Source organism: Peromyscus eremicus, chromosome 7 (genome assembly GCF_949786415.1).
Source record: "Peromyscus eremicus chromosome 7, PerEre_H2_v1, whole genome shotgun sequence".
Classification (NCBI taxonomy): domain Eukaryota; kingdom Metazoa; phylum Chordata; class Mammalia; order Rodentia; family Cricetidae; genus Peromyscus; species Peromyscus eremicus.
Window position 1 is genome coordinate 77,171,668 of NC_081422.1, and position 66,997 is coordinate 77,238,664.

The following is a 66,997-nucleotide window of genomic DNA, read 5'->3' on the forward strand; positions in this document are numbered from 1 at the left end:
TCTACCATTGACCTACATTCCAAGCCTTGTTGAGAAATCATCATCATCATCATCATCATCATCAAAATCATCAACATCATCGGCATAGGAAATTTTCTCACTTGGCAAACAATCCTACTGGTGTTTCCATCTCGTCCCTGGACTCCCGTGAGGCATCTGACCGTCCTGGTAAAGAGCCCAGGCTCAGGAGCAGATGGCAGGCTGTGACCTTGACTGTTTACTTCAGGCCTTAGTTTCCTCAGCTATCAAATGTTGGGGGACACTTGCAGGCCAAAACTGTACTCTCTAAGTCATGTAGCTTTCCCAGCTTAGTTGCATTTTCCCACTCTCCAGTAGTGGCTGGGAAACACAAATACGCCTTTCCCAAAGGCAGCTGGAATTGGTTAGATTTTGATTCTGTCATTTTGATGGATTTGTTTGAAATCTGGAAAGCAGATAGGAAGAAGCCATCGTCTTGCTTCACTGGGCTGTTTTTCTGCTGGCAAACCAGAGGCTACGACGGGGTGAGGTTTATACTGCAGTTGGCTTCCGGCATCCTTTGCTAGCTTCCGGAGTGCCGAAGGCAGTGGCGGCAGCAGCATCTGCAGCCGATGCTTGAACCTGGATTCCTGCCTTGTGCTGTGCTTTCTGTTGGTGGTTATTATTATTATTATTATTATTATTTAATAGCTTGGATGACTATGAAATGAAATTCCCAGAAAAAAAAAAAGTTTCATCTGTGATGAGAGTCTGCAAACTGATGAACTGATTAGAACGTGATTACGGACAGATGCACTGGGATAAATCCACAGCTGAATTATGAATTATTTGTAGTCCCCTTGGCAGCCCTTCATTGTCCACCTCTATAGTTGACCTAACATTTTGGGGCTATAACATGCAAACTTTTGGGATGTTGTTAACAGACCATTAGCTTCCATCAACCCAAAGGCTAAAAATGTCGTCAGATGCCATCCAAGACCTGTAGCAAGGACTCTCCGGATTTGCCTTCACAACTGCATGACATTGTCACCCCTGTTTGAGAAGTGCATTGATTTACAACTTTGTTTTATTGAGTAACTATAAAAAAATGTTGTGACACTGTTACTATGTTGGAACATGGTATTTGCAGTAGCCCGAAGCCATGCTCCTGGGCCATGACCACTTATATTTGGTGCATAATAAACTCTTCATTACTCCCCTTGAGGTGGAAGTTGTGTTTTTGCATCAACAGTTAACCTTGAAAGTGGTGCCGGGCAGTGGTGGCGCCAAGCTTTAATCCCTGCACTCGGGAGGCAGAGGCAGGCGGATCTCTGTGAGTTCGAGGCCAGCCTGGTCTACAGAGAAAGATCCAGGAAAGGGACAAAGCTACACAGAGAAACCCTGTCTCAAAAAAACAAACAAAAACAAAAACCTTGAAAGTGTCAGCTTTCTCAGAGAGGCAGGGCTGGGTCTCATTTGGTACCTACTGATTCTTTGGCAAGGAAGGATGTAGCACAAGTTATGCATGCACATCAGTATAAAAAGAAATTTCACAGCTTCTCTCCAAAAGCTATTTCTATTGTCTTTCTAGCAATTTTTACAAATGCTTATTCCTTGTATTATGTCCTGGTCAGGTTAAAATCGCTCCTTTTTCCCTACAATGAATTCTCAGGAGATCGGTGTCCTACCAGGTTTTGTGGGGATGACACAACATGCCAAAGCATAGAGTTTGGAAGACGCTAAGTGCACACGAGCTTCACTGTTGTGCCCACGAGGGCCAGGAATCTGGGGGAATATCCGGAGGAACTCCTAAGAGTTCCACTGTTAAAATCTGGGGCCAGGGACTCATGTGTCTACTCAGCAGCAAAATGTGGACTCTGTGTCACGAAGTTAATGTGCCCACATTCCCTTTTTTCACCTACTAATTCAGGAAAAGCTGTTGGGCTCTCTGCTGACCCCGTTACTTGGATGACTGCCATTTCACCTGGTCCTAAAGACATGCAACCCCAAATGACTCTTTAGGTCTTGGAGTCTACGAGGACACTCACTGTGGGTGGAGATGTTAGAAACAGAAATCATCTTATTAAAACCTTCTCTCTTAGGCCATGAATTTGAGAGAGAATAAGGGTGTGTGTGTGCATGGGAGGGGTTGGGGAGGAAAGGGGAAAACAATGCAATTGTTATTTTAATTTTAAAAAAATTAATAAAACCTTCTCTTTGAAAATCAATTTATTTAATTTTAGGAGCCAACTAAAAGATAAATAACTGGCTATTCTGAAACAAATGCCAAAATAAAAGAAGAAAATTTGAACAAAATTGTATTTGGTCATTATTAAACTTCCTTTATTCAAGCTATGAAAAGCCTAATTTAACAGTCGTTACTTCATCTTGAAATCCATTCAGTCTTCCTTTTAAAAACAAATTGCCTTTTCAACACGCCTGCCTTGCACTGTAGACATGGAACTGTTTCCTTTTACTATTCCTCCTCCTGAGCCAGTATTTTGAATCTGAAGTGGTTCCTAACTTGCCACACATCAGGGATTTCCAACCAGAAAATAGCATTAATGAGATTTGGGGGGCTTTTCCAGGGAAGGCAGATGTTTGTTATCAAAGATGATGAGAATGGTACCTTTTCACACGAGACAGTAGAAATAGCTTTTGGACGGATAACTGTGATAATTGATTTTTATATAGACGCCCCTGCATCCCTTGTGCTGTATCCTTTCTCATCAAAGAATCACTAGGTACCACACAGAACAGAGGGCGTGGTCTGCTTTTCCACAGGTTGACACTGTTGAGATGTTAGCTGCATCTTTTATGAGTATCTCTTGGCAAGTACTATTCCTAAGTCCTTGTTTTCATCTACAAAATAAGAGTGATGGTAGTTTTTCCCCTGAACACTTAACGAGGGCTAGAGGACTGCAGATCAGAATGCGCAGTACTGTGCCATCACACTAGAAATACAGGGAGCTGCTACCTGTTGCTATAGCAAGTGTCTTTTGTTTTCTCTGTGAGGCTTTTTAGCAATAAGATGAGTTCCTGTCAAGATCTAGTACAGTCGTAACTATTATTATGCCTATTATCATTACTATAGTGAAAGAAGGTCCCCAAAAAAAGGCTCCTCTGTGCTGAAGACTCTGCAGAGCCAGCGACTGATTGGAACTCTGTGATTGCTGAGTGATGGCATGAATGTAGACCATCGGAAAGCTATAAAAGAGATGTCCATGCTTTGCTGTCACCCCCCCCCCCAGGCCAATGTCCCCACTGATGTACGTATTCAGTTGATGTTTATGACTCCTTCCATAGTGACGCTCACATTCTGAGTCACCTGAATCCATGTTCGTGGGCCATGGTCACTCATGTTTGGTTTAGAATAAACTGAGTCTTACTCCCTTTGAAGAAGCAGCATTTTGCATTGACTATTCTTCGTAAGCAGTCAGTTCCCTTAAACTAGAGTTCTTGGCTCAGTGTTCCTAAAATAACAAAAGACTATTCTGTTTTAGTAAGTCTTTAAATATTTTTGAAAATCAGTAGATTAAAAATAACAAAATGAGGGTTAAGTGAAAATAGCTACAGACCTAACTCCTACAGAATCATCTCATAAGTTCTACTGTGCCTTAAAAGGGGTGGGGGGGGGAGCTTTTTAAGTTTATAGCACCCTGTCTTCCCAGCCAGATACTCACCAACATCCAGAACAATCAAGATGGTATGGTCATTGGGGAAAAGATTTCTTTCCTGTTGACCACCTGTTTTAGTCACTCAAATATTAAATATTTTATAGTTGTTACTGAAAATGTTTTATGTTTATGTGACTTAAATTGTAACAGAGGAAGGGGCTTAAAAAGCCAAAGAGTGCTGAGGTAGGAACGAGACTCTGGAATTTTCAACAGTAATCATTTACAGCTCTTCAGGAATGTGCTTTTATCTGTGTCTGCAGAGATGCTGAGAGGTGCTTGGGGCAGGGAGAATTCTGAGTGTTTCGTTGGTTTGAGTTCCCAAAGGCAGCAGTTTCTCCACCGCGGTTGGAGGTACTGACTGACTAGGTCTCAGGAACGGAGAAGTCCCCAGTCCAGGAAATAAGAACTCTGACTGCTTCTAACTGTCTTTGATGTTCCAGTACCTCTCACGTCACCTGTTTTGCTGAAAGCAGACTCCTCTGTGTTTGATGCTCTGCTAGTTAAACAGTAACCAAATGTGACTGTCAAAGTCGTGTGTGTGTGTGTGTGTGTGTGTGTGTGTGTGTGTGTGTGTGTGTATGGGGTGGGGGTAGGCATAACAATGGGCCGTTTGACTTCTGTCTGGAAAGGTCTGGAAATACCCGAACTGGCTGATCTCTTCCTGAAAATTCTTAAGGTCAAAAGTGTTTGACATGGGAGATTACAACACGCATGGGCATATGTGCTGAGTAAAACCCCTCTTCTGAGGAAAAGATGTTCTTCATTATTTTACCAAAAAACAAAATTACCCCCCCCCCCAAATAAAACCCCAAGTCTCTCAAGGAGATATGGCTCAGCTGGTAAGGGAGCATACTGCTCTTGTAGAGGGCCTGAGTTCAGTTCTCAGCACCCATGCCACGCAGCTCACAAAGGCCTCTAACCCCACCTCCAGGAGATCCAACGCCCTCTGCTGGCTTACACAGGCATTCATATAATTATGAACATGTGTACACTCACACACACGTACATACATTAAAAAGACTTTATGGAGAAATAATTTATGTAACACTAGTATTTTTTTTTTCAGCATAAAATTCAGTTGTTTTGTGGGTAAATTTGCCAAGTTACATTACTACCAAAGTAGAGTTTTAGGACATTTGGAATGTCCATTGCTAGCATATTGAAATGCTGTTGATTTTTAATATATCAGATGCTGAGATCTTACTGCACTTTAAAAAAGGAATTGTTAAAAGCTTTTCTTCTTGTGTGTCTATACCTTAAGGTTTTCTATAAACAGGGCCCTGTTGTCTGAGGGCAAAGAAAGATTTGCTTCTCGGAATCTTTTCATTCAACAACAGAATCAAATCTGTTCCCTTTGTGAGAAGCAAATATTGGGATGAGACTCTGGTCTTAGCCTGTACCGCCCATGGTGTATCCATGTGGAAGCAATAAGAACCAAGAATTTATTCCTTGGCTTCAGAAACAGATTGTCTCTTCATAGTTATTTGCTAAGTTATTTCTGCAGTTATAATTGCACATTGGATTTGTAGGCTTACGCATATCTCTTTACAACTATAGTTACTCATACCAGTCAGTGAGAGCCCCTCACTCTCAGGTTAGAAAATAAAGTGGGTGTGTGGCTGGCAGTTCCAAAACCTTTTGGTGGCATCCGTGGACACAGCCATGTGGCAGGGTCTGCTGTGTGTCCATTGCCGTCGCTTCTATTGAAGAATTCCTTCCTTCTCCTCCAGAATTTCTCACGAGCATTTCACTTTCTTATGTTTGTGAACTCCCTTCAACATCATTAGTTTATTTCTAAATCCCACTCCTTCTTGTTTATCACATAGCCACAGAAAGCTTATTTCTTTTTAAGCAATGGCATTTGTTTTAGTGTGTGCATGTATGATATATGCATAGGTATGTATTTCTGCATGCACTTTTAACATTTCACTTTAAAACAAGTAAAATTCAATCAAAAGTAAAAAGCGCGGAGAAGGAAGTTTGTTATTTGAGTTCACTGTTGTACTATATCCAGCACAAGGCACAGGTTCTGTGCCTTGGGGCTGACCTCGAATTCCTCTCTGAGTTCGGGATGGGAGGGAACCTAGATTCTAGAGTGATAATTCCGAGTGGAGTCTCCTGTCTTCAAAGGGTGCTACAGTTCTCTAAGCAGTCACTGGTAGCTGCCACAACGATGCGGCATAGAAGTGAGGGAGGGGGATTCTGGGAGGAGGCGCTGGCATTTCCTAGGCACGCACCAGGCATCCCACCCAGCAATGTGTGACTGCCCTGCAGTTCTCCTGACTTCGTATCCCACTGAACATTTCATGTAGATTTAAAAATACATCCCATTTATAGTATCCGAGTCTAGAGACTGGCTTTAAAAAAAGGATGCACATATTGAATATTCTGAGTTTTTTTCCCCTTCGGTTTTAAGCTCTGTTTAGTTCGGAACTTTAACAGGCACCGGGCACCCTTTCTGAAAGATCACACGGCCGACAGCTCTGCTGTTTGTAGCGCTCGGTTTCAGGCACAACGGCGGCCATTTGCCCTGCTGTTCCCGAACTTCAAAAAGAATGGAAAAACATTAACAACTTGTAGAGTATTCTTTTTTCTTAAATCCTAATCTATTCTGTGCACCTCCCTGCTCCATCCCGTGTATCCTCTGGAGAAGCCATGCACAAACATGTATGTACACAGGTTATGATACATTATTTTCCTCTTAACATTCATTCACATTTAACACAGGGCACTGAGGTTTTAAAAGCATGCACGGAAGTCAGTGCATTCTATGAGTTGTGTACGTGGATGGTAAAGATGAGGTGAACATATATTCACCACATTAGAGGGTAGGCCTGATAGATAGATAATAGATTCCAAAATATATACCATTTATAGTATTTGAGTCTAGAGCCTAGCTTTAAAAAAGGATACACATATTGAATATTCTGATTCTTTTTTGTTTGTTTGTTTGTTTGTTTGTTTGTTTTGGCTTTAAGCTCTGTTTAGTTGGGAACTTTAACATGTACTGTGCACCCTTTCTGAAAAATCACACTGCCAACAGCTATACCTCTTGTCGGAAGAGCTGGAGATTCCTCAGGTTGCTCTGGAGTTCTGCATTATTGCCATTTGCAATTTGCAATCTTTTTTTTTTTTCCTCACCTGTCTTTGGGAAAGAGCTACTCAGAACCACCTTAAATTTTTTTCCCCCTTTGGATCTAAAGGTGTTTATGACGTAAAGTCCTTTGCCCACTAGTTTTGGCATCATGAAATCTTTTCTGGGAATAAATATCATTTCGCCTGTCTCAAAGTTCAAAGACTCCCCATTTCCTGTAGAACTAGGCAAGGACGACAGCAGCTTGTCTGCAGTCTCTTCCCGTGACTGTTCCAGCAGCTGGATGCGTGACCAGGACGGATCCTGCCTGGTGCGTGAGGCCCCCGCCGTGCGCCTGCACCTCTGTGCGATCCACATTCTGCCTTCAGCGCTGCTAATTCACCAAGCTAATTAGGCTAGTTAAGGGCCAATAAAGGCAGAGATCTGTTGGACTTTTGTCTCATTCATTTCTCTCAGAGGAACTTGCAAGGAAGCTCCTGTCAGCTTTTGGAATGGGAATGGAATCTCAAAAGCTTGGCATGAGAAACAGCTGAAAGGCGCCAACCTTCCAGGCCAAAGATTCTAGTCACAGAGCCCCAATTCAACTTTTTCCCTTGAGGCAAACTTCAAAGTATGCAGAAATAAAAAAACTCATAGAACGAAAATAAACGGAAGGATGCCACACTTAGCTAGGACTTGCTGGAAACACATTTGGCCAACTCTTGTCTCCAACCTTGTGGGACTCGCTTGTCGGGGACACAGAATGCCGGGGCCGCCTGACTTTGCTCCCTCTCCATGGGTCTTGTACAGTTTATTCAGTTTTACAGGTGGAGCAATATGGAAGCACTGTTAGCTGTTTTCCTTCCTTGATTCTTTTCATTTGTTGTTTCATTCCCCCCCCCCCCACCCCCCGGTACAACAGGTTTTTGGAATAATATGTAATTGTGTTTTACAATCAATTGCTTTAATGATTGAAAACACCCGACTAGGGATCATACCAAAGCACATTTCACAACACAGGGGTTGGAGTTACATCTTTTTTTTTTTTTTTTTTGATATTGTTGTAGGTGAGATATGAGCTACTTAAAGAATCTCACAGGGCATAGGCTAAAAGTACTTAAGGATTTAGTCATTAGGCTCAATTTGGCAAAATAAAGTGGTATCATGGGTTTGGGGGCTTGAATTCCTCTTGTTTTCATGTACTTCTGGCATTGGCAAATTTATTTCCTCTGGTGAATTGCTTACCTTTAGGTTTTTGGTCATGGTAAAAGAAGAGTGGCATCCTTAACCTGGGTAAGGGTCTTGTTAATACACTGGTGCACGCGTTCAGAGAGCGATGCCCAGTCCCGGTGGCTGCTGCGCTGGGCCGTTCACCGTCCCTGCTTGCACCTGTGCGGTACCCTCCGTCTGTACGCTTTTGTGTGGATTTTGTCAAAACGCAATCTCGATTCAGCTAGTCGGTTTAAAGAGATGATCAAACTGCTTGCAAAGCCTTGGAACCCGCTGTCTGTTAAACTGAGGACTCCCTGGCTGAAGCCCTTGGTATTTCACAAAGGGAAAAAAGTAGAAACTGTGATAATTGGATGGGTCTTACCTCATATAATTTCTTTCAGGCATGACAATTTTACCACGCCGTTTTGAAATCCTGAAGCCCATGCCATTTAGATTTGGACTATTGTCAACTATCAATTAGTGGAGAGGTGCAAGACTGCTCTCCCCTTTTAAGCATTTTCCCAGGCCACTGGAATTTTACAGCGAGCTTGCGAGGAACGAGCACGTCCAGACAATGTGGAGGTCTGGCCTGTCGGGAAAGGGAAGAGTTAACGAAGAGGCCCATTCGCTTCCCGCTCTTGGGTTTCTTTGTAAAATTAATCAGCCCACTTAATGGGCTTGGAAAACAATGTGTGTACTGCTAAAACCACTGCATCTCTCTTCCAGAGAGCAAGGTATTGCTGTGCTCAGTGTCTCATTCTGTAAGCGCATTATTACACAGAACACCAGTTACAGGGCAGAAGGGACAGGAGCGAACCCCCAGCACTCCCTGGCTCTGTCTACTAAAAAATTCTATGCACTTATCATTTCCAAAATACATTTCCTTTTTTATCAACTACACAGATTTTGACAAAAACCTCAGCCTGTCGAATTTAAATTCTAGTTTCACCATTTATTCACTGAATAATACTGGGCAACACATTTAGTTCTCTGTTTCCAGGTCTCTTTGGATTTGTAAAGCAGGTAAACTAGTAAGATTCAGCATGATCATTAATGCTCATTTTGTATATATTTATACAAAGGCATCAAAAAGAATACCTGGAGTTAGTCAGAGTGCAAGGGCTCAAAGGCACAGTCCCCAAGACTGTCCTGGGGACAGTCTTTGACAGCTTCTGCAAGCTAAAGGTTTTCCAATTTTGGTCATTTGCTAGAAGTGACCAGAATGCAGTCAAAACCATTGTATTTCCTTCATGGCCACTGTTTATCATGTGAAATGATACCACTACAATAAGAACTCCCTAAAGGCGGAGACACAGGGTAGAACTGAGGAGATTCCAATCCTGACGTGTCTCTTGTCCTCAAGATTTCTATTCTCTGAATATCAATGTGTGGTAATATGTGTGGGTGTGGCAACCTGGGATGCTCACCTGATCTTCAGTGTTCACATTTTTTATTGAGACACACTGGCTTGGTTGGCGAACGCCTCCTCATCTCTGAGGCTAAGGCGATAATACACGACCTCAGGGGCTGCCCATGTGTAACTGTGGTAGGACAAACTGTCAGATACAGACAAAAACTAGACAGCTCTTTGAGGCTAAATTTATTTTCCCCACCCTCTCTCTTCCATTCTCCCCCTCCCCCTTTTTTAAAAGATAAGGTCTCACATAGCCCAGGCTTCAAATTCTCTGTGGAGCTGAGAATGACTTTAAATGTCTGATCTTCCTGTCTCTACCTTGACTGCTGGCAATATAGGTGTGTAGTGCACTACTGTGCCCTGCAGTGCTGACGATCAAACCCAGGGCTTCATGCACGCTAGACAAGCACTCTACCAATCCGAGTCAGGCTAAAATCATTAGCACACAGTTGGCACAGAGTAAGCATGCTGTTACTGTTTATGACTGGTGTTATCAATTGTCTCCTTTCTTCTACAAGAAGATCAAAGTATATTTTTCCAGCTTCATTTTTACTATGAAAATGTACATGTAAAAATAGTGCAAGAAATACCTATACACCCACCTCTAGATCCAATAACATTATGCCAAACTTCTTTATCTACATATGTGTGTCTATATACTTTTGCTAAACTATTTGAAAATAAATAACAGTTATTATGACAATTAATCCTTTGAAAACTCTGGTATGTATTTCATATTAATAACCGTGATGCCCTTAATTGGACAGCTAACAATAATCTCCTAATATGCAATAGTCTGGATAGTCTATATGCTAAATAAAAAGGAAATATGAACTAATTGAGGGACCTGGTTAGTTGCTAGACTCCTTTTCCTAGAAAACGTGTTCTTCCTATCTCTCTCATGTGGAAGAAACTGGAATTCTTATTTCTTCTTCAATCAAGCCCAAATGGACTGTGTGCGTCTCACACAGTCCCCCATACACTTGTATAACCATTCCCGAGTTTGGTGTGTGCCTGGATGGTGATGAACACTGTCTGTCTTCACTTCCACTGCCTCTCAACATTGTCGTCCCCATCCCCATTTAGTCACGGTGTCACTGTCTTTCTGGTCAAGTTGTGCACTCAGATTGTTGGGAGGAGCTTTTCTGTCACCCAAGCCATTGGGGGCCTCCTGGTTCAACCATCTTCAGTATGTCTGCAGTTTGGATTCAGCCAATGAACTCCAGGGACCACCTCAAGGGTGAGGTGATGGCCAAGAGGCTGAGTCATGGAGTCTGCAACCACTTTCTCATGCTGTGACAATGTACCCGACTTCAACATCTTACAGGAGGAAAGATTCTCACTCACAGTTTCTGAGATTTCAGCCTGCAATCCTTGGCTCTGTTCTTCTAGTCAGTGAAGCAGAGCATCCTGTCCACAGGAGTGTGAGAAGGAGACTCAGAAGGACATGTAGCTCATCATGATGGAAATGATCAAGAAGGCTTGCCCTTGTCCAGCACAGGGCTCACATTAGACACTAGTTGACTGACAGGGAATTTTATACCATCTCAGTTTTAATCAGTTAATATTAAGCTTTACTATTAAAAAAAAAATTCCAGGAAGGTCTATGACCAAGGACTTGTCTTGAATCCTAAGAACAAAGCCAAATAATTACATCTCTTAGAGTTGTGGTTTCTCTGGAGCACAGGACTCAATAGAGCAGTGGCTTTATTGACTGATGGTCAAACTATTTTGATTGTTTGATTGCTTGTTTTTCTGCAAGGGGATTGAACCTAGGACTTAAAATGTGATTTTCTTTTGGGACAGAGTCTCTGTAAGTCATCTGGGGTGGTGGTGTTGTGATTGTTCTGCCTCAGTCTTCCAAATAGCTGGGGTTATAGGTTACAGGGTGCCAACATGCCCAAAGAGTAAACCAGTGTTTCAGACTATCACTCATTTCCAGTTTCTAACACTAAATTCCAGTAGAGTGAAAGAGTAATTTTTTAAAATATTTATTTATTTATTTATTTATTTATTTTGGTTTTTTTTTTGAGACAGTTTCTCTGTGTAGCTTTGTTCCTTTCCTAGAACTCACTCTGTAGCCCAGGCTGGCCTCGAACTCAGAGATCCACCTGCCTCTGCCTCTCGAGTGCTGGGATTAAAGGCGTGTGCCACCACCGCCTGGCGAGTGAAAGAGTAATTTATTTTTTAACGACCACCACCACCATCATCATCATCATCATCAAGGAATCATCATCATCATCGAGGAAGAGTCTCTTGTAGTCTAGGCTGGCTTGGAATTCTCTCTGTAGCTAACTGTGTTCTTGGATTCCTTGTCTTCCTGCCTCTATCTTTCATGTGCTGGGAATACAGAGTGTGCCACCATGCCCGGCTGAAAGATTGTTTTAAAATCACCTTATTCTGACTTAGTTCCTACTCTAGAAGAGCTCACAAATGTCTCAGGAAAAGGAAATGATCCTTTTGGAATCTAAAGGGGCCTCATCTCTAAAAACAAAAATACATTGCATCATCTCCATAGACAATCCCAATTCTGTGACTTCTATACTTTTATAAAGCCACTTTTCTGCTACTCTCCACTTACCAAAAAACTATTTTACCTATTAGGCTCTTCAAATTCTCAGGGTCATCAGTGGACACGCCATGAGAGATATTGCTACTTATTTCCTAGAAGTGCAACTAAACCTTTATCCTGTCATTATTTTGGCAGGTACTTTATGGCAACCAGATGAATAATACTTTAAAAATGTTATCCAGAAAGTTAACTTAGTTTCTGCGAGTTTGTTTATGGCTAACATCTGTTAGGGTCATGAGCTATAGTCTTCGGAATAAAATCCATTAGCGGACTGACAGAGTTTAGTGTGGAAGAGGTTAGCATTCTGTAATGGCTCCTACAATGTGCATCATTTGTGTTACTATATAATGGATGTTGGCTTCTCCCCTAGAATCTAAGCCACATAAGAGCAGAGAGGCTGACCCCACTATTGTATGTATCCCCGTTATCTTGCCTGACACTTAGACACTATATTTTTATTAACATGACTCTGATGTAATCCTGGAGTTCTCTGCCCAGTAAAATACATTTCAGCTAGAGTTGGGGATGGACTCACAGAAGATATGATAAAACTGTGAAGTAGGAAGGAAACCAGAGGGTAAGGGTGAGTATTGGCACTTAAAGCCAGTTTTGCAGGCTCAAAATAAGAAAATAAGCATTTCCTGTGTTTACCCTGAATGTGGTTGTTTTTGAAAACCTTTTCTTATTTCTCAAATATCTGGATTTGAAAGGCTTGTTTAAATACAGCACATTTCAAAAGAGACCTGTGTGCTACTACTGTTATCCCTGCAGGTGGGTGAGTGAGTGGCAGTGTTTTGGATATGATGGCAGCATCGTCAGATATTCAAAAAGGCAGAATTGATTTAGTTCATATGCCCGAATCCTAACAGAACTGGGATTAATAACCGAAAGTGACTCAGCAGTTCAAAAGCACTTTGTGGAACTGGAGAGATGGCCCAGTGATTAAGTGTGCACGCTGCTCTTACAGAGGACCAGGCTTCAATTCCCGGTACCCACACTGCGTGTAACTCCAGTTCTAGAGGATCTGATGCCTTCTTCTGGCCTTTGTGGGCATATATACTCATATATATATATATATATACTCATGTGCACATACAAAGAGACACACATACATACACATAGATAAAGCAAATCTTTTAAAATGTTAAGATTGAAATTTATCTTTTAAAAGTACTTTTTTTTATTTAAAAGATAAAAGTAGTTTGTAACTGTCATAATTGTTCTGGTTATAACTGTGTATGTGTGTGTGTATGCATACATGAAACAGGATCTCATGCCACCCAGGCTGGCCTTGAACTCCTAACCCTCTTCCTCTACCTTCCAAGTGGGATTCTAGTCATGGACCACCACAGCTGACTCTTGGTTAACAAATCCTTTTGTCAACCTGAGAAGCTCTTGCTTAGCCTTATTTTAAGGGAGGGGGTGTTAAGGCACATCAGAAAGGGAGAAGATGATCTTAGGGATTCTTCCCAACTTCCAAGTTTATGGCCGGGCTTCAAGGAACTCATGAGAGTCATTAATCTAGGTCCAGGTATAGTATCTCTAAGGGAACATTCTCTGTTTACCAGTAAAGTACTTTATGACCTAAAATGAAAGGTATCACAAATCACAGTATAGATTTATAGAAAAAAGTTGAGGCTAGATCTAAAGCAATTCTGCAAGTACGCAGGCTAAATAAATATTGTCACAAGAATTGGACCACAACCAACAGAAAGACGTTAAGGTTATGGCATCAACGTTTTAAAAGTCGATATAAACAGTAACCAAATGTGATGGATATAGCAGTGGTTACAAGGCTGTCTCTTCCCTGTCCATTGAAGGAGACATCCCGTTCAGCACGCATTTGCTCTACAACATTTTAAGCTCAAGAGAAACAAAAAGAATGGGGGCAACTCTGCCTTCCTACCATAAAGGAACTAATGGTTCACCTACTTCTCATTTCAATTAACAGGATCAATATGGCCTAGTCACTGATTTATAACACCCTATAGAGAAAAATAAAACTTTTATTCCCATTTACCGATGGAAACACTAAGGTAGAGAAGGACTGATTGAAGTGTGCATTGACACACAGGCAGTGAGTAATAAAAACAGACTGAACTGGTAGCAGCCACGACTTCAGAGTTCACGGCCTGCCACTGTAGCATACTGCCTTTCAGGTGAAGCCTGAGGCTTCTTTTTACCTGAGCCTGCCTACAAAGGCTATGTGTATTTGTCCAATTCTAGTTCAACTGATGTTTATGATCGATTGTATTGTAGGCACTTTTGCTAGCTGATTTCACAGTGACTTTCATTCAATCTCAACAGCTTTGTCAAGCAGATATTCAATCTCTGTTGTAGAGATGAGTAAATTGATGGGTAGATGTTAAATCACCTGTCTGGGTTCAAACAATTACTGAGGAGTAGCTTTGGGATTGAAAACCCAGATCTTAGAGGCTGGAGAAATGGCTCATTGGCTAACAGCACTTGCTCTTGCAAGAGACCCAGGTTCAGTTCCCAGCAACCATATGGCAGCTCACAACCATCTATAACTCCGGTTCCAGGGGATCTGACATCCTCTTCTGATGTCAATAGACAGAAGGCACAGATGTGGTACACATGCCTTCACGTAGGCAAAACACTCATACACATAAAAATTAAATAAATACATCTAAAAAGGGTTTAAACTCCTATCTTCTGATTCTAAATCATGTCGTTCAATAGCCTTGTAAATTATATTTCTCTGTAAACTGTAAGTCAGTGGCTACTGGTAGATTGAGAGACTGTGTTAACATGAGTTTTGAATGTCATCGTTTCCCATAGATCCCTGTACTCATTAGTAGTCACTGCCCACCTGTTCTTCCCCAGCTTCTGCCAGCCGGTCTAACCTGTTCCTATGGATTCCTCTATCCTCAGTATTTCACATAAATGTGAACAATATGTAGACTTTCATGTGTGTCTTCTTTGGCATGGCATGTTTCCAGGGTTCGTTGTGTGGCAGTATATTCCTCTCTACAGCTGGATACTATTATATTTCATAGTCTTTATTTTTTATCCCTTCACAAATAGACAGACACGTGGATTGTCCCACTGGGAGCTATTAGGAAATATTCTTCTATGAAAACTCAGACACAAGTTTTTATCTGAACATGTTTTCAGTCTTCTATTTAGACCTAGAGTGGAACTGACGACGGGTGAAAACTCCATGTTGAACTTTCTGAGGAGTAACCAAACCTTTTCCCCCTACACCATTTTTACATTTCACACAGCAGTGAATGCTCACATTGCTCCATACTCTCTACTGAACTTGTTTCTTTCCTTTCCTGATTGCATTGTGGTGCAGAGTAGCGAGGTTGACTGTCCTGGGTAGTTTTATGTCAACTTGACACAAGCTGGAGTCATCTGAAAGGAGGAAACCTCAATTGAGAAAATGCCTCCAGGAGATCAGGCTGTAGGCAAGCCTGTAGGGCATTTCCTTAATTAGTGATTGATGAGGGAGGGCTCAGACCATTGTGGGTGGGGTTAGCCCTGAGCTGGGTGGTCATAGGCTCTAAATGACAGGATGCTGAGCAAGCTGTGAGGAGCAAGCCAGTAAGCAGCACTCCTCCACGGCCTGTGCTTCTGCTTCCGACTCTGGGTTCCTGCCGTTTGATTCCTGTCCTGACTTCCTTCAGTGATGAACAGGGAGTTGGAATCATAAACCAAATGAACCCCTTTCTCCTCAAGTTCCTTTGGGCCTGGCCTTTCATCACAGCAACAGAAACCCTAACTAGGCACTGACCATCCTTTCACAGGCCTATGGCCATTAGTATGTGCTAAGAAATGTCTATTCAAATCATCTTTCCACTTTTTAAAGTGTTTTTTTTTTTTTAATGTACCTTGGAATCTAAGATTATTATGTATCTTGGAACCCAGACCCATAAGAGATTGATAATTTGAACCGTTTTTCTCCCCTTCTGTGGGTTGTATTCATTGTCCTAAAAGTTTTAAATTTAGATGTCATCCATTTCTTTTATTTGATTTCTTGTGCTTTTGGTTTCATAGCCAAGAAATCTTGCCCATTTAAAGGTCAGAAAATGTGATGTATAAAGATCATTTTTAAACTTCCTCCTCTCCCATGAGATGCATTATTCAGCTCAAAGTGAGCCAGGCCCTCCATTTAGTGCTGGAAAACTGGGCTTATTTTTTTTACTAGAAGATAGGACATGATATTAAAGAATTCATAAATTATCTCCCAAATTAATAATTTATACGCTGTGTTTATTACAGGACATTAAATAAATTCAGCCTATTATCTTAATCACTATAATTATTATGAGATTCAAAAGTCAGTATTCTAAATAAACTAACAGAAAATAACACAAGTTTGGAATTCATGCGTAAGAGAAAAACATTCTAAGACATTACCATGTGAGTAGCTTAGCTGAGATGGCTTCCCTATCCCTGTCTAGCTAACAAACTAAAGAAGAGCACTTCCACCTGCAGACAGGAGAGCAAAGTCTTGCAAAACTTGGAAAAAATAAATCATGTTACAAATGTATTATTTATGTTAATACACTAAGAGTGTTTATTGTTAGGCCCTGATATATAAGTTGCCTCATCACAGAACAAGTAATAGGTAATTTCAGGGCTCTGTGCCTCTAAAGTCCGCTGTCACTCCATTAAAATCCTCAGGGCAACATCAAGGGAGAATTCTAAGTGTGCAGTCACGATTGTATACACAATGCAATTCTAAGTGTGCACTCATGATTAGTATACATAATGCAACTCACCTACACTGGGCACTGTTTGACTCAGTCATTCAAGATTCACAAAGCTGAGGCCATTTCAAGCAGATTAACACACAAGCATCCTGGAGAAGGGGAACTCTTTTTTTAAAGTGTATCAACTAGCCTAAGGGGTAGTAGTGAGCAATGAGGGGGCATCCCTACACCCGGCATGTGGCCTCAGGCACTGTGTCCTTATTGTGGCACAGTGTACATGAGTCTTCAGGTGCTAGGGAACCCCTCTGTGGCTCTGAGGTTCATCTGGTAGCTGTTAACTCCACAGTATTCACAGAAGTTGTGAATGAGGGGTGAGCATACCCACACACTTAGACACATACCGTCGATGATTTTTATGAGTGATGACTTAGAATATAGCAACATCTTAACAGAAAGGGACAAGAACAGAATTTTCAGAAGTGATTTAAGTGGATATTAAACATCAAGAGGATAAAATTAAAACACTAGAGGATAATTTTCGTTGACTAGACTGGACACAGTGAGATGCTGGCAGGGCTGAGAGCGAGACCATTCATGTACCATCGGCAGGAGTGGAAATTAGTGTCACTCTCTGGCGACAGCCACAGACGTCAAATGTGTATTTTCTTTGATTCAGACATTCTGTGTCTAGGGTATTACTGCGTACAAGCATGCTTACAGCCGTAGAATAGAGCCGGAGAGATCTAGCTTCAGTTCTGCTTTACTAGCTGAAGAAATTGAAAGCTAGTAAGATTCCCTCTTTTAAACACAACACATACGCATTACAAATGCACAGTGATTGGGCCTTGGAGACAGAAACGAGGGAAGAGTAACACACATCCACTTCTCTATGTATTACTATAACGCCTATGATTTTAAAAATCATCTGTATCACCCTACAATTCTTAAAAAGTAGATTTATGGGCATTCTAGCCCAGTCCTGAACTGGGCACTAGCCAGCAACGTGCTTCAGCTGTGCATTAACAGGATGTTGAACACATTTTTGGTAAAGTACCCACGGGGTCGCAGACGTTTTTCTTCTGAGGGGAATGCCGCTTTCAGTACAACCCAAACTCCCGAATTCAGGCACATTTCACAGTAAGAAGTCAAGGAATACTAGATTCGAGATTATTCATAACAGAATGTGGTTGGTACTTGTCATCAACTAATGATAGACTTCAGACAATGACATAAGTCGAAGTGCTTAGCCCAATGTGCATGTGGGAGCAGGGGCCTTGTTTTGTGGACATGTAAGGTCTTGAGGACCACGAGTCTCTTTCCACAAGTCCCTGAGCAACATGGCCACTATTTTCCATCTTACAAAACGTTTCCATCTAAGCAGAATCCTGAGCATTCAGCTTCCCGGGGGCGGGGCTCACATTTGGGGACCATAAACAGTAAGTTATATTTAGAATAGCTCCTTTGTCCCTGACACTGCTGTGCCCTTCCATGGACAGAAAGACGTTATTTAAAAATCAGTAAGTCAAGCCTGGATTCTCCCGTTCCATTATGTCACGCACTCCCATTTCCTCACCTACAAAGGAACTCTAATAACATGCTGGCCGGTGTTCCTCTTGGGCTGACAAGGCTGCAGCGTGGCTGTATGGGGCCAAGAGCATTCACTGCCTTGAGGTCCTCACAGATGGGAGAGCACCCCTATACAAATCTGACGTGGTGCTATTCTGAAAGTGGGAGACATTAAAAGATGAGCCCAGATTTATTTTCTTCTTCTTTTTCTTTTTGTGTTCTTTCTTTCTTTCCTTTTTTTATTTTTTAAGACAAGGTTTCACTATGTAGTTCTGACTGGCCTGGGACTAGCTACGTAGGTTGGCCTCAAACTCACAGAGATCCACCTGTTTCTTCCTCCCAAGTACTACCCTACCCAGCTTATTTTTATTTATCATTTTTCTAGTTATGGTTTAGCAGAAATCTATCTTGTTTTTAAGGACTTTATAAACATCAGTATTATATTAAACTTTATCATACATGACAACCATTACTGGCCATGCCTGTTACAAAGTGAGGTACATGTCATTCCTCTACCCTAGCATTTTAAAATAATAATGTTAAAAGTCCAAAAAATTGTGAGACAGTCTGACTTCTTAGTGATAACATCATGCTATCAACTGTGGAAATTCTTTACAACATCTGCATTAACCAAACGAATCACTTCCTAAATTTAGTAAAGACACAAACAGGTAGGTATTTTGCAGACAAGAAAACCTTTTTATTTTAAACCACAAATAGTCAGCAGGTGGCCACAACTATCCACATTTCATTAAAATCACATAAAACCTAGGCACAAAAGCACCACTGATTATTGCTCTAGAAAAACTGCATGAAAAATTCAAATATGCACAGTAAAAACACCACAGTATGCACAGGACTAAAATTTTAAAGCCAGGGCATGGAATGCTGAATCCATTTTACACGCAGCTTCCGATATTAAATTGGTTATTTATTTTACTTGAGGATGATGGAAATTTCCAAAAAACATCACCATCAGAGGATAAAATGTCCATCTTTATATATATTTTATGCCAACTAATAGAGTCCTAAAAAATCAGCATTTACAAAATACTCGGTAAAAATAGCTTTTAAAAGTTGTCCCAAGAGGTCCGTGAAATCAACCCCAGTTTTCCACAACAATTCATTCTCCCTCGGTATCTATAGATTCAGTTCTCTGTGCCTGTGAATAAAGGAGAAAGGGAGAAAGAAAGAAAACAATACACAGTTACCACCAAAATAAGTAAAATCAGAGGAAAGTCCACCCACCAAGAAACACACTTCTGAGCATTCGGCCCATTGTTTTCCTTCCAGATCTACTTCGAAGCGCACGTCAACTCCGGGTGGAAAACAGACAAGGCAGGAATGCATCGCGCCAGCCCTTGGCGGCGGCCTTGATTGCTTTCTGCTACTGAAACAACCACAGAAGCCTTACCTGCGGGGCTCCAGGGTGCATAATAAAGAAAACAGCAAGCCACTACCTGATTCTAGTCACTGCACACATGCAGAGTGTCTACTGTACCCTTAACTCTCACTGTTTCAATCTGCCCCTTTACTGACAGTGTGCTGGGTGGGGGACTTCTGCAGGCTGACACATTAACAGTGGAACGAGAGATGTGGATCTGCAATAACATTACAGGCAATAAAGAGAGACATCATGAATGTGCTTATCCAGAGCTGAAGGGTCGAGCAATTTCTTTTAAGGCACTGGTTCGGTCAGCGGGAGGTGGTCGTGGAAAGTACCTCTTCAGACTTAGTGTCACCATTTGCAGATGGTGCTGTACCTTCCGTTCCAGCTTCCTGCTTCTCCTCCTTCTTCCCCTTGGCACCTCTGCTAATCTTTGTTCCGGGTTCCTTCTAAGGGTTCGAAGCACAGGGAAACAGAACACATTAGGTGCAGAGTGATGTTAGAAGCACCTGCTGGGACCCAGCCAGACACAATGACGGCCTTAGGGGAAAGTGGGGATCCAACCTGGCTGTTTCACCTGACCTACACTGTACCTCCATAAAACTGCACTAGGCTGGCGGCGAACCCACCGGCTCTTCTGTTCTGTGGGAAAATGGTGGCTGGCCCGGGAATCGCTCCTGGGACATTTCTACTATGAGTGGTTTTGCTGTGGAGGGGGCAGCCACAGGAAAGGGGAAACGCCTGGGGGAATACCCACCTACCAGGGGCTGTGGCTTTTCCTGTGGCTCCCCAATGTACTAAGTCATGTGGAGCCACGTGGAGCCACACAACTAGAAAGGCACTGAAAATAATGGCCCAGGTGAAGAACTGTGGCTAATTTTATGACGGAGCCACAGTGCTGAGCTCTGCTTTGGAAATCTGCATTCACTACCACACACACCATTTCAGACAGTGTGGGTGCTTTTTGAGGGGGTGCAGCACAGGAGAGCCACTGTGGCTAAGTTCATCGGCATGAACGTACCTCACTTTTCCTCATCTGCCAAACGGGATATTCATATCTGCTTCAGTGGAGTAGACTGAGCTGAAGGTGACTAAGGAGAGCACCCAGAACGGGTCTGACACAGTGTCAGGCTAGTGTTCACTGCTTGCTAGAGTAAATGATCATAGTTTTATTGCGAGTCACGGGAATGACCACCGACTAGTAGTTCTATGAGGCTGTGAGCCCCTCTGTGACCTCTGGTGCTGAGGGCAGCAGAGGGGTCCAGGGCCAGGACTAACCCCACCAAACCACCATGTGATGGAGTTGTGTTCTGAGCCAGCTGGCAGGCCCCTCCTCACACAGGCTGCTCAGAGCAATTTGCTGCGCTTCCTGCACCTCGCTGGCCAAATGCAAAACACATTCCTGCTAGTGCATAAAACTTTAAGGACGCTTCACGTCCTTAAAGAGAGCCCATATGGTGGGGACGACTTTCTGGTCTGTCCATTTTAGCCTGACTCATTCAACAGGATCTCTCCTCAGATGATTTTTTTTTCAGGCATGGAATTATAATTTATTCATTGTTCAGAAAGCCAAGGGAGGCAAGAGGGGAATGCCTCTTACCTTAGCAGATGTTTTTCTTGGTTTAGGCTCAGGTTTTGGCGGAACAGGCTTCTGCAGAAATAATTTAAACAAATACTGAAACTGACACCATTGGCACCAAAAAGAAGACGATCATTGGTTCTGACTGTGGCTCTGTGCATTTCAAACGGGTCCTTTCAGTACCAGGCACTATCTTCATCCTGGGTTTGCAAGTGATGGGCCGATAAGAAGGAGAAGCTAACTCATTAGGCTCTGGTCCAGTAGAGCTTTCTGGGGGCAGGGTTAAGTTTCTCTTTCTGCTATCTCTGTACTTCCTTTTTTCACAACACCACAGCAAGAGGAGAGACTCCAACCCTTGGCTAAACGGCTTGACGAATTCACTCTCAGCAGCCCTTCCCAACAGACTAGAAATTACAGGACATCACAGGCAAAGTCCGCTGTCCATCGGTCATCGAGGCTGGGGCCTGTGAAGTTCTTCAAAGCTACATCCAGCTCCCTCCCCCTGACACAGATTTCAGGTTCTGTAGCCAAGCCTCTTCCTGTTTCATCCTCTCTGATGTCAGCTTAAGGTAAGACGCTAACACCAAGACACTGGGGTCCTTTGTCTCTGGAGCTTTGTAGTAAGCATATAACTATGGCGACCTGTCTGGCTATTAAAAGTTAAGATTTTTTTCCTGTGGGTATTTTAGGTCAAATATTTCTCTAATACAGGTTTAAAATGCGTACATCTCTCCAAGCACTAAAAGAATGTTTTAAAAATAGAAAACACTGTCCAGGGTGTCCCCTGTGAAGAAAAATGTGTGTTTCCCTCCAGTATCTGTAAAAGATCTGGAGTTCATACTGAACATGGCCTTTATGTATAAAATTTAATTGGAGACATTTCATTTTCCAAAAGACCAGCTGTTAGGAAAAAAAAAAAAAACCCAAAAGCTAAACATGGTGACCCACTCTGGCAACCCTAGCACTCAGGACACTGAGGCAGGAGACGGTGCCAAGTTTGAGGCCAGTCTCAGCTACAGAGTGAGACACAGTCTCAAAAATCCAAAAAGGAGGGCCAGTGAGATGGCTCAGTGGCTAAATGAGCTTGCTACCAAACCTGATAACCCGTGTTCGAACCCTGGGGCACACAGGCTAAAAAGAGAGAACTGACTCCTGCAAGTTATCCTCTGACCCCGCAACACACAGTAAATAAATGAAATAACAATATTTTTTTTTAAAGGAGAAGAAAAAGAAATGACCTTAAAATCAAATTAAAAAAAAAAAGAGTGGAACTTAAAAAGTAAGAATTTTTATTAGTGTTCTTATCCCTCAAAACCTTCAGTCTGCTTCCCAAACACAGCTTTCATGGCTCCTAAGTCTTAACTTTCAAAATCTGCTGTTGTAAGTTTTGACAGATTAGTATATATGTCTTCTTGATTTTTAGCAAATTGTTTCTACTTTTATCATTTTCTGTGAGATAGACCTTTTATCTTGGTTCAGCATTCAGTGTTTTGATAGTACTAAGAATCTAAGATTTTGCGTGCGTGCGTGCGTGCGTGCGTGCGTGCGTGCGTGCGTGCGTGCGTGTGTGTGTGTGTGTGTGTGTGTGTGGCAGGGGTGTCCTGCTGGAGCGCACAGTCCATGTCAGTGTGTTCCTCAATCACTCTCCACCTTATGTTTTGAGTCAGGGTCTCTCACTGAACTGGCGTTCACTGATGGGCCAGACAGGCTGGAAAGTCTGCTTCAGGGATCCTCCTTCCTCTGCTTTCCAGTGCTAGGATGTACAGGTACGCACTGCTACACATGGCTCCTCATGTGGGTGCTGGGAATCCGAACACAGTTGCTCATGCTTGCCTGACAAACACCTTATCCAGTGAGTGAGCCATCTCCCCAGTCCTCAGAGGAAGTTTATAGCATGGAACTCTGCTGCCTTCAGATGAGGCCATGATCTCAGGGAAAGGGGCTTCTTATAGTGCTGGTTCAGGAAAAGCCTTCTTTTGACTTTCGGTTTTCTTTTGACTTTCAAGGGTTATTCCCTTAACTGGCCTGAGATTTGCAACAGCTCTTCAGTCTTTCTGGTGAATAATAATGCTGTCTGTGAACTCATAAGTGGTGTTAACATCCACTTCCACGTAAGTTCCAGCCATGCTTGTGACATTCAGTGTGGGGATGGTCCGCTATCAATGAACCTTTCCCCATTTTTTAGACGGTAGCTCAGACTATAGGAATTTGGGGCAAAATCCTCTACCAGAGTCAGGCTGGTCTGTCTGTTGGTAGAATGAGGAAGAATGGACAAGCAGACTACCAGGGAAGAGCACAAGAGTCAGAGAGAAACATGGCCAGGCTGGCTAGGAGCTGGAACACAGGCTCAGTATCACTTATCCATCCTAGCTCTATACATCCTCTCCCTGGGCATGGCCTGCTGAAGGGGACTCCAAGAGACAAAGTAAAAGTGCCACTCTTTCGAAGATGTCCCAGGATGAGCATGTAGCTAAAGCCTATGAATTACTGTAGGAACATTCTGATCCAGGAATATAATGCTCAAGAGTATGGGTTGTGGGCAGAGAATCTACATCCTGGATCCATTTCAATATTAACAGGTGTAGAATTTGGAGACCAAGATTTGCCTAATGTACTTGTTTGTCTCGGGGATTCAGCAGTTCCAGTTTGCACGGGCTTTGTGTACTTGATAACAGACCTGGCCACTGGTTCTTACTGACACAGATAATCAGGTGAACTGCCTGGCAACATAGGTCAGGTTTTGCTAGAAACTGAAACCCCAAGTACTTTCCAAAAGGAAAATAAACTCAAGGAAAATGCCAGCTAATCATCCTTTTGCTTCAGACAAAGGGAGTACTCATTCCTGAGAAGCTGCATTGAGGGGCCCTGAGGTACTTACCGCTGACAATCTGGCTGACCGTCTTGTGGGCTACAAAAGAATGGGAAAAAATTTTTTGGCAATTACAAATATCCAGGCTAGTTTTAAAAATCCATTTTTGGTATATTCTACTTTGTTGAAAGAATAAATTGTATGCCACCCATCAGCCTCTATGGGTTAGCATAATGAAACATGCCAAGTCTACTGGGTGCTCCAGAGAAAGCATTGCTACAAGATACAGGCTTACCTTCCATCAAGTGGCTTCTCCCAGTCAAGAGTGCTGGGAGAAGGGGAAAGAGAGAAATCCTGGCTCCACTCTAACCCACAAACACTTCTTTTGTGATAAACCTGACATCAGAACACCGAGGGACCGTAAGAAATGGTCTCTTTAAAATAGAATCAAAATCTTTAAGCTAGTAAGAACTTAAGTAGTTACACAGAAACCAACATAGGACTTTCCCATCTCTGCTATACTGGGAAAAAAAATGACTGCCAATCTTACTCAGGCAAGAAAAAAAATATATGTATTTTTAAACGCAGAACAGAGTCAACACAATCATCTACCAAAAACAGGTTTCACTAATCTCTTAATTCCAAAAGTTTAGAAAATTGATTAGATAGATATTGATTGAATTTAGTTTATTTTTTCAGTTAATAGCCAATGACACCCTAAAGAAAACACAAAACAACACAAGCATCCAGCACACAAAATTGATACTCTTTACTACCCAGGAGAACCGACTTCTCCCTGGTAAAGGGATTTAACTTTCTAAAACTAAAATTGGCTTGCTCTGCAGCTTTTACTCCATCCTTCCTGTTCATTTTACTTTCTTTTTCTATTTCCAGTAGAACAGTAGCTACCACCTCACACATCCAGAATATTTGCTGAATAAATGAATTCAAGCTTTCCCCTGACTCACACCGGTTTATAAGACTCTGACTCATTGTGATGGTTTAAATGCTTCCAAATAATTTTTCTTAAGTGGGTCAGCAGAAATGGTCAGTGGGAACTTGTGTCATGATGGAGAAGAACTGTAGAAATTCGTGAATTCTCGCTGAAGTCAGTCTAGGTCAGTGGGTCAGGTCATCCTGGAAGAAATCGTTCTTGACATAACCACATCTAAAAACTTTCTTGTTGGAAGTCACAAGCGGAGCTAAACTCATCTTTCTTTAAACCACAGCAGGAAACGAAGGGCCAGGGCTTCCATGAATAGTTTTAACCCTGGGGTCTCAAGAAACGATCAGAGCTGGACTTAAGTCCAGCTAACAGGAAATACACAGAATGGGAAACCGATTAAGTTGCTGACTGGGACACAGTTACTACCCAGCATAGGTCATAACTGTCAACACACAGCCTGAGGCACAACCTAGTCAGTAAAGAAGGATGCAAGAGGGATTCTCCACTGGAAACACCAAGAGGCCTGCCAGGATTCTCTTGGGTGCATTTGTCACATCACACCCACAAGTCCCTAGGAGTCAGGATCCAAATCTTGCAATGCCTTCCTCAGGATGGTCAACTACACTGAGTATTGCTGAAGAAAAGACAGCATTCCCAATTAAGCTGTGCAAAACATGTGCATGCTTCCACATGGTTTCTGAATGTGGAAGAACAGAAGGGCATCCCCAGGCTACTGTACAGCTCAGCATGGAAGCTTCTCTGTGGTCTCAACACATATTCCCAACATCAAACAAGTCCAGCAGGCAAAATAACCTTCTCCATTGGGAAGAGTGGCAGCCTCCTTACTCAAGGGAAGCAAATGAGCCTTACCCAAATCCCTTCCTGCTTGGCTGTCAACCCACAAGCATCCTGTTGGCTCTTCTTCACCAGCTACTTCATTCATCTCCTGTCTGTGTCTTCCTACCCCCAAAGCACCATCTTTTTCTATTTCAGTATTGTCGATGCCTAACAGGACCTCAGGAAGTGTTGAGGCAATGGAAGAAGGAAGCACCAGAAAGCCATATATAATTCACTTATGGAAAGGAGCCAAACGTATTAGCCATTATACATAACTGTCCATTCCCCAACCAGTTACCGTTGGCAAAATCCTATTAAGGAGAGGTAACAATCACGTGAAGGATTTCCCAACTGCAAAACTCTGCCTCTCTATGCCAACATTTGAACATCCAGAACAGGCTTTCTGGAGGGATGGTCTCATCAGAGCTTCCTCTACAAGGCGGGCTTCCTGCTGACTGATCCACAGACTTAATTTAGGTTCAGACTAAGCGTTCCAAAAGAAAGGCTTGGGAAATTGATACTACATCAGTCTCCATAGGCTATCTAACCCAGCCAGACTCTAAAAAGTAGATGTTTTACCATAAAATAATTTTATGACTTCCTACCTAAAATTTACCAGCTCTTCTGTGTCATAAAAAAAGACGTTTTATAACTTCCTTTCCAGTAATCACCATAAGGGATTTTTTTTCTTTACTGCAGTAAAGGCTGAGATGAACCTTTCACTCAGTCAGCAGTACCGCTTACGCATGCAAGTGTGGATGCCTTCCTGGAAAGTTCCATCAGCTTCCACAGCCTTAACATCTATAAATGATTGGACTAAATTTATTGGATACGAAACAGACCAGACTGCTATTTATTCCTCTTTAAAACATTTAAAGCATTTGAAATATTCATTTAAGGCTCAGCTTTACTTGGTAGAACTGGGTAGGGGAGCTGTTAAGGAATTTCTCTTAATTTGTTGATTAAGTGAGAAATCACAGGAAAAGTAAGTCGCTCTCAGACAGGGAAGGAAGTGTTTTAGGATGCCAAATCACTGTGGTTTATAGATGCTGGAGACATCAGAATTATCCAGTAAGCCTAACTGATAGACTGATCACCTCCATCTGAAAGACATGGGGTCTATTTCAACATCCTGGCTGCAAATGCAGCACACACATCGCGAGAGAGAGAGAGAGAGAGAGAGAGAGAGAGAGAGAGAGAGAGAGAGAGAGAGAGAGAGAGAGAGAGAGAGAGAGAGAGAGAATCACCGGACTTTGCTGATTATTACTTATTTTTATAAGATGCCCCTTTGCTTCTGAGCTTCAGCATGTTCTTTTAAAGCAAGACTTAAAAGTCAAGTTGCTTTTGATTCTCAAAAACAAATGAGAAGTTCAATATAAGCGGCCTTCTTTTCAAAACTGGGAGACAGAGAAAGACAGAAGGACAGCCTTGGCTAGGCGATGGAGAAGGTGAAGAAGAGGAACTGGGTCACTCAACTGAAGCACCACACAAAAGGTGGGTGGTGAATAAGGATCAGGGATCAGGGCCTCAGGTGTTTTTCCTGATTCTGCTAATTATAAGTTGTGACATTTGGAGAAAATCATATTATTTCTCTAAGAACTCTTCTCCTTGAGATAAAATAGGGATCACGGCATCCGCCTGTCTGCTATCAGAACAGCACTGCTCTGACAGTCGCTATTTCTTCTCCTGGCGCTCTCTCTCTCTCTCTCTCTCTCTCTCTCTCTCTCTCTCTATATATATATATATATATATATATATATATATATTAATTTACAGCAAATGTCCTATTACTTTACTCTCTCTTCCGCACTAAAATGGAGGCTTTAGGAATGCAAAGTTTTGCTTGTTTTTCACTGTGGGCCCCACAGGGCCTGGAACAGTGCCGGGAGAATTTATAGGTGCTCATACATTTTTGATAAGGAATGCACGTGGGGCAGGGGTGTGGTGGTAAAGCTGAGCAGGTATATACAAGGTGCTAGGTCCCATCTTCACCAATGCAAAGAGGGAGAGGGGGTGGGGTGGGGTGGGGAATGCTTCTTAGGGTTATTGAACAGCTCAGATGCAAGAATGGGACAGAAAAGGCTTTGCAAATGGCAGAGAGTAATGATCATGACACACTGTTAGGTCATTTACTGTCCAGTCTTCTGAAGCTCGGGTCCCTGTACAATGCCCTCCAAATACCACAGCCACAGCGGGGAATCTTCAAAGGGAGAGCCCCCTTTGTACCCAGTATCTGTTCATCCTGGGTGACATACGGAATGACATCACTGGAAAATTCAGTTTGAACTGAATTTCAATTCACTTTGGGGGTGGGGGAGATCAATCAGTGTACTTCTGGCAGTTTTTAGCATTAGTCAACACTCAGGCTAACCAATGACCTTTTACTTTTAAGCGACTGTGCTGATGTCCTGAAGACACATGATGAGTTTTAATCTGGTCTTGGCTTGAATGACAGGTTTTTTTAAAAAAAAAGCATTGTCTATAAAATACTTTTGTTAGGAATAATAATAATAATAAATAAATAAATTTTATATATATATATAAAATATAAAGTAGAAAATAACAAACCAGAAAAGCATAAAGCATGAAAATCCTTGGGCTAACATAAAACTCAGGCTTATCTTTTATGTGTATCCCAGTCAGCAGGAGTTGCTTCTGCATAGAAGGACTAGGAAGGATTTCTGTAATCAAGTGTTTCCCCTCTGAGCAATGGTTGTAAGGCTTTCTGATTGATCAAGATAAATGTTAACCCACAAAGAGAAACCCAAATGCTTTGTGTGTGTGTGGTACCTAAATTCAAAAACATTGAGGTTACACTTCACCAACTGTTATAAAAATTTGCCGTTCTCTAAGTGTTTATCTTTTTTTGTTGTTGTTAACTCTAGCATGTGTGTGGTGACTTAGTTTCTGATTTCATGATTACCTCCAACAGCTCATTGTTGGTACATGGATGATAAGGGCAGGCGTTTTTTGTTTTTACATTACGTCTGTACAGCTTCTGTTAAAGATTTTTCTCCTTGGCAGAATGAATTTCCATGTACAAAGCTTATGTGGGGGTTTGGATATCACGGCGAATTCCTCTGAATTATTAACCATAATATGAATCACCCCATCAAAGGCTCTGTAACTGGATATTGTTTTTACTCTCTTGTGACCCCTTTTAGTTTATAAATTCAAGTGTAAGAGCTGAAGTTCTCCACACACTGAAAAGCTCTATCCAAAAGGGAATAGCTGTCATCACAGATACATCTCACTTCTAACTTTTTAAGACATCTCCTTCAGTATCTCCATCAACGGTCAGACATAAGCATATCTTCCAAGTTCTTAACCACTTTCCAGATTTCTGTATTTTAACACAAGGCATCTTTGAGTCATGGACTAATTAGTTATCTGAATAACTTAAGAAGTTTCCTAAATTCTAAAAAAAAAGCTTTAACATTTTGATATATTATGAATCTTTGCATAGTTGTGTCTTTAGAGATGAATCCTCTTAGGTAAATAATCAGTATCAAAAAAGGAATTCATAATTCACTCATTGGAGCAGAAAATTTATGAAATCAACAACCTTTCATTTTCTTGTTATGAAAAGCCGGCACTGTTTTCCTTGATGAATTTACCTATCATCTTACTCTCTGCCCAGAAGGAATTCTCAATACCCACTTTGACAGACAGCAGGACCAACAGGCAGAAACACAAACAACATGGGAAATACCTCATCAACGTACTCAATGAAATATGCCTGAGCCAAACGGAACTACATGTAATCTTTGGCTTTCAGCCTCAGCAGACTTGTTTGCAATAGTGTTCCTTCACATGCAGACAACATGACACATTTTAGTAGTAAGACCTATATAGGTATGCCAAAGATATGCTTACCTCCTGTTTAGTGAGTTTGGTTCCATCTTTGCCCTCTGTGTTCTCTGGAGACTAGAAAGAAAACATTGCAGTGAACTATATTTAAATTTGAAATAAAAAAAATGATTAAAATGTGCATGGGTAATATGACTCCTAGCACCAGATACAACCATATATTATTTTCAGGGAAAAATGCATTTATTAAGTATATATTTTAAGAGTGTGTATAGTGTGTGTGTATTCACCTTTGTGTGCATATGTGGAAGCCAGATGTCAACAGTGGATGTCTTCTTCTATTGCTTTCCACATTATTTTATTTATTTATTTATTTATTTATTTATTTATTTATTTATTCATTCATTCATTTACTCATTTATTTATTTTTGGAGACAGGTTTTCTCTGTGTAGCTTTGCGCCTTTCCTGGAACTCACTCTATAGCCAGGCTGGCCTCGAACTCAGAGATCCGCCTGCCTCTGCTTCCCAAGTGCTGGGATTAAAGGCGTGCGCCACCACTGCCCCACTTCCACATTATTTTTTGAGCCAGGGTCCCTCATTGACCTCAGAGCAAGTTGGTTGGCCAGGCTGACTACCTAGCAAGCTTCTGGAATGGTCTATCTCTGCCCCCAGAGCAGGGAATACATACATGCAGCAGTGCTTGGCTTTTATGTAGGTGCTGGTGATTCAAATTTAAGTCTTCATACTTTCATGGTAAACACTATATCCACTTACCTAGCCCCAAGGTATATTTCACACACGCACAAGTATATATTTTACGCGCGCGCACACACACACACACACACACACACACACACACACACACGCACAGGAACTCTGGTCCTTTAAAGGAATAGCAAGTGCTTGTAACCATGGAGCCATCTCTCTCTCCCCGCTACTCTATGGGGAACGGGGAAAGAACCGCTATGCACCCTTCTTTGCAATGTACGTCCACCTTAAGCACTTATCATTTGTCTTGACGAATCTGGGACTCAGCAATCAGTGGCGGGAAGTACCTGGAATCCGTCAACTTGTCTACCTCCTTGTTCAAGTTACTCTGCTGCTTTAGAAAGGGAGACAGTTGGATGAAGGTGCCATGAGGGGCTGGGTGGAGGGAAATGAGGGGTGGAAATTAACTGGGAAGTTGACAGAGGGCAATATAAAGGGAAAGTTGGAAGAAGATAAGTAACATCAAGGATGTTTTTAAAAAGTTACAGGGAAACATTATTTTATGTGTACTTAAAAATGCATCTATTTTAAAAGTGTATGTATACACACTCACACATTTAAGTGACATCACTTGAGGCAATCATACTTCAATCAAGAGCCACAGATTATTGAACAAAAGTCAATTCTAGGCATGAGAAAACTCTCTTTGAATTATTAGGAGAGTCCAAGAGACTCCCCAAACAATATAGGCTACTGCTAATGCCCTTGATTACATTCAAGAACGTGAAGGCAAGATCTTACTGCTAAAGATATAACATAGCTCAGGCACAGGACTGGAAGGAATCCTTCTGGAACTGACCTGGAAGCCTCCTCCCTGAGGGATGGCTCTTACAGTGTCTGGTGGTGCTAAGTAAGCTGTCAAGGGAGAAAAACAATTATAGCCCTACCCAGCTATGACACCGAGGAACCACAACATGGCAATGACCAGCTTGGCAAGATATCTCTGTAAAGGTGCACTAGTGGCAGACATACATATCTTGGTAGCAACCAACGGCTGCCTAATTGGACTTCAGCCGATTCAACAAAAAGGAAATCATGCTTGGTACTGGAAACCTAGCTAACGGCTCATGGTTAGCAAAGTTATGGGCTGTATAGGAGAACCTACTGCCGCTTTCATAAATCAGCATTACTTCTAACTGTATTCTAAATACTTATTCTTTACCCAGGTAAGTGTTGTTCTCAACCCTCATCAAAGCAGAGGGTTTTGCAGCAGATGGAGAGCATTATAAAAAGCCACAACTGGTCAAAATGCAGAGAATAATTGACTGTGGGGTGCCCGGCTCAATTGATACAGCTACAACCTCTACACCTAAACCTCAGGGAAGACTGTGGAGGAGAAGGCAAGAAGACTATAAAAGCCTGAGAACCAGGGTATCTGTTACACAACAGTGCGTCTCTACAGGACAAGGAAGCTGCGCCTATGAGATCTCAACAACACAATGGCCTAAGGAAGGCCACACAACGACAACACTAGTCAATACGTCAACAGTGACGGAGGAGATCACACCAGGCCCTGCACACCCCTAGATGGAGAGCTACAGGCAATTAATGACTGCCAAGAGTTGTCGATTCATTCTTCCCAAGATGCAACTCCTTGGTAGGTTATCAAATAACCTAAACACATTACACATATGAGCAACACTAACTGGACTTAATAGTGCGCGCGCATGTATTGAGGTAATAAATTTGAGAGGGAATAGGGAGGACACAGGAGAAGATGGAGGGGGGAGGAAGGGATAGAAATTATGTAAATGCAGTACTTATATAAGAAATTATCAAAGAAAATAATAATAATAAAAAAGAGAGGCGGGGTGCTCCACAATGCCCCGGCCAACCACAGAAGCATATTCTTATCCTGTACTTGCTTCACTTTGACTTCTAGACCCTTCCTTGATATGTTTTGATAAGTTTATGTTATTTTCCATCCTCAGTCCCAGCATCTTTACTACGCTCCCACCCTCCGCATGACAGTCAGGTGCCCTGGTGCTCCCGGAGTTTGATCCATGTCCCGAGGCAGCACCACACACTCCTGAGACAGTTCAAACCTGGGCACCCACATCAGTGGCTCCCAATTGCCTTTAATTCCAGCACTAGGGGATCTGAAGCCCTTTTCTGGCCTCTGTGGGCATCGACATTCATGGTCACAAAAATCACAAAGAGACATGCACACAGGGAGACATAGATAAAAATAATATAAATCTTCAAAAACAAAAAGGCTCATGAGAAAATTCAACAAATATATTTTACAACTATGTAAAGCTGGATGGTAAAAACTATGGCACCAATAGATGGCCAAGATGACTGGAGCGCCATCAGAAAACGCACAATTAGGGTGAGTGAGAGGGCTCAGTGGTTGAAAAACACTTGTCATTCAAACCTGACGACCTGACTGAGATTCCCTGAACCTATAGTGAAAGGAGAGCCAAGTCCTGAAAGTCACCCTCCCCTCTTCATGCAAGCATCATGGCACACACACCTATGTGCACATGTGCACACACATGCATACTTGCCTACACACACGAATAATAAATGAAATAAAAATTAAAAAAAAAAAACCTCACAAAAATAGCAAACCGACATTTATCACCATGTTTGGCTTAGCACAATAAAACAGTTATATTCACGCCTCGTCTGATAAAATGAGAACAAAACAAACAAGACCATAAAATTTCTGCTTGGGGGGGCTGGTAACACTGTAAATTAATATTAGCTTCTCAAAGAACAACCTGGAAAAAGCTCAGAGAGATAACAAGGTGATGATCCAGTAATTCTTTGTAAAAAAAAAAAAAAATTGTTGTGTTTCTATTATACCTAATAAGGCATAGTTGGAAATAATATGCATGTTCAATAACTAATTGAGAGCTCTTTAAACTATGTAACTGGGGCTAGGGAGATGACTTGGTGGTTAAGAGCACTTGCTGCTATTCCAAGGGACCCAAGTCCAGTTTCCAGCACCCATGGTGGGTGGCTCAGAACCACCTGTGACTCCTGTTCTAGGGGATCCAGTGCCCTCTGCTGGCCTCCACAGGTATATGCACACATGTGAATAAATATCCATTCAAGACATATAAATAAATAATAAAAGAAATCTCAAAAATAAACTATAACTATTAATACAGTGAGATTAAAATGGGCATAAAAGAATAAAGATCTACATAAATTAATGATACATTTTTTTAAAAAATAAGGTAATAAAATAGTGAGTAAAATGTGGGAACTACATAGTAGTCTTGGGAAAAACCAAACATTTCCAGGCAAAGGTCACAGGGAATTCTCTGTCCCCTGATCTATGTTACATGTGGTTTACCAGTTCCCATTTTCTAGCGGCTCCCTTGCCTACAAGGTTGGAGCCTTTTTCCTACAATTGACTAATTGTTCTCTCCTCCAAACAGAACCTCCCCTGTCCTAGAGGGAAACAGAACGTTCTCTTTTGTGTCCTCTACTCCTGCACAGGAAGGCCGGCTTCACAGCCCTTGAGTTGTATCTGTTAGCTGAGTTCTAGATAGCAACATCTCAGCAAGTCTGAGCACAGATGACAGTTTCTACAGGGGTCCCTGGTTTTCCTGACTCCCCAGGTGACAAACTCAACGCTTCCACCCATCCAAATTTCCTGATTGTCAGGCCACTCAGCAGCTATCAACCAGGGATGCCTCTACTGGTAACTTATAAATAGCTAAGAAGGCATTATGCAGGTATTATATAAATGTATACTATATATAAACATATCCTGGTTAGTTTTTCAACTTGTCGCAGGTAAGAGTCTTTTAAAAAGAGGAAACCTCAGTTGAGAAAATGCTCCCACCAGACTGTCCCATGTGCAAGCCTGTGGAGTATTTTCTCGATTAATGTGATTAATGATTGATGTGGGAAGGGCCACCTCACCTCGGGCAGTGCCAACCTGGGGCAACTGGTCCTGAGTTGTATAAGCAAGCAGGTTGAGCAAGCCCTGTGGAGGAAGCCAGAAAGCAGCCTTCTTCCACGGTTTCTACCTTCAGTTCCTGCCTTCAGGTGCCCGCCCTGGCCCTGACTTCTCTCAGTGGTGAGGCAATCTTAGAGTTGTAAGGTGAAATAAACCCTTTCCTCTCCCCAACTTACTTTTGGTGGTGGTGTTTATCACAGCAGCAGAAACTCTGACCAATGATATATATGAAAATATGAATATTATATAAACTCAATGTTAATAACATTACTTTCAATGTTATATGTTGCAGATTAGTAGCAGGCAATATTATCAAGACATCAATCTTCAAACACAGATCTAATGATGTTTATATTAGATGCAACAAAAGACGCTGCATTAAAAAGGCATGAAGAATGAAAATGTTAATGCTTTCCGATGAGTAAACTGTATGATTACAGATGTGACAAAGTACAGCTCCAGACAAGGCTGGTTGCTTCAGCAGTCTCTCCACAGAGGTTTCTACTATCAACATATTTCAGACATAGTTCCAGTTAGGAGCACTTGATGTTTTCTCTGGGGTCAACATGCCTCAGTGGCCTGAATACAAGCTGTGGGCTCAAAACTCAGCCTTGCAATCTGGCGACTCAGTCAGAGGCTCAATCTCTACACCAATGAATGATTTAACAATGACATCTGACTTAAAGGGTCATGCTTATTCTTCCTTAGCCAGAGGTGAGAGAAAGCAGCTCAGGAACTTGACTGCTACGAAGATGTTATACAACAGAAAGTGCAGGTGATCTTAGAGAATCTGTTGAATTACAAAATGTAAAGGTATCCAGTGGAGCCTTAAAGTTGCACGTTTCCTTATGTGTAGATTCTCTGCAACTGGCCACCATCCTCTTGCTTACAATGACCAGGTGTGCTGTTCTGGGAGGACCATCATTACCAGATGTCTTACTGCATGCCTCAGCACTGTAAGTTGGCTGCCAGGTTAGATCAAGAAGGAGGAAGGCATACCATGAAGGAATTGAAGCAGATTGCACCTGGGGATTGTGTGAAATAAGGACAAAGAAAGGAGAAGACAGAGGACTAGAGGCATATTCAGGTGACTTCTAGCAGTCCAGGGTGCAGGGTGAGGAGCGTTTCACGGGCTGCAAGGAATGCTAAGCAAAGAGGTTCTTGCTTCACTGCTTGGCTTAGATAAATCTGGTGCAAACCAAGAACACCCAAGAGCATGAGAACCATGGGCAAACAAATGTCTCATGCATATCCACGAGGCTCCTTCAACTCCCAGCTGCCAAGAATTACCAAAAAAGGTTGGAGATGTGTTGGATGGCTAGGAGGTGGGCACAAGAGGGTCTGACATGTCAAGGCACCAATGCAAGTTGATCTTGTGTTCAGTCAGAGGCAGGAGGATCACTGAATTCCCAGTGACTGGATCAGGACACAGACTCAGCCTGAAGGCACGGGAGAATTATTTTAAGGGAGCACAGCTCATGTAAAGCAATCTTAAAAGAGCAGGTACCGTTGGTCAGGGATAAGCCAGATACTTTGCTGTATGCCTGGAGCTGAGCAGTACCACCCTTTGCAGGATAAGCTCAGTAGGAATCTGATGGGCACCACTATGTGCCTCAGAGCTGTGCTAATCCCAGGCTCAGGCTTATACATTTGTCTCATGCCCTAAGAAGTTCTAAGGGATCTAAAGAGCAAATGTCACAGGAGGTTCTCATGTCCTACAGTGGGAGGGCTGACTTCTTAACTGAAGACAAGCTTCCTCAATAGCTGATGTGCTATGTGCCAAGATAAATGACTGTACCCTTTTGCTACTGTTAGAGCCCAGGGTTACAATTTGTCAGGACAGCACTGGTGTACTATATGGTCACATATCAGGGGTCAACCATCTTTCCCCCTCAACACTCAGTGCTAAGGTCAACATGGGCAATCAATTTTTGTTTTTTCTCCTTCTCTGCAAAGGGTGTTAGTTTCTTGTGTGTTTTAGTAACTGCTTAGGTAAAGACAGTGCCTCTATGCTTTTGTGCCAGGCTAGCCCTAGGATCTGTTTCCAGGAACCTCTACCATTTCTCAAGAAGGAAAACAAATGGGGTATGGCTGGGGCAGGGGGAATGCTTGCTTGCTCAGTCAGATTTAAAGGCTTATAAATAATAAACATCTAAATAACAATTTAGATGTAGTTAACACTTATATAGACTTGTATACCACCCCCTCCAAAAAGATAAACACTGAAAAATCCAAGAATACAGAAAGCATGAAAATAAAAGATGTAAAAAATATAGTGGGCTACACACATAACTCCACGTCCCTGAACAGGTTTGGTTTTCAGCACCAACAATTGAGGAATAAACAAATAAACGCATACATCGCTGTGATTAATTAAAAACCAGAGCCAACCTGCATCAGGAAGGTACTGAAATACAAAAGAGTACACAATAAATCACCAGGTAACAGTGAAAACAAACTATGGGTAGGCATGTCATCATGCATAAATCTCACAACAGTGGTGAACTAAAAAAAGGTATCACATGATTCAAAACAAAGTTTAAAATTACGTGTAAGTGCTTAACCTGTAAGAACACCAAAGAAAAACCGCAAACGCAAACCAGGTTACTTTTGGGTAAAAAGTAGGAAAAACAAATTCATTGACAAATGTTGTACTTCATAAGATGGATGATGACCACATTGACTTACTATTTTTATTTAAATTAAAGATAGATACATAGATACTGTGAATGCAAATACTCTGTATCAAACTATCTTTGATTTGTAGAACTATAAGAAGTACTGAACCAAATAGGCAAGAGGGAAAAACAAATCTTATTTTCTTTCAATTACAAATTTTGAAAAAGAAAAGCAGCTCACAGATTCTGAAATTAAAAAAAAAAAAACAAACCAAAAATAAATTCTAAGTGAGGGTCAACAAGAGAAATGATTGATTGTCATTGATATCCCAGAATGCAAAAGAGAACAATAAATAGATGGACAATAGGAGAGAGAGAGATGCAGATACAAGTAGCTACTGGAGAAACTTGAAATCTCTCTAAGAGACAGCTCAGAAGCAGAAAAAACGTGGTACCGAGAAGAGAGCAAAACACACTGGATACAAGGCACACTATAACCAAAGTCCAGTAAACCAAGAAACACTGGAGAAAAACCTAAAAGTCATCAGAGCGAAAAGGCACGCTACCTGCAAAGAATTACTCCTCGCTAGCAATTATAAATATCAGTCAATACTGTCCACAGAGTCTAGGCATAGTGTCAACCTAGAATTCCACACCTTGTTGCCATTCCAGAGCTGGTTCAGAGTACAGAGTTCACCACCAACAAAGCCTTTCGTTCAGCACGGCTCTCTTACTGAAGGGTCAAGTTCAGAAACAAGAAAAATGAATCTACATGGAAGGCAGGCCGGTAAAGAAAAAAAAATGAAAAGAAGTATCCTGGCAAATGTAATTATTGTGCACAGATAATACACACTATTTGTTTTATGTTTAAATGTCTTAACAGAAATCTGGGACCAGTGCCAACCTATATCATGTTACATACAGCATATGTAATTTTAGATCTTCTGAGGGCCACATTAACAAAACAAAAACAATCAGGTAGGACTATGCATGGTGTTTTAGTCAGCTGAACACCATAGTAAAATTACGCCATTTTACTGTGTAGTCAATATACAAATTATTAATATGATATTGCACATTTCTGCATGAAATTCTATAAATCTGGTGTGTATTTTACACTTAACAGACCAGCTCTACCAAACACTAAATTTTCACTGCAAATACCTGATGTGTATTTAAAATTCTTAATAATTATACTTTTACCCAGATTATTCCAAAAACACTTAAAATTTTCCAATAATGGGATCTTTTCAGTTTTTAAGTGTAAGTTGATTAAACTTAACCCAAACTGGAAATTCACATCCTTTTGTTTTTCACATGTTCAATGACCTTCTTAGGCCTGTAACCACCACACAGGACAGAGGTGGGGGGTGGGGAAGAGCTGGCGGTGTCTCTGGGCAGTAACAACCTCAGGAGATGGGAATAGGGGGCAGACAAGAATTTAATCAGTTGGGGGCCTGGCTTTGATTTGGAAGATAGCAGACACCAATCTTATAATAAGATGCCATGATTGTTATTAAAAAAAAAACTCCATTCTATGAATACCCAAATCAGGAAGATGAATGAGACAAATCTGACTGGTAAGGCAGAAGAGAAAAGAAAAAATCAAAATCACACGATAAACAGAAAACATATACCACGTGGTTAGAAAGCACTCAATTTATCACTCACTAACCATGATGTAGTTAAGCAGAATATAACCACTTTGAAAATTTTACAACATGTACAGATTAATACTAGGAATGTAGATATGAATGAATTGTAAAATCTTAACACATGTACTGGAAGATGCACCACAAACTCATGGTAGTAGTTACCTCTAGGGAGGTCCACAGAGCCAGAGGGACAAAGGGATTTTCAAAGGAAAATTTCTCCATATGGACTTACTTTTTTAAGAAGGGGGGCCTGAAGCAAATAGGCAAAATATTCTAATCTGTGAAATCTGGGCAGTGGATAAGTATGTTCTACCATTTCCGGGATTCCTCTTTTAAAATGTTTCTAAATCCAAAATGCTACTCATATTTGGAAGAAAAATGAAAACCAATTTGCTGTATTAAGTCCCATTTAACAATGCCCCGCCTCTTCCCTAACACAAATCCCCTAGTGACAGCTAGCATTTTTTTTTTTTAAATTTCTTCTACATGCTGTCAGTCTGGTTCATATCCTGTCTGCTTTTCTGTTCAATATATATCATTTCTTTATTTGCAGAAATGGAAGGAACTGGATTTAGGATTCCTCTCCAGCTGGGGTATAAGGAGCTGGCAGAGGGAGTATGGCCACTTTTAGCCATTGACCAGGGGTTCTCAGAAGTCTGGGTTCTGACCTGCGGTCATTCAAGTACACCCCAGGGAATACACCCTGCATTCCACAAGTCCTTCCAGCAGAAAAACCAAGAAAAGAAACGTACTTTCTAGTCCACAGACCACCCATCCAACAGGCAGTGCTGAGTGTCACTGAGGATAAATGGTGACGACCACCCCGTTAGTGAACCACCTTTGCCCACCGAAGTCAGGAGGTCTGAGGAGGTGAGGAAATCCTTTCCCCGTTTGTCATTTGTTTGGGAACTGTTGTAGATGATATCAGATGGAGGATCCGTGATTCAGAGAAAGCTCCTGAGGGTGTGGCAAGAAGCCACAGAGAATCAGGTCTGTGTTTCCTGGTGCAGGATCATGAGCCACGCAGAGGAGGAAGGCTAAGACTTCTCATCAGGGATTGCTGGACCTGGAGAGTGTGTGTGTGTGTGTGTGAGAGTGTGAGAGTGTGTGAGTGTGTGTGTGTGTGTGAGTGTGTGTGTGTGTGTGTGTGTGTGTGTGTGCGCGCGCAGGAACCCATAGAGCTGGAGACTGATGTCTTTCTGTATAGCTCTCACCTCATTTTTTGAGACCAGTTTTCTCATTGAACCTGGAGCTCAACAAATGGCTAACTAAGACAGCTGTCCCCACCACCCCCAGCTTCTCCCAGCTGCTTAGGATCAGAACCCAGATCCTCACGTTTGAGCGGCAAGCACTTCCTGCGTCAACCCATTTCCCCAACTCTGGTCTTTTCCTTTTTAATCAAGCCCTGGGCTGTCTGTGCCAATGTGTTAAAGCTGGGAGGAGACAAGGGTGGGAACAGGCCACTAATCACTTCTCCTCGTCCACAGAGTGTACTGGGTGACTCCTCTCCATTTTACCAGTCCATACTTTAAAGAATATTTAATTATTCTAATTTTCTTTATAGATTAATTTGCATTTTTGTTTTAAATTCAGAGCTGGAGGAAAACCAGGCAATAGTGAGCTTGACTGCAGTGGAAAGCCATTCTGGAGCCTTAAAATTGAAATAACTGATGAAGAGAAAGGCTGAAATGCGCCTACCTCTTCCCCTTCCTCCTCAGCAAAAATTTACACATAGTAGATTAACTGATTGACACCAGGTTGATCATTTTCCTCAACAAATGAGGGTACCAGCTATGAAACTGGTACAAAATTTCTTAAACAACAAGGAAATTCCTGAAACTGAAATAAATTTCCTGAAACATAAATTACACTTAAGTTTTGTTCAAAGCCACAAGACTTTTATGTTTAATGTCATTGTGCTTGTTTTTGTTTGTTCTGTAGCTCCAAGTTTGAGACACACTCAAGCTGTACTGCTTTTTATTTTTCACTGTGTGTGTGTGTGTGTGTGTGTGTGTGTGTTTGCATGAATGCACAGGTGTGCGCATGCACGCCTGCGTTATGTATAGGGATGTGGGCACATGTGCCATGGTGCACACATGGAAGCCAAAGGCACAACCTCAGGGGTGGTCCTCGCCTGCTCCCTGGTTTGAGACCGGGCCCCTTGAGCTGCCTGGGCCTGGCTTTTAGGGATTCTCCCATTTCTGCCTCCATCTCCCCACAGGAACACTAGGATTGCAGACACACAATGCTGTGCCTGGCTTTTTGTGGGTCCTGGGGATCTGTCTTATTGGCAAGCATTTTATAACTGAGCTGTCTTCCCAGCCCTGCCCTGGACTGCTTTGTAAAGTCACTGTTACATACTCTCCACTCAGAACTGAGGGGTCACATTCATACCATTAATGATCAAACCCACATCAAGTTCTGTCCCCTCTTTCTCTGCTTGTGCTTCAAGCCACTGCAGACTAGCATGTCTTCCCCAAATGTTTTGTTAAGATCAAAGCAACCGAGAAAGAATTCTGTTTATCTGTTCAGAAGCCTGGATGAACTCAAACACCCATCTTCTAAGCTATATTTAAAGGTTAAAAAATTTTATAAATAATCAAACATAAATGATAACCGAAAATAAACAAAAAACTTCTTCATGTGTGCATAGTGCAGTTTTTTTAGTTTAAATATATATAACCCAATACAAAAGAAATAATTTGGGATATTCTATACCTTTTAAATATATATAACCCAATACAAAAGAAATAATTTAGGATATTCTATACCTTTTAAATGTATATAACCCAATACAAAAGAAGTAACTTAGGATATTTGATACCTTTTTCACTTGTGGGCTGTAGCTAGAGTTTTCCTGCCTGGCCCACAGGCAGGACAAATCTCTCTCACCTGCCAGTCCCACAGCGGCTCAGACCCAACCAAGTAAACGCAGAGACTTATATTGCTTACAAACTGTATGGCCGTGGCAGGCTTCTTGCTAACTGTTCTTACAGCTTAAATTAATCCATTTCTATAAATCTATACCTTGCCACGTAGCTCGTGGCTTACAGGCATCTTCACACGCTGTTTGTCATCGTGGTGGCTGGCAGTCTCTCTGATTCAGCCTTCCACTTCCCAGCTTTATTCTCCTCCTTGTCCTGCCTATACTTCCTGCCTGGCCACTGGCCAATCAGTGATTTATTTATTGACCAATCAGCAACACACTTGACATACAGACCATCCCACAGCAGTGGGCTCTTTGTCCAAGGTTACCTTTTCTGATGCATTCAAGTTTTGTGCAAATGGGATGATGGAGAAAGCTCTTGCTTAAATCAGAAGTCTGTGTTCCAGTCTCGCTCACATTTATGCTGTCCAAGTATGCATTTTTTTTTGGTACTAGTACATCGAAGAGAGACACGAGTATTTCACCTGACTTAGCTGCTCACTTACTGATTATACTGTCGAGAAGTCCTACACATTATAGGGGTACTAAGGCCATGGGAAAGGTTGAAGAAAGTGATACAGAGGGATGACAGTAACATAAATAGGAATGATAACAGTAAAGTCCAAAGCCATGACCAAATGGCTCAGTTCTCACCACAATCTAATGAGGCTGGTATTAATTAATGGTATTATAGCCATTTTACAGATGAAAATTTGAGGCCAGAGAGGAGAAGCAGTAACTTGTTGAAGATGATTCTCTTTGGGAATCTTGCTGGTAAGTAAAAAAGCTGGGACCAAGATGCAGGCGGACTGACTTAGAGCTCGTTTTCTTTTTTTGGAGGGGGTTGGGGGTGGGCGTTTCATGACAGGGTTTCTCTGTGTATAGGTCCTGGATGTCCTGGAACTCATTGCTATCCGCCTGCCTCTGCCTCCCGAGCGCTGGGATTAAAGGCGTGCGCCACCACCGCCCAGCTCACATTCTCAACAGCATAGTGCTCAAAGCAGCTGCATCAGCCTTCCTCGTTTTCAAAATGGCTGCCAATCTGGGCTTCAGACAGCAAAGAGCTCTCAGTTAGGGAAACAATTCAAATGTAGCCTAACCAAGGAACACATGATACATCACGGACGTTTCCATCTGCCCTCCACGCACAAGAGTCTTGAAATGACAACGAACAGTGCCCCATTAAAGCATATATGTTGAGGTGTATAGTTTTGTCTTTGTTTGAGACCCTCAGGCTGGCTAGAACTTACGATACTGCAAGCGTGGCCCTGAACTATACTGATGTCCCTGAGTCCACCTTCCAAATGCTCAGATTTAATGATCATATACACAGAAAACAAGTTTTTCTTTTTTAAAAACCTCACTACGATAGCTAAAAAAAATGTAGTAAATCATCCCCCCCCCCCTTTTTTAAGCAGGCTTTCCTGTATCCCAAGCTGGCCTTGAACTCTTATGTAGGGGAGGATGACATTGACCTTTTAACCCTTCTGCCTCCACTTCCAGAGTGCTGGGATTACGGGATTCCAGACATGTACCACTATGTCGAGTGTATGCAATACTGGGGATCGAATACAGGGCTAATGCATACCAGGTAGGCAGTCCACCGACTGAGTCCCACCCCTAGCCCTGTTCTGTCATCTTGTGGCACTTCACAGTTTTGATGTGCTTTTGCACTGTTGGTGCATTTGATCCTCTCAATATTGTCAACCAAACAGGGGCGGGCTCACTATTTCCATTTTCAAGCGGACCGGAGGTTCAAAGCGGTCCCGCAGCCTTGTCCAGGTGGAGTGGCAACCTTTGAACTCTTACTCCAGGGCTCTCAGAGATGTTACTAGACAGTCAACTCTATTTTCTCCTTTGCCCAGCTAGGAACCAACTTCTAGAAAAGAGTAAATAATTATGATCTTCCAATGATTTTTTTTTTTAAACCAATCAGCTAGCTATGATGAAATCTATACATGATTGCTAGAGGAGAATTACAAAAATAAATGTGTTATTGGGAGGTAATAAAGCAAAAACAGACAGCAACATGTAGTTTAAAAATTCTACATATTGAGTATACACACAGAACTGGAGAAGGAAGGAGCGGTGTTGTGGCGGGCTGTTGTTTTCTGAGCTACTGTCTCAAGGAAGCCCCAGCAGGTCTTCAGCTTGATATCTTTGTGCATGTGCCTCCAGAATGCATGTGCCTCCAGAATGCACATGTCTCCAGAATGCATGTGCCTCCAGGATACATGTGCCTCCAGAATGCATGTGCCTCCAGAATGCATGTGCCTCCAGGATACATGTGCCTCCAGAGTGCATGTGCCTCCAGAATGCACGTGTCTCCAGAATGCATGTGCCTCCAGAATGCACATGTCTCCAGAATGCACGTGCCTCCAGAATGCATGTGCCTCCAGGATACATGTGCCTCCAGAGTGCATGTGCCTCCAGAGTGCATGTGCCTCCAGAATGCATGTGCCTCCAGAATGCATGTGCCTCCAGAATGCACGTGTCTCCAGAGTGCATGTGCCTCCAGAGTGCATGTGCCTCCAGAGTACATGTGCCTCCAGAATGCATGTGCCTCCAGAAGAGTGCTGACGGTGTTACAGGTGAGTGTTGCCATGCCCATTCAGAGGCCGTCTCTAAAACACTTTGATCATCTCAAGTCCTTAGTAAATTTATCTCATATTTAGTACATAAATGAGAAATGAGGTCTAGTATTCATGACTCCCCACAGAATTTAAATAACTGTGCCTAACAAGAAGAATTCAAAGAAAAAGGAGGAGGAGGAGGAGAAAGAGAAGAGAGGAGGAAGAAGAAGCAGTAAAAGCAGAAGTAGAGGAAGCATCATCATCACCATCATCACCACCACCACCACCACCACCACCATCATCATGATCGGCGGCGGCAGCAGTAGCAGCAGCAGCGAGGGGCTGGGTCTTGCAAGATGGCTCCATGGGTAAAGGTGCTTAATTGGCTAGCCCGAGAATGTGAATTTGATCCCCGGAGGCCACGTAAAGCTAGAGAGAACCAACTTCATAAAATTGTTCTCTGAGGTCCACACACAGGTTGTGGCATGTCCCCATAATAACATTAGTAATAAGGTGTTTTTTTTAAAGTATAACTTACAGCTCAAAAGGGAAATATATATAAAGCAAACAGTCCAGTATAAAGTTTGAATTTCTTTGTGTGTGTGTGTGTGTGTGTGGGGTTAAATAATAACATAATTTGAAAGCAGTATTACTTTGTCTATTTTTAAATTTATGTTTGTTATTAATGCAATGGTAATCCAGAAAATTAGAATAAAAATCCACCCAGTTCTAGGTCTAATGGATTTTCATAGAGATTAACCTATTTCATTCTTATTTGGTGCATTCTAAAAGCAAAAATACCTTCCCATTTTCTAAATCCAACGTCTAAGTAATGGTGGTTTAGTATTCACACTGCAGTCTCTGACTCTAATAGAAAGTAAGCAAGTGTATTTTCATGTTTCTAGCCATAGAGAAACACCTCTATTGCTACATATAACAAATTAAGGAACAAGCAATGTATCTTGGACATACAAAATCGAATAGCTTACTGTGGAATATGAGAAAATAAAAGACTTAGATTTTCCATATTCCAAGAAATTGATACTCTGGCTGGGAAACTCTCTCTCTCTCTCTCTCTCTCTCTCTCTCTCTCTCTCTCTCTCTCTCTCTCTCTCTGTGTGTGTGTGTGTGTGTGTGTGTGTGTGTGTGTGTGTATCTTGTGTATAACTCTACTTATGGGCCATTAGTTACTGAAGTATCTCAGTTTGGTGATGATGTGCTCTCTCTCCCAAGCTCAGGCCTGGACTCTGGAGCAAGCCTTTAGCTCAGACAGAGATAATCACAACTTGGCTGGTAACTTTCTATGACTCGTGCCTAGAAGTAATGGCAATAGTCTGGATTTCAATAAATATAGTATTTCAAACAAAAAAGCAATAACTTATTTATGGAACTTAATTCTTATTTCATTTTTAGGCAACTTAGTTTAAATTTTCATTAAAAAAAAAAACCCTAAAGTTATTAGGAATAAATGGATGTGAGAAATCTGATGGTGTAATGTTTAAAAGGAAAACTCTGGGTTAAAAGGGTGGTCCTCTCACTGTCTAGCTGTGTGACCCAGAGGAGACACCCTCATCTCACTGAATCCCAATATTCCTTTTCTGTGGTTGCAGTCACAGGCTCTGGAGCCAGACCTCTGGGAATGAAGTCGCAGCTCACAAGGACCTTGGGGAAATGTCAACCTCTCGTGCTTCGGGGTGTAAAATGGAGATGAAAGGACCTGACAGAGTTGTTGAGGGGATTAAGTTTACAGAAGCAATGGAAAGAAAAGGGCCTGACTCACAGAAAGTCCCCAGAATGTCACAGACACGGTAAATGCGTGTTGTTTATGAAACTGCAGTTCAGCACCTCTTCTATGTAGTTACTTCTAAAAACACCCCTTCACAACTAAAGAGCCCGAAGAATGTAAAACACATAACTCAAATCTGGAACAACTAGGCATAGAACATTCAATAATGTTAGTGATTTAAATCTGAACAATAATATATATGCCCATGTTAATTACTGATATCAATTCCTCCTAAAATATTAAATATTGGAACCCATTTTGAAGGCAGAAGCCATTTTCTCTGTTTCCCCACTTCTGAATGTAAGCATTGCTTGCTGTACACGTGGCCAAGCATACACTTCCCTTGGGCATACCTACAGGCCTGCTCCTGAGCATGCCTATAAGATGTAAGAGGACAGGACTCAATAAACACCTTCACTAGCAACGACAGAGGGATTTGACTGAATTCTTCCAAGACAGTGAAATGTGCAATAAATAAGTAGCTGGTGGAAAAAAAAAGAATTCAACATTTTGATTTGGTTTATCTCCAACACTGATTTTTAAATTACTCAGGAGACCAACATCATATTTCAACATACTAGGTACTGTGAAAGCAGACACTCTAAATGGCATTTATTTCAGTCACCATTGCCAAATTGCACCCTACAGGAAAGTAGAATATATTTAACTTTGGTGTCAAAAAACACAGCATTTTAGGGGAGAAAGATAGAGGGGAAAGGGTTATTTAGCTGATTTGCTAAGGGAATTTTAGTATTACACAGAGATATTTTGAAAAGTTCCTTCTGTGAGAAAAAGGAACCGTAGAAGATCATCCAAGATTAAAGCTTTTGCTCTTAGAACAATACATTTGTGATTACTTGGTTACTGCATATCCACCACTAAGTGCAGTTCATTAGCCGTCCGTGGTGAGGACTGCTTGCCCCATCTACTGTGGCTGTCATTTGTCCTCCCCCCTCCCCAGATGGAAGCCTGGGGCTGAGGACAAGCCCATTATTTCATTATGGTTCTCTTAATGATTAAGGATTTCATCATTGTAATGATGCCCATGTTTGACTCGTCTGCCTATGCCAGCACTGTGCTAAGTACTCTTACCATCTCAGTGATGACTGCCCCCCCATTCTGACACTGTACTAAGTACTCTCTCCATCTCAGTGATGACTGCCCCCCATTCTGACACTGTACTAAGTACTCTTACCATCTCAGTGATGACTGCTCCCCCATTTTGACACTGTACTAAGTACTCTTACCATCTCAGTGATGACTGCCCCCCATTCTGACACTGTACTAAGTACTCTTACCATCTCAGTGATGACTGCCCCCCATTCTGACACTGTACTAAGTACTCTTACCATCTCAGTGATGACTGCCCCCCATTCTGACACTGTACTAAGTACTCTCTCCATCTCAGTGATGACTGCCCCCCCACGCCAGCACTGTGCTAAGTACTCTCACCAGCTCAGTGATGACTGCTCTACCCACACCAATACCATGCTAAGTACTCCCCATCTCAATTAATTCCCAATGAGGTAGAACATATTATTATCCTGGCTTTCCACACGAGTAAACTGAGTCCTAGAACGTGATAAAAATAAAGACGCTAAGGAGGGCCGAGGTAAACCGCACCAAGTCATAGGGCCAGTAAACAATGAATACAAGCATCCCATTAGGTATCTTCCCCTCCAAAGTCTGAAGTAACTAAATGTAACTATTTTCCTCCTTTAAAAACAACTAATTGGCCAGGCGGTGGTGGTGCACGCCTTTAATCCCAGCACTCGGGAGGCAGAGCCAGGTGGATCTTTGTGAGTTCGAGGCCAGCCTGGGCTACAGAGTGAGATCCAGGAAAGGCGCAAAGCTACACAGAGAAACCCTGCCTCGAAAAACCAAACCAAAACAAAAACAAACAACAACAACAACAACAAAAAACAACTAATTGATCCACTTGTTCAAGAAACATGTACAGTACCTCTGTCAGGTGCTCTGGGAGAATAAGAGATTTTTTTTTAAATTAACAAAGTTAATTTAAAAACATAATCAATCAAATAACCATGTTGATTTAGATAGAGGGTGCTAGACAACAACCTTTAAAAAGTAAGAGGCAGGCGGGGCCAGCGAGCCAGCTCCAGGGTAAGGCGTCAGCTGCCAAGCCTTACAACCTGAGGCGGCAGCAAATGTCTAAGAGGCACATACCTGATAAAGACCTTACACTTTGAATATATAGAAAGTCTTATATGGCGGTGGTGGTGCACGCCTTCAATCCCAGCACTCAGGAGGCAGAGGCACACAGACCTCTGTGAGTTTGAAGCCACCCTGGTCTGTGGAAAGAGTTCCAGAACAGCTAGGGGCTACACAGAGAAACCCTGTCTGGAAAGACAAAAGCAAAGACATAACAAAAACTGAACCTGAATACACAAAAATTCTTACAAGTCAGTAAGAAGACAAACAACCTGAGCTTGTATGTGTGCGTGTGCATGTGCGTGAGTGCGTGCGTGCGTGTGCGTGTGTGTGTGTGTGTGTGTGCGTGTGTGTGTGTGCGTGTGTGTGTGTGTGTGTGTGTGTGTGAACTTGACTCAAGCTAGGGCCATATGGGAAGAGGAACCCTTAAGTTAGAAGATGCTTCCCTAGACTGTCCCGTAGGCAAGTCTGCAGGGCACTGTTCTGATTAATGACTGATGTGGGTGGGGCAACCCCCAGGCAGGTAGTCTAGGGATTATAAATAAGCAAGCTGAGCAAGCTGTGGGAAGCAAGCTAGTAATTCCTCAGTGGTTTCTGCTTCAGTCTCTGCCTTGAGTTCCTGTCTTGGCTTCCCCTGATTGAAGGACTGTGACCTGTAAACCAAATAATCCTCTCCAAAAAGTGCTTTTGGTCATAGTGTTTTATCATAGTAATAAAAAGCGAACTAAGACACAACCCAATTTAAAAATGGGCGAAAACACCTGAACAGGCATTGTTGCCCAGAGCAGAAGGCTAACATATACAAGGCCCTGGTTTTAATCTGCAACACTCCAGGAAAACACACACACACACACACACACACACACACACACACACACACACACACAAAGATGCTCATCATCTCTGGCTATAGAAATGTAAATTAAAGCTCAGTAGACTCCCTCCTCATAAGTGAACACCCGCAAAGCACAAAGTATGTGCATAAAGGAACCCTTCATTTCTACTCTTTGAAATATTACAAAGGTAAAAATTATGATTAAAAATTATGCATCCATGAAATGACTTATATATAAATATATGCAGTATTATCTATAGTGGACAAAAGTTGAGACAATCCTAATGCTTTTCAACTTTTGAAGAGGTGGGCAAAGAGGCAATACATCCATACAATGAAGCACGAACAGACAATAAAGCAATGAAGTCGTGACACATACTACTACCACATATAGGAACCTCAAAAATATGAAACAAATCAGAAACAAAATATTATACACTGTAAGCTGCTTTCATATGAAATTTCCAGAAAAGGCAACTACAGACAGAATAAAACAGCAGCCTAGTGACGGTGGCAGTTAGCATGCTTTTTGTAGGTTATCTTTTTGAGCTTCAAAACTGGATAATGGGAATGATTGCACAGCTCTGTAATTTACTGAAAAATCGCCAAATTGTGCACTCCAGATGAATGGTAAGGAAACCATTTTCAATAAATCTTTGTATAAGGAATCTGTAATGATTCAGCAGTAGGAATCTGTAATGCTTTAGTCACATTAAAGAAAACCACATCTTATCAATTGCAACATACACATATCTCTGATTTTTAATAAACATAAAATTTTTTAAAGACTTACTTATTTTTCAAGCTGTGTGTGTGTGTGTGTGTGTGTGTGTGTGTGTGTGTGTGTGCATGTTAAGTGCAGATGCCTACAGAAGCTAGAAAAGGGCATCAGATCCCCTGGAGCTCGAGTTACAGGGAGTAGTGAGCTATCAGACATTGGTGCTAGGAACAAAACTCAGGTTCTCTGCAAGAGCAGTTATCTTAACTGCTGAGCAGCCCCCAAAGTGAATACTTTTATTTAAGCCTGCTTTTTCCAATAACAATACCTATCATCTCTATAAAGACATTCGAGACATTCTCTTTTTAAGATAGCAAACCTCTTTCTGTGCTACTTGGTACAAATATTTTCCCTGTTTTTTTCCACAAATTTTAAATTTTTAGTAATTTTCCCACATGGAAATATTTATCTTTATGTAGGCAAATTTTTTTTTTTTTTGTTTTTTGTTTTTCGAGACAGGGTTTCTCCGTGTAGCTTTGCGCCTTTCCTGGAACTCACTTGGTAGCCCAGGCTGGCCTCGAACTCACAGAGATCCGCCTGGCTCTGCCTCCCGAGTGCTGGGATTAAAGGCGTTCGCCACCACCGCCCGGCTTATGTAGGCAAATTTATCAACATTTCCATCTATAGTCTCCATCTTTGGTGTTATAACAAGTGACAGTCTTTTGAAAGACACACTTTGAAACTTTGAGTACTGTTAATCACGCCCCTCTCATTCCAAGACCAATGCTATTGGGCCCTCCCATTAAAGGAAAAAAAAAAAAAAACCACACACACACACCCAAAACCCCAAAACCTCAATTTAAAATCTCAAAATAGTTCTCTGTTCCCCCAGACCCAATCCTCAGGGTAGTCCCTAGTACTGTAATACAACACCAGCTGCAGCCACCCTACACCTCCTGTTGACCTCCCCACCACCCCTGGATGCCTGCCAGCCACCAACTTGGGTAGACAACCCCTGCTCAACCACAGGCCATGCCTTCCAGAAGACAAGGTAGGCTGCCCACAGACTGACAGATGGACAGAACTTCTCAACTCTCTCTGTTTCCCCAACCCCAATCTTGAGGGCCGTCCATAGCACTGCAACGAAATATCAGCTGCAGCCTCCCTTCCCCTCTGTCCACACTTCATGTGGATCCCACACTCTGTCCCCTCCTGACCTCCTTACCTCGTTCATCCTTGCATCCCAGCCTCCCAAACCAGCAGGCATTCCCTGTGAACACACCAGCCTAGCAGTCCAGTAAAACTGGCAACACAGAACTATCACACTCTGAAAATCCAAAGAGGAAACAGAAACCAAGGAGAAAAACACTCATCCAACCAAGACAAACCCAGAAATCAGCACCTAGAACTATAATCACCCCAAACCCAGATGCCTAGACGCCAGCATAAGAACACAATCAATAAAAGCCAAGCCAATGTCTCCACTAGAGCTCAGCTATCCTGTCACAGCAGGCCCCAAATAGTCTAACATAGCTGAAGCACAAGAAAAAGACCTTAAAACCAACTATATGAAGAGGATAGGAGTCCTTAAAGAGAAAATGAATAAATTCCTTAAAGAAATACAGGAAAACATAAACAAACAAGTTGAGAAAAATGAATAAATCCCTTAAAGAAAACCAATAAAAAAAAAAAAAACCCAGTTGAAAGAAATGAATAAAACTGTTGAAGACCTGAAAATGGAAACAGAAGCAATAAACAAAACACAAACTGAGGAAATTCTGGAAGTGGAAAATCTGGGTAAGTGAACAGGAACACAGAGGCAAGTGTCACGGTGAGAATACAAAGACATGGGAGAGAGAATCTCAGACATGGAAGATACAATAGAAGAAATGGATAGATACATCAGTCAAAGGAAAGGTTAAATCTAAAAGAATTCCTGACACAAAACATCCAGGAAATCTAGGACAATATGAAAAGACCAAAACTAAGAATAACAGAAATAGAGGAAGAGAAGAATCCCAGTTCAAAGGCCTAAAAAATATTTTCAACAAAATCATAAGAAAATTTTCCTAACCTAAAGAAGGAGCCTATAAAGGTACAATAAGCGTACAGAATACCAAATAGGTTGACCAGAAAAGAAAATCCCCTGCCACATAATAACCCAAACACTAAGATACAGAACAAAGAAAGAATATTAAAAGCTGCAAGGGAAAAAGAGCAAGTAACACATAAAGGCAGACCTATTAGAATTACACCCGACTTCTCAATGGAGACTCTAAAAGCCAGAAGAGCCTGAATAGATGTGTTGTAGACTAAGAGACCACAGATGCCAGCCCAGACTACTATACACAGAAAAACTTTCAATCACCATAGAAGGAGAAAACAAGATATTCCATGACAAAGTAAAACCTAAACAATATATATCTATAAATACAGTCCTACAGAAGGTCCTAGAAGGAAAACTCCAATCCAAGGAGGTTAACTACAATCAGGAGAACACAGGAAATAAAGAATCTTACACTAGCAAAACCAAAAGAAGGGTAGCACACACACACACACACACACACACACACACACGCACACGCACATGCGCACACACACACGCACACACACACATACCAACACCACGAACACCACCAACAAAAGAACAGGAATTAATAATCATTGATCATTGGTATCTCTCAGTATCAATGGTCTCAATTCTCCAATAAAAAGACACAGGCTAACAGAATGGATGCAAAAACAGGATCCATCCTTCTGCTGCATACAAGAAACACACCCCAACATTACCTCAGAATAAAGGGTTGAAAACAGACATTCCAAGTAAATGAACCTAAGAAGCAAGTTGGTGTAGCCATTTCAATGTCTAACATAATAGACCAGAAAGGACACTTCATACTCATCAAAGGAAAAAAAAAATCAACTAATATGACATTACAGTTCTTAACATCTATGCTCCAATTATAAGGGTACCCACTTTTGTAAAAGAAACATCACTACAGCTAAAATAACATATTGACCCTCACACATTGATAGTGAGAGACTTCAATACCCCACTATCACCAATGGACAGGTCATCTGGACAAAAACTAAACAGAGAAATACTGGAGCTAGCAGACTCTATAAACCAATGGACCTAACATATATTTATAGACCATTTCACCCAAACACAAAAGAATATACCTTCTTCTCAGCACTTTCTTCAAAACTGACCACATACTTGGACACAAAGCAAGTCTCAACAGATACAAGAAAATTGAAATAACTCCTTGTATTCTATCAGACCACCATGAATTAAAGCTGGATATCACTGGGCAGTGGTGGCACACACCTTTGGTTCCTGCACTCGGAAGACAGAGGCAGAGGCAGGTAGATTTCTGTGAGTTTGAAGCTAGACTGTTCTACAGAGTGAGTTCCAGAATAGGCTCCAAAACTACACAGAGAAACTCTGTCTTGAAAAATAGACAAAACAAAACAAAAAAGCTTGATATCAACAACAGAAACAATAGAAAGCTTACAAACTCGCTGGGTGGTGGTGGCACACGCCTTTAATGCCAGCACTTGGGAGGCAGAGCCAGGCGGATCTCTGTGAGTTTGAGGTCAGCCTGGTCTACAGAGTGAGATCCAGGACAGGCACCAAAGCTACACAGAGAAACCCTGTCTCGAACCTCCCCCCACCCCCCCCATGCCCCCAAAAAGAAAGAAAGCTTACAAACTCATGGAAACTGAACAATTCTCTACTGAATGAAAAATGGGTCAAGACAGAAATAAACAAATTGAAGAATTTCTAGAATTCAATGAAAATGAATACACAGCATGCCCAAACTCAGGGGACACAATGAAAGCCGTGCTAAGAGGAAAGTTCATAGCACTAAGTGCCTACATAAAAAAATTGGAGAGATTTCATACTAGCAAGTTAACCACACACCTGAAAGTTCTAGAACAAAAAGAAGCAAGTTCACCCAAGAGGAGCAGAGGGTAAGTAATAATCAAACTGAGAGCTGAAACCAATAAAATAGAAAAAAAGAGAACAGTACAAAGAATCAATGAAATAAAGAGTTGGTTTTTTGAGAAAAAAATCAACAAACCCTTATTCCAAACTAACCAAAAGACAGAGAAAGAATACCCAAGTTAATAAAACCAGAACAAAAAGGGGGACATAACAGATACCCAGGAAACCTAGAGAATCATAAGGACACACTTTAAAAACCTGTACTCCATCCACAAAATTTGAAAACTTAAAAGAAATGCATAATTTTCTCAATTTCTCAATACCACTTACCAAAGTTAAGTCAAGATCAGATAATTTAAATAGACCTATAACCCTAGTGAAACAGAAGTTGTCATTAAAAGTCTCCCAAACAAAAAAAGCCCAGGACCAGATGATTTTTGCACAAAGTTCTACCAGACTTTTAAAGAAGAATTAACGACAATACTCCTCAAATTATTCCACAAAATAGGAAAAGAAGGAACATTACCTAATTCATTTTATGAGGCCACAGTTACCCTGATGTCCAACTCACATAAAGACTCAACAAAGAAAGAGAATTACAGACCAGTTTCCCTTATGAAAATACATGCAAAAATACTCAATAAAATACTTGAAAACCGAATCCAAGAACACATCAAAAAGACCATTCACCATGATCAAGTAGGGTTTCTCTCAGAGATGCAGGAATAATGTTCAAAGATCAGTAAACGTAATCCACCATATAAAAAAATGGAAGACACAAACCACATGATCATCTCATTAAATGCAGAAAAGGCTTTTGACAAAATGCATTACCACTTCATGATAAAAGTCCTGGAGAGATTAGGGATACAAGAGACACACCTAAACATAATAAAGGCATTCTATAGCAAGCCTACAGTTAACATCAAAAACAAATGGGGAGAGGAACTCAAAGCAATTCCACCCAAATCAGGAACAAGACAAAGTTGTTCACTCTCTCTGTATCTATTCAAAATAGTACTTGAAGTTCTAGCTAGAGCAATAAGACAACTGAAGGAGATCAAGGGGATACAAGTTGAAAAGAAAGAAGTCAAAGTATTATTATTTGCAGGTGATATGATAGCATACATAAGTAACCTGAAAAATGCCACCAGGGAACTCCTACAGCTGATAAATAAAGTAAGGAAGAACCAGACTTTTTTTTTCCCTTGAGTCTCTAAGCAGAAAGAGATCACTATGCACACCATGTCTACTCTGTAGACATTGCTGTACTAGACAATTCCTGGCATAATATGCCAGACATAGTAATTCTAAGGATAAGAAATTGAAAGCAAAAAGGACATGAAAATGTGTTTGTTGGCCAGGCCAGAACTGAATCCAGGCCTTGCTGGTCATGCTTCTGTGGAGAACATGGGATCACAACATGACTGCTGCTGGCTGGTGATTGTGGCTGGTAGAGCGGAACAGTCTAGAACTCAGTCAGTCATTGTCCCACCACCACCCCAGTCTGTGAGTTTTTTGCTCACTCACCACCCATTGTATAATACAAAAAACTCAACTTTATTTAATACAGAAAACTCAACTTTATTTAAATCTTAGAAAGACATTACAATGTTAGTTTTGCTTTGCATTGCTTAAAACAAACAGCAGTCATTTAAAAATTGGTTTAATGCCACTAATAAACAAAGATGTGTGTGTAAAACTTACAAAGAAGTGTCTTAAGAATAGTTTATAATAATATGGATAATATTGTGGCCTTGAAGTTGTATAGCTGAGGCCTAAATATGTTAGGGTATAATAAGGAGAGGCATCCAAATGCCTGCTAACAGAAAATGATGCTGAATTTTACCTTGAGTCCTACCCACACTTTTAAGACCAACCAGCCCCAATTCCAACCTGTGTTCTTATCTATCCCATGGTCTCTGAATCTGAACAGCACATTCTGTAACCTATATAAGCCCAAATGTCAGTCAACTCTTTTCTTGTCTGATAATCTTATCATTTCATTGAATTAAATATAAGCTTCCAAAGAACAAACTGCGTGTCCCTATAATATTTAAACAGTGCTAGGTCTTCAGGTGTTTTCACTGACTTTATTATAACTTCACGATCTGCAGAATTTGGAAGTCCATTAAATAACATTTTGATGAGACAGTGAAAACATGGAGCAGAGATGGCAAGGAAAATATGATGTGGGACTTTAAAAGCTGATTACCAGGTTGGAGGGATGGCTCAGTGGGAAAAGTGCTTGCCCCCAAGCATGAGGACCTGAGTTTGATTCTCAGTGCTCACAAAAAAGCCAGATGCTTGCGGGTCCGTAATACTAGTGCTGGAGAGGTAGAGAGAGCCAGTCTAGCCAAATCAATGAGTTCTAGGCTCAGTGAAAGACCCTGTCTCAAAAAATAAGGTGGAGAGCAATAGAGGTAGATAGCCAACTTTGAGCTCTGACTTCCACCCATGTCCCATGCGTGCGTGCGTGTGCGTGTGCGTGTGTGTGTGTGTGTGTGTGTGTGTACAGGTGTGCATATACCACTTAATTTACGAAGCAGAACAGGTAGTTCTTTGTTTGCTTGTTTTTGTTTTGTTTTTTTTTTTTCGAGACAGTATTTCTCTGTGTAGTTTTGGTGCCTGTCCTGGATCTCGCTCTGTAGACCAGGCTGGCCTTGAACTCACAGAGATCCACCTGCCTCTGCCTTCCGAGCGCTGGCATTAAAGGCGTGCGCCGCCGCCACCACCACCCGGCTCAGAACAGATAGTCCTTTAGTCAAGGAAATACATTAGTAGAGTATGCAAATCCTTTGGCAATTACATTGCTTTATAGATCTCTAAGGCTTATGCATGGATTGTCTCCAGTTCCTTTCCTGCATAGCTGTGTGGGCTTCTCCTGGGGACAGTGGTTTCTAATGTCAGTTCCAAGGAACTCCAAGACTCTACCAGGTAGTGCTAAGGCTTGACTACCAGGTGGGATGGCCATCACAGCCATGTGATCTGTGGCTGTTCCTGCCCGGGTAGCAAAACTGGTGTTTGGCCTCCAGATATCAAAAAGACTTCTGTTAATCAAGGACTCAGTTTGCCCCTAGTTGAAGGAATGAGTATCAGCTAACTCCATAGAGGGTCCCAGCCTTTCAGAGAAGGAAAACATAAAGCCAGTTTCTCCTCCATTCTTTTCTTCCCTCCTCCTTTAGAGATGGACAGAAAATAAGAGTGATGGTTTCGCCAGCAGTGGCCCTTGATCAAGGAAAAGTTCCACCAAACCAGGCGCCGTTATTCATAGAGGGTGCATGTGACCTGCGGCTTATCCAAACATGTTAGCAATTCCCGGGAAAAGAGTTAGCCTCGACTCCCTCTGTAACTCATTTTCTTGATAATTAGTTCCTCTGACTCTGCTAGAATTCCCAGCTCGTCACTAACCTCAGATAAAAGGCTGCAAACGGTGACATCATTCTAGCCCAATAGCACCAGGAAAACAATGCTGCCATCAAAGGAAGCTTGGGCAGTGAGCCTCAAGTGCTCCTGCTCTTTACTATGCCACCAGCTTCTTCAACTGCAAGGCTCGGGATCGCCTAATTTCTCCTCGTCCCTACCCACCTCAAAATGAAGAGAAAGCATTAACAATGGAGTCAAGTAAGGCCTTCAGATCCATGACAGCTCCACTAGAAACCAATGGATAATGACATGTTGGGCAATCCGGCTGAAGACCCTGCTCAGTGAGTCTAAAATAGTTCTGTGGTTCTGGGGATTAAATGAGATAATACACACCGGACTCCACCCAGCATGAGCCACAGAGTCGGTTCTCGTTAAATTCTAGGAAAAAACCTTCTAATTAATATGATTGATTTTCTCTTAAAGAATGGAGATAGATGCCTGGGCTGGGGAGATGGATCAAGGAGTATAGACGCTTGCTGTGGATTCCCACAACCCACATGGCAGGAGAGAACCTACTACTGCTGCTGTGTGGGTGCCAGTGCCTCCCCTGCACGCACACAATAAACAACTGTAATAAAAATAAATGTGGAAGGAGAGGACGTGTTTACAATCAAATTCTAGTGACGCTGTATAAGAAAGCAAAAGCTTCTAAAATTTTAAAGCTTTGATAGTTTTAAATAATGCAAACACACACACACACACACACGCGCAAATCAGTGCACAGTCTTGGGGAAAAGGGGGGCATTATCTAAATCAAGTTCCAACTTTAATGGCCACGCTGGCTGGTTGACTTGGATCCTTTGGGGCAGGTGGCTAGAAGGTTTTTTTTTTTTTTTTTTTTTTTCCTGAGGAATCAGTCCTCACTCATCGGTTCTCTCGGGGAGGGGTAAAAAAGAAAATCTGCCCTTCCTGTACCAGTCCAATGACAAGTCGAAGCCCCACCCTGAGAAGCTCTGTGACCCCACATGTGGCTCGTGATGTCCCTGCGCGGAAGGGGACACGACCCACAAGGGGCAGAAGAGAGACTAAAAGGACCCAGGTTCCCTGTCCGTCCAAGCATGGGGTGGTGGATGGGGCAGCGGCCAGGGCTTGGTGGCCCCTGACCTTGGCCAGGGTCGGTGTGTTTGGCTCTAGTCCCCTTCCTGGCCGCCTACCCGGCGCTGCGCACTGCCCCGCCCGCCCGCGAGGGCCGGTTGATTGACACCAACACCGGAGTGGGTACATACGGGTCCACGGCGGCGGCGGCGCAGCAGGGCTGGCGTAGGGAAACATGGCTTTCCCTCTCCCGGCCTTCCGCCCGCATCGCTCCCGCCCTGGGCACTGCCCGGGGGGACCCTCCCGACCCCGCCTGGCTCCTCTCACTCTTGCCACGGTTTTCGATTCCCCTGGCCTAGGAGACTCTTCCCGCTGCTTTCCCTCCACCCTGAGAACAACCTGGAGTTTGCCAAGAGGAAACTCCTGCGAGGGGGATGGACACCCGCCCTGGCTGCCGCTGGCAAGAGGTGGCAACCATTGGAGCCAGGAGTTGATGGAGAGAGGAGGACACGTCCCTGGAGGGAAAGTAACACTCGGAGCTCGGTGCGGGGCCAGAGAGGTCTGCAACAGGCAGCTGCAAAAGGAGCCGGCAGCAGCGGTGTCCAGCGCCTACGAGTTACTAGGGGCATCGTTGCGTCCATCGCAGCGCCGGGGGCTTGCTCCGAGCACACTCGAGGGCCTGCGAGCAATGTTTTCAGCAGGACTTACCTTTCTCTTCGGCATAATGACTACGCTGGTGCAGCAAAAAGTAAAAGCAACGGGCTGGGCCGCCTGGCACGCCGCTGGATGCTGCCTAGCTGCTGCAGCTGCTCCCGCAATGGGCTCGGCTAGCCCGGCCTCTCCGACCTGCACCTCCGCTTCCTCCCCCCGGCGCTCCACTCGCTCGCATCCCGGTCCCCCAATGGCGAGCCCCGCCAGCCGGCCGCGAGGCCCCATTGGCTGAGGGAACGTTCTAAATTCCACGAGGGCACGCCCACCCCTGCTCACCCGGTACGTGCAGTTGTAGTTTCTACTTCACAAAAAAAAAAAAGAAAGAAAAAAAAAATCTGCCTGGCGACTGAGCATGCCCAGTTCAACTAGTAGCCTTCAGGCCACTATCCTGGAGTTCCATTGTTTCACGCGCCTTCTTTGGATGGGAGCAGTGTGCACCTTCATAGAAAAGAAGAGTTAAGTATTGACATGTTAACTTTATAATGTCAATGGGGACGCGGGGTACCTTGTACACTTGTTACTCATAAAAGCTTGTAATGGGTGTTCATGGTGCGGATCTTAGTCCCACCTCTAGCAAATACAAAAAAATGCCTCGTTCTAATTGTGGTTTATTATTATTATTATTATTATTATTATTATTATTATTATTATTTTTAATCTGTGATTACAAGTCACATACGAATTCGGCCAATTAGTCAGCTCTGTGAAAATGGATATAGTGTGTTTGTTGTGAGAATTAGGGAGAAATTGAGGAAGGTAGGAGCACATTTGTATTTTAGGTATGTACATTTAAACTATACCTGCCATGTTACCTTTCATGTGTAGTGTAATGTTTCTCGAAGTTCTACAAAGAATTGCAAAATACATTTCTGAATTTATTTTATAAGACCACTTTTATCCTGATGAAAGACCTCGGTGGTGGCTTTGGGGGAGAATTTTAGGTCAACACTCTTTATAAACATAGGCACAAAAGCCAGGCGGTGGTGGCGCACACCTTTAATCCCAGCACTCGGGAGGCAGAGCCAGGTGGATCTCAGTGAGTTCGAGGCCAGCCTGGGCTACAGAGTGAGTTCCAGGACAGGCACCAAAGCTACACAGAGAAACCTTGCCTCAAACAAACAAACAAAACAAAAAACCCATAGGTACAAAGACAGGGACAAAATTTTAGCAAATCAAATTCAACGTTAAGGTAATACATGACCAGGGAAGTTGGCCCAGAACACAGAATTTGTTCAACATTTGAAAATCATTCAGTGTAATCAGCACATCACTATGATAAGGAATTCAATCATCTTAACAGCTGCAGGAAAAAGGCTAGTGAATGGGTGAGCAAGTTGTGATATATCTGTACAATGGAATATTACTCTGCTATAAAAGAAATGAGCTATCCCTGCTTAGATAAGTAGCAAGAGCAAAATGCAAAATGAAAACCAATACAAGGCAGGAGAATGAGTAATTTAATTTATACAAAATTACAGGGAAAGCGAACGAAACCGAACAAAGCTAACCTCAGAATTGTTCACAAGGCAAAAGTCTCATCATAGGACGTTACATGGAAGCCTTACACTACGTAGGATAGAATCTACTTTGCTCACACAGAGGCTGCATGGAAGTATCAAAGTCATCAGGCAATTCACGTTGATACCTACTTCACCTTTTCCATATTAATTTTCAGAGTAACTGAGCTGGAATCCTTGCAAGCTTGGGAGGTAATGGACGGCTTCCTTTTTTGGTGCATCTTTACAAACCTGCGGCGTAGCTCAGTCTTTTTCTGTCACTGAGGTGTGCTGCAATATCCTGCTGCTTTTATTGTCTTAGTGCCCATAGTTTCCCATCTTCAGTCAGAGAGAGTGCTCTTTGGACATGGTCCCAGTTGTCTTTGATGGATGCCTTACTCTCAGAAATTCAATGGATGACGTATTCAAAAGAACCAAGATAAGACCAATTCATTGCTTTAGAGCTGAACGAAAACCTAGAGTTTCATAATTTTACCATTAAAGAAATATTTATAATGAGTATGTCTTGGAAGAGAGTTAATTTGCCAGGTGCTTGATGGTTGAAGAAGAAAAAAAAAAAAAGCCAGGGAAGATATTTTTAGTAAGATATGGGGAAGATGCTGGGTAGTGTAAGAATGTAATCTGGGTTGAATTGTGCTTTTTGCTTTTCTTATGTCATAATGGTGATGCAGCCTAGGGCCTTGACAGTAGGCAAGGATGTTACCACAGAGCTGCAATCCCAGCCCTGTTGTTTTTCTTTATGGAGATTTAAGGATGTCAGTGTCAGGGATGAGGTGACTTTTCCCCTCTGGTAATGAAAAGTGACTCACAAAGTTGTCTTTTTTTGTTTGTTTGTTTTTTGTTTTTTTTTTCATTGATTTTTTTAAAGACCAAATACTTAGATAAGAGTAGCAAACAAAATTACGATCACTATTTAGTGCACACAATGAAACAGTCACAGTGAAACTGAAGCTTGCTAGCTGGATAGAGAAAGCTGATTGTTGGGCTGGAGAGGTGGTTCAGCAGTTAAGAGCACTGGCTGCTCTCACAGAAGGCTCAGGTTTGATTCCCAGCACCCACAGGGTGAATGCTCCATAACCTTCTGTAACTCCAGATCCAGGGGATATGATCCCTTTCTTTGACTTCAGGGGCATCAAGGATACACACCCACAGGCAGAACACTCACACGTAACATAAAAGGAATAAATAATTTTTTTTTAATTTTTTTTTCCAGGCAAACTTTATTTATTTATTTATTTATTTTTTTATTTTGCAATACGATTCAGTTCTACATATCAGCCACAGATTCCCTTGTTCTCCCCCCTCCCCCCCTCACCTTCCCCCCAGCCCGCCCCCCATTCCAATCTCCTCCAGGGCAAAGCCTTCCCCACAGACTGAGATCAACCTGGTGGACTCAGTCCAGGTAGGTCCAGTCCCCTCCTCCCAGGCCGAGCCAAGGGACCCTGCATAGGCCCCAGGTTTCAAACAGCCAACTCATGCAGTGAGCACAGGACGCGGTGCCACTGCCTGGATGCCTCCCAAACAGATCAGGCCAATCAACTGTCTCACCCACTCAGAGGGCCTGATCCAGTTGGTGACCCCTCAGCCATTGGTTCATATTTCATGTGTTTCCGTTTGTTTGGCTATTTGTCTCCGTGCTTTATCCGACCTTGGTCTCAACAATTTTCGCTCATATAAACCCTCCTCATTCTCGTTAATTGGACTCCCAGAGATCCACCTGGGGCCTAGTCATGGATCTCTGCATCCAGATCCCTCAGTAGTTGGATGAGGTTTCTAGCACGACAATTAGGGTGTTTGGCCATCCCATCACCAGAGTAGGTCAGTTCGGACTGTCTCTTGACCATTGCCAGCAGTCTGTTGTGGGGGTATCTTTGTGGATTTCTGTGGGCCTCTCTAGCACTTTGTTTCTTCCTATTCTCATGTGGTCTTCATTTACCATGGTCTCCTAGGAATAAATAATTTTTTAAAGGTGATTATGAAAAACCTTGAGTGTTTGTGTCTCTTAGTTCATTTACAAATACTGAAAATAACAACTTCAGTTGAAAACAGCAGTGACTGTCTTTCCTTTGAAGTTCGTTATACCTGCCTAAGGCAGGACAAGGGAGCTATGTACCCTCCCGACCACCACAACTTATGCCTTTATTACCCTTCAAGACTGGGGAAATCAGTGCTGAAGGTAAGAGGAGGAGGCGAAGAGAATGATTTGATAGGCAGCTAGAATTTCGAGTTAAGAGATAAAGCGGCCTGAACTTGCCAGCTGTGGGACAGCAGGGATGAGGCAGGCCCTCCTCTGTTGTTGGGTGTATTCCAAAGAGCTTTTTAATTTGTAATGCTTTCTGAAGGATCAGCCTCTAAGACAGTAAAAGCTTCTCAACAGGATGCAGATACTTCATGAGCTCAGACAGACGATGAATGAATCAGGGAGTTGCTGTTTGAAGAAGAAAGAAGGAAAAATTAGGAAACAAACTTCCATTGTATTCCTACACCCCTCTTCCTCTTTCCTACTCAAACTTGTTGAAACAGTAAATTCCCCACCTCAGCCTTTTTCAAATAGCAAAACCACCGTGGCGTCATGACTGTCATCAAGGAAAAGGAGAGAGAAGGAAACGGGGCAAGAGGATGAGAAAGGGAAGAGAAAGGAAAGGCCCTACCAGAAAATCAGTGTTCCTGGTTGAGTCAAGTAATGCTTTCTAAGATGATTATTGCCACTGGGGGATGCAGATGGGGACATTCATATTAAGTGAATTAAGCCAGTCTCAGAAAGATAACTCTCATATGTTTCACTCCCAGGTTTCATACAGATATGTAGAATTGTGTGTGTATGACACAACCATAGAAGAGAACCTGTCTAGAGAAGCAGAGAGGACCAGCAGGATGGAGTCCTGAGGAGTGAGAAATGGTCAGGTGAGGAGCATGGAGGGGATTGCTCAATGAATATATTCTTGTACAGAAATGTCCTTATGAAACAGTACCATGTATTAGAAGACACAATAATATTTTAAATAATTAAAAATGAAATAAGATTAATTCCATTTCCCATATATTTGCATACAAAGATACACATGCTGTGTGTGTGTGTGTGCACATACACGTGCATATGCACTGGGTGTAGGTGTGTACTGTAACATGAAATGTATTTTCATTATTGGTAACCAATGTTTAACAGTACTGCACACTTCTAATGAAACTTGTAGGCCTTCGAGGCTCCAGTAATTTGCCTATGGAAGAAATTTGCACAATCTTCAAATCACAGAAGGAAACTTTCAAAGGAAGTTTGAAAGGAAAAGATTATTTTGTGGCCAGGCAGTGGTGGCACATGCCTTTAATCCCAGCCCTCAGAAGGCAGATGCAGTCAGATCTCTGAGTTTGAGGCCAGCCAGCCTGGTCTACAGAGGGAGTTCTAGGACAGGCTCCAAAGCTACACAGAGAAACCTTGTCTTGGGGGGGGAGATAAAAGATTGCTTTGCAAATCCTCTCTCCACCTGCCCCTTCCCACCTGTCCTTCCTCACCTGTCCCTCCTCACCTGCCCCTCCCCACCTGTCCCTCCCCATCTGCCTCTCTGTTATGTAAGGTAGGCTCCGGCAGTTTCCCTTCAGCTTTCGCTGGAGAAGTCAGATCTGCAGTTTGTAGTAGTGTTGCTTCCAACAGTTCTAATTCCAGATCACATCAAGGGTCTTCAGTTAATAGGTCAAAGAATACCAAAGTGAATCCAAGTGTAACAACAATAACAAAAGCATCAAAAAAGCGAGCAGAAGATGAGAAAGGAACACTCTAAGGGAATAGATAATGAGGGAGCAATAACAAGAAGACAAATGTGTGCTCTTTCTCATAGAGGAACTCATTCATAAATATGGATATGACATGACAAGAATATTCTATTTTGTTTGTGTCTTACTGGTAAAGCCTCTAATTTGTTGGCATACTAACTTTGGAAGAGACTAAAGCCACCAGGGTATTCTAGGACCCACTGATCCTAAATCAAATGAGTAACTTGCTAACAGTAAAGATTCCTCAACTCCAACTCCAACATACTAACTCAGAGTCTTACAACCGGGCCCGGGCATCTGCTTTTTAGAGAATCTTCCTATGATCTAGCTCTAGAATTTGAGAATTCTAGACTAGGTCTACGTTCTTAAGACATATATACCGAGTGCTGGAACAGTTGTTTTTCGTTCCAAGACCCTCGATACAGACATCCGTGAATGTGTCTCTATGAAATGGTGTCCCGTCTGGTATACACTAAGTCATCTCTAGGTAAGTTCTTAGAATACAGTGTGGACACTCTGAGGATAGCTGTTCTGGGGGATGGTTTAGGATATCATAAGTATGCTGTGGGATGTTCTGTATAGCAAATGTGTTGCTGATTGGTCAATAAATAAATCACTGATTGGCCAGTGGCCAGGCAGGAAGTATAGGCAGGAAAGGGAGGAGACACTGCCAGACACCACGATGACAAGCAGCATGTGAAGATGCCAGTAAGCCACGAGCCACGTGGCAAGGTATAGATTTATAGAAATGGATTAATTTAAGCTGTAAGAACAGTTAGCAAGAAGCCTGCCACAGCCATACAGTTTGTAACCAATATAAGTCTCTGTGTTTTCTTGGTCGGGTCTGAGCGGCTGTGGGACTGGCGGGTGACAGAGATTTGTCCTGACTGTGGGCCAGGCAGGAAAACTCTAGCTACATAAGTAGTAAGTGAGTGCACATCAAATCCTCCTGACTTTTCAATATCTTTGCAAAGTGGGAACACAATCCTGTGAGTGAAGCTGTCTCTGTAGACCTCGCCTTGTGTTCCATTTTTCCAGCTTGGCTTGGTATTGATTTTTTTTCATACTCTTCCTATTCCTTGGCTTCAAGATACCTGAAGAGGAATTAAAAACTGTACACACCCAGATTAAAAGCACTTCTATCTTCCCCCAAAGCATTCAAGGCAGCTGCCAGACCCCACATCCTCAAAGGGTACCTAACCCAAAACTCCTGTAAGCCATACCTTTTCATAGTGTTATTGTGGTAACAATTGTACAAACACCTGTAGCTATTAGCAGCAACAGAGGTTAGGGTTCTCTGTGACCCTCTGACAGGGAACCATCTTTTCTTTTTTTCCAACTTCAGTCCAATTTAACCTGTGTGCAGATAACTTGCCTCAAGTGTGTTTTATACATCTCTCCCATCTCCAAGTCCTTTTAGGTTCAGCCTTTGTACATTTACCTTTCCTTGGTTCTGATGGTGCTTGAATGTAGCACAAATTGTTAGATGGTCTTATTAATAAAAACAAACCCGGAGCCAGGTATTGGGGTGAATGCTGAATGATCAGAGAAACAGAACAAGTTACAGCCTCACCTCACCAACTCCTCAGCTGATTTTGTTTCCTCAAACTGGAAGCCCCTGTGTCCTCATCCAAATGGATCTCAGTTGAACTGCTGCTCAAAAACCTAAAAGGTTAACAGGACTCTAGTTCCTGGTCCTCACGCCCTATATACCTTTCTGCTTCCTGCCATCACTTCCTGGGATTAAAGGCATGTGTCACCATGCCTGGCTGTTTCTAGTGTGGCTTTGAACTCACAGAGTTCTGGATGGATCTCTGCCTCCCAAGTGATAGGATTAAAGGTGTATGTGCCACCGTTTTCTGGCCTCTATGTTTAATCTACTGGCTGTTCTGTTCTCTGACCCAAGATAAGTTTATTAGGGTGCACAATATATTGGGGGACACAATATCACCACACTTGAACTCACAGGAGTGTAATTAATTTGCTCTTTGTAGCTCCAAAATGACTATGTAAGGATAAATTAGACACACTTAGTAGCTAGGTCCAGGGAATGGGCCACAATCTTTTAGTCATCTCTTTCTACATGTCCCATGTGAAGAGCCAGTTGGTTCAAAAAGGAGAAACTGAGCGGAGGGAAGCCTCCAAGGTTTGAGATGAGAACATAGCCAAGTAAAGATGATTCCCATTGCCCTAGGGGAAATAACACAAGGTACCAAAGACCGGTTAAGAGCTGCTGCCAAGCCCTCTGGCAGAGTTACACATTCTTTGAGGCTGCTGTCATTGCCCATCCGCTCTCCAACAGGACCACACCCTGTCCTATAAGCTGGTAGGTCTTAGCATTTCAGATATCTCCCGAATTTCTTCAAATACCAGAATCCCTGGGAGTTGGCAAGAGACATTCAAGAGCCCATCCCTGTCATTGCCCGCAGTAAACTTGCCTTTCAAACCAAACCTACCCTTTTCCTTTTCTTAGTGTAAGCAAAGAAGCCTAAGTTAACTTTAAAAAATAAATGAAAACCTAAGCCTAAGGGCATGAGAATTAAAGAAATTATTCTCTAAGTTTCATAAAGTAGCTGGAGATGATGTTCAGGATGGCTTGGTTGGTAGCTATTCTAATTGTGAAGCGCTAGGTAAAAGTTCATTCAGACAACAGCGTGAGTTTGCAGGTTAGAATGAATTCTCACCACAAGACAATACATACATACATTTTTAACCAGCAGTGAAAGGTAGCCTGAAAATCCTCAAGGTTCCTTTTTAAGGGTTTTTTTTTTTTTTTTTTGCCTTTTAGTTTTCGTTTATTTTTATAATTAAATCTTTACTATAAAGATTTAAATTAAATTTTAAAACTCCATTAAATTTAAAAAACAAACTTAAAACACCATCCAGAAAAACTAGCCTATTGTAGTGGTATTTGGGCGGTGTTTCAAAGAAAAGTGAGTTTCGGGCCCTTTAGCCCAAGGTCATGGGCAGAGCAAATAGCACTAAGGTCTATTACTTGCCATGTGACTGACTAGGAGCTAGATAGGTTCTTTGATAGGGAGGGAGTCATTGACTAGATAAGGGAGACAGTGAACTTGCAAGATGGCTGGCTTCTT

At 42.2% G+C, this 66,997-nt stretch overlaps 1 protein-coding gene and 1 long non-coding RNA gene across 5 annotated transcripts in view; one reads left to right on the top strand and one right to left on the bottom strand.

The window, feature by feature from the left end:
* Positions 1-18,830: 18,830 nt before the first annotated feature.
* Positions 18,831-58,909, bottom strand: Hmgn3 (high mobility group nucleosomal binding domain 3). Of its 3 annotated transcripts, XM_059268296.1 has the most exons (7): positions 58,615-58,909; positions 29,589-29,639; positions 23,999-24,028; positions 21,142-21,192; positions 19,877-19,990; positions 19,656-19,755; positions 18,831-19,316 (listed from the first exon to the last, which is right to left on the bottom strand). In XM_059268296.1, exons 1-7 carry the CDS (start codon positions 58,840-58,842, stop codon positions 19,303-19,305), a joined length of 588 nt encoding a protein of 195 aa, XP_059124279.1. In that variant the 5' UTR covers positions 58,843-58,909; the 3' UTR covers positions 18,831-19,302. The 3 variants fall into 3 exon arrangements, with proteins under 3 accessions (XP_059124279.1, XP_059124281.1, XP_059124280.1); XM_059268298.1 differs by lacking the exon at positions 19,656-19,755 and having other exon boundaries at positions 19,918-19,990; XM_059268297.1 differs by lacking the exon at positions 19,656-19,755.
* A 5,366-nt stretch (positions 58,910-64,275) lies between these two features.
* The window catches only part of LOC131914418 (uncharacterized), an 87,422-nt gene continuing 84,700 nt past the window's right edge, over positions 64,276-66,997 (top strand). The window contains exon 1 of one of the 2 annotated variants that reach the window (XR_009380129.1): positions 64,276-64,389. This is a non-coding gene — a long non-coding RNA (uncharacterized LOC131914418). The remainder of the gene's footprint in view (positions 64,390-66,997) is intronic. The other variant, XR_009380130.1, reaches the window with a different exon arrangement.

Coding starts and splice junctions, on each gene's coding strand:
- Hmgn3 (XM_059268296.1), bottom strand. CDS start 58,842: ATGGGGCCTCGCGGCCGGCTGGCGGGGCTCGCCATTGGGGGACCGGGA. Junction 29,640..58,614: donor TCATTATGCCGAAGAGAAAG/GTAAGTCCTGCT, acceptor TTTTCTTTCTAG/TCTCCAGAGAACACAGAGGG. Junction 19,756..19,876: donor GTGACACTAAGTCTGAAGAG/GTACTTTCCACG, acceptor ATGTTATTGCAG/ATCCACATCTCTCGTTCCAC.